The 72,089-nt window shown below is 44.9% G+C and overlaps 1 protein-coding gene across 1 annotated transcript; it reads right to left on the bottom strand.

The window, feature by feature from the left end:
* Window positions 1–18,253: 18,253 nt before the first annotated feature.
* LOC147632979 (uncharacterized) lies at window positions 18,254–46,038 on the bottom strand. The gene is made up of 3 exons (XM_086805768.1): window positions 45,724–46,038; window positions 45,552–45,643; window positions 18,254–18,405 (listed from the first exon to the last, which is right to left on the bottom strand). The coding sequence occupies exons 1-3, from the start codon at window positions 46,001–46,003 to the stop codon at window positions 18,286–18,288; spliced, it is 492 nt and encodes a 163-aa protein (XP_086661894.1). The 5' UTR covers window positions 46,004–46,038; the 3' UTR covers window positions 18,254–18,285.
* Window positions 46,039–72,089: the final 26,051 nt, after the last annotated feature.

Below are 72,089 nucleotides of genomic sequence, written 5' to 3'. Positions count from 1 at the left end.
GAAAAGTTGCATTCTTGCTTCCGCAGTGGGAGATAAAGCTTGGGAGAAAAACTGTGAGCACTTTGTGTGCTTTTGGTGCAGTGTTTGCACATTTTGCAGGGAGTCAGGCATTGAAAGGTTGCATTTTGCTATGGCAACCACAGGTGAGAGCTCTTCATTGCTTCACATCAAGAAGCTTGAAGGCTCGCATAATTATGATATTTGGCAAACCCAGTGCTACAATGTGTTGCTCCAGAAAAAGCAGCACAAGCCTATCAAAGAAAGGGGTGTGATGCCCGCTTCTCTTACTGCTGAAGAGTGGGAAGATATGGATGAGCTGGCAAGATCTACTATCATGTTGTCTGTGTCAGACTCATTACTTTTCAGCATTCGTGAAGAGAAGACAGCTTGGGGAATGTGGCAGAGATTGCAGGACTTGTATGCCCAACAAAGTGCCTCAAGCAAAGTGTACTGGTTGAAGAAACTCATAGGTCTTCAGATGAAGGAAGGAGCATCTATGACAGCCCATCTCAATGAGTTTAATGGTATTGTCAGCCAAGTTATAAATCAAAAGTTGGCAATGGACGATGAGTTCAAAGCCACTTTTCTGTTATGCACTTTGCCAGAGAGTTGGGACACATTCAGGACAGCCACTAGCAATTCGCATGCTATGCTGTCATATGCAGATGTTGAGGGTGCTCTTCTTCAAGAAGAGATGAACAGGAAAAACAACTCTGTTGGAAAGTCCAATGCAATGAATGCACGTGGGAGATCCAGCAAATGGGGAAAAGCCAAGAAAGGGGAAGGAGCAAGTCTCGCTCCAAAAAGGATTTGGAATGCCATTATTGTGGCAAGAAGGGACACATTAAAAAACAATGCTACAAATGGAAAAATGATCAAAAGGAAAAGGGAAAAGGCAAAGACAAAGAGAAAGATGAAGCCAAAGGGCAAAAGTGGAGTCAAGATTGAAGAAATCAATGTGTCACATGCAGGTGGCAGTGAGGATGAGGTCCTATTTACGTCTTCACTTGATGCCCATTCACTTCTTACAGGTGGTCATGGTATGCACTCATGGATCATTGATTCAGGTGCCTCCTTTCATGTCACAGGTTGCAGAGACTTGTTTGTCAGGTACACTGCTGGCAATGAAGGAGTGGTTTATTTGGGTGATAACCATGCATGCAAGATTCTTGGCAGAGGTGATGTAAGGCTTGTATTTTCAGATGGCTCACAGCTTATGCTCCATGATGTCAGGCATGTGCCTGAGATCAAGAAGAATCTGCTTTCTACTGGACAGCTTGATGATGCTGATTATGTTACCACATTTGGTAGTGGAAAGTGGAAGATTAAGAAGGGCTCACTGGTTGTTGCCAGAGGCTCTAAGGTGGACACTCTTTATTTCATGCATGCAGGTGTTTGTCACCATGCTAATGTAAATGCAACCGAGCTGCCGGAAATTTCTATGTGGCATAGCCGGTTGGGACACATGAGTGTCAAGGGAATGGAGCAATTGTCTCGTTTTGGTTACTTGCCTTCTCTAAAGTTTTCAAGTTTTCAGTTTTGTGAGCATTGTATATATGGTAGGCAACTACAGTGCCCCCACAAGAAAGCTCTTGGACAGAAAGATGCTCAGTTAGAGCTTGTGCATACAGATGTATGTGAGATGCCTCAGCTTTCTTTGGGAGGGGCAAAATATTTTGTGTCTTTTATTGATGATGCCACACGTAAGGTGTGGGTCTATCCTCTTCGTTTGAAGAGTGATACATTCTCAGTGTTTCAGAAGTTTGTTGCTCTTGTTGAGAATCAAACTGGCAAAACACTGAAGGCTTTGCGTTCCGACAATGGTGGAGAGTATATGTCCAAACAGTTTCAGGATTTTTGTGATGCTAAAGGCATCAAGAGGGAGCTCTCTACTCCTTATGATCCTCCACAAAACGGGACAGCAGAGAGGATGAACAGGACCATTCAGGAGAAGGTCCGTTCTATGTTGTCACATGCTGCATTACCTCATGGTTTTTGGGCTGAAGCTGTTATGACAGCCGTTCACCTTATAAACAGGTCACCTAACACGAGGCTTAGTGGGAAAGTGCCAGAAGAAGTATGGACAGGGAAGCCTCCGTCATACAAGCACTTGAGAGTGTTTGGTTGCGTTGCGTACGTGCACATACGCAGGGAAATGCGCACCAAACTTGATCCCAAGTCTCACAAATGCATATTCCTAGGATATGGTGACAAAGGTGAAATGGGGTATAGACTTTGGGATCCCATGAATAGAAAGATCATACGCAGCAATGATGTCATTTTTGATGAAACATGCATGTATAAGGAGCCTGCAAGGCAACAGGAGCCTGGCAGAGTCATCTTTGATGATGATGGACATCATGGACAACAACAAAGGGCTGTAAATCAGCCATTACAGCAGGAAAACCAGCCCTTAAATGGTGCTGAAAATGGTCCAAATGGACAGCCAGATATGGCAAAAGATATCCCTATGGATATACCACAGTTAGAGGAGATACCGGGCATGATAATTCAGCCTTATGGCATGGAACAGGAGCCACCAATGGGTGATATGCAGGCTGGACAGCAACCTGCAAATGATGGTCATTGGGTACGGAGGTCCACAAGACCCTCCAGAGCCCCTGACAGGTTTGTTCCAGGGGTTGACTACTTGATGCTCACTGACTGTGGGGAGCCCTCATGTTACAAGGAGGCTTTACAGAGGGCAGACAAGGCTCTTTGGGAGCGTGCCATGAAGTCAGAGATGGATTCTCTGCATAAAAATGGAACTTGGAAGTTGGTGCCTTTGCCTGCAGGCAAGAAGGTTTTGCCTTGCAAGTGGGTATACAGGCTCAAAGTTGCACCAGATGCAAAGCCAAGATACAAAGCCAGGTTAGTGGCTAAGGGCTTCAAGCAGGAATATGGTGTGGACTTTGATGAGATCTTCTCTCCAGTGGTCAAAATGACCACACTTAGAGCTGTGTTGGCTTTGGTTGCGCATGATGATCTGGACTTGATTCAGATGGATGTGAAGACTGCTTTTCTTCACGGTGATCTCCATGAGGAGATATATATGCAGCAACCAGAGGGTTATGCAGTAAGTGGAAAGGAGAAGCTTGTATGCAAGCTGAAAAAGAGTCTTTATGGGCTCAAACAGGCACCAAGAGAATGGTATCACAAATTTGATACATTCATGAAATCTCAGAAATTCAGGAGAAGTGACATAGATCACTGCTTGTACACCAAGAAAGCTTTGGATGGCAGTCTATTGATCCTCATCTTATATGTTGATGATATGTTGATTGCCGGGAAATCTCGTAAAGAGATGGATGCCTTGAAGAAGAGGCTGCATGAGACCTTTGATATGAAGGATTTGGGTGATGCAAATCACATCTTGGGTATGCGGATACTTCGGGACAGAAATCAGCATGTGTTGTATTTGTCTCAGAAGGAATACATTGGCAAAGTCTTGCAGAGGTTCAATATGGACGGGGGGAAGAAGACTAGTACTCCTTTGCCTCCATATGTGAAACTCAGTGCTATGGACAGCCCACAGTCAGATAGAGACAGGGCTGATATGGCCAAGATTCCGTATGCTTCAGCTTGTGGCAGTCTCATGTATGCCATGGTTGCTACTAGGCCTGACATTGCATTTGCAGTGGGAGTGGTTTCTAGATACATGGCCAACCCTGGCAAGAAGCATTGGGAAGCAGTGAAAGGTGTCATGAGATACCTGAAGGGCACACAGGATTTGTGCATTTGCTTTGGCAAACAGGATGCATTAGTGCATGGTTACACGGATTCGGATTATGCCGGTCATCCAGATAACCGGAAGTCTACTACCGGTTATGTATTTACATTCACAGGAGGTGCTGTGTCATGGATATCCAGGATGCAGAAGTGCACAGCCTTATCTACTACAGAGGCCGAGTATATTGCAGCCACAGAGGCTTGCAAGGAGGCATTATGGCTATCTCGGTTAGTGGTTGATTTGGGTTATACAGGGGATATTCCATTGTTGCATTGTGACAGTCAGAGTGCCATCCAGTTGGCAAAGAACCCTGTCTTTCATGCAAAGACGAAGCATGTGGATGTGAAGTATCACTTCATCAGAGAGGTGATAGAGAACAAGCAAATTCAGCTTGTTAAGATTCATACGGATGACAACCCGGCTGATCTGCTGACGAAGAGTTTGCCTCCGGAGCGGTTTGCTCATTGTAGACACTTGATGGGCATTGGATGAGGCCAGTTTCAGCCTTGATATGGCCTTGTATATTATCATGTACATGCTGATTTTTTCTTTTCCTTTACTTAAGGGCACTTTGCCTTTAAGTGGGAGGTTGTTGGGGTAAAGGCGTTATGCCCACCCTTATAGTGTGTACAAGCCCATAAGTTATAGTACATAGTACACTTAGTACTTTTAATGTACTAAGTGCACTATGTGTACTAGTGCAATATACATGTGTGATAGGGGAGTCACACACTCATACTTTGTGAGTTGACTTATCCCCACAACTCTCTCTCTCTCTCTCCCTTGCTTCTCTGTGTATGTCTCCCACATGAATGAACTCTAACCCTAATTCTGTTTCTCCCATCAGGCAGGCCTTTTGCAGTCTCCCAGAGGAGATCCAGGTGGAGAGGCTGAGTCACTTCAAAGGGGGGTTGATTATGAGAGATGACATTCAGGAGGCACTCTCAGAGGAGTGGTTCACGCCTCTCGAGCTAGTGGCCCCACGGTGGATGGGAGCCCTTACACAGTTGGAGATCCTGATTGCTGTCAGAGCTTGCACTGAGGATGACGGATGCCTCTACTATGAGATTCAAGATGAGGGCAGACTTCAGAGAGTGGAGGTGGAGTCGCCTTTGGTTTTGCAGAGTGCACCTTTCAGAGGATACGGGTAGTGGCCGCCACTTCTCGGAAGTGGCATATTGACGCAGACCCTGCAGAGGTGCTCCCGGATTGGCGCATATGGGCATATGTAGCACGCCCCTTCGCCCGGCTACAGTGGGACCTTGGGGAGTACGAGTGGCATGATCCTTATGCATCCCTTGAGGCCACAGAGATCACCTTTTTCCAGTATACTGTTCGGCTGGGGCGGCATATTTTGACGGCGAGGAAGATGGTCTCTCCAGCTCTGCAGCGGGGCACTGGTGGCTACAGGGACTCTCACAGGAGTTCTTGGAGGATTTTTGGGCCCGGCTCTGGGCTAGTCGACGGGCTCGCAGGATCTCGACTTTCCAGTGGCTGGTCGCCCACAGGGGCTCAGCAGTTGGCACCTGGCTGGTCTACAGCGGTCTTCCGGCGGCCTGCGTCCGATGCGGCCACCCTATGGAGACACAGAGACATTGCCTATGGGATTGCCCTCAGGCGCAGCAGATTTGGTTGCGGATGCTGCGTATTCTGGCCCCCCTCTCTCCAGAGGGTATGTATACGTGGGGTGCCGCTGCTTGGTCGACTTCGTCAGGGCCTGCTATGGGCTATGAGACGGAGCAGGACAGCCAGGCCATCAGATTCATTAGGGGCCAGCCTCGCCTTGTTCCTTCACCGGATTTCTCGTCCGCCAGCTGGACACAGGAGAGGGATCTACGATGGGAGTGCGGACCTGATGGTAACCACTCTTGAGGTCGATCTTAGTGAAAAACTTAGCAGCGTCTAAACGCTCCAAAATGTACTCTATCCTGGGCATAGGAAACTTGTTCTTGATAGTGAGTTTGTTTAATGCCCTGTAGTCTACACAAAGGCGTGCAGACTTGTCCTTCTTTTGGACAAATAGGATAGGTGCAGCAAATGGGGAGGAAGAAGGCTGAATGAATCCGGCTCGGAGAAGCTCAGATAACTGCTTTTCTAACTCGCCCTCTAAAGTCTTGGAAAGACGATAGGGAAACCTGCTAGGAGGATCTGATCCAGGGACCAAATCAATGTGATGGTCCTCAAGGCGAGAGGGTGGGAGACTGGGCGGGAGATCGTCCCTAAGCATAATGTCCTGGTGTCTGGATAGGAGGTCTGCTAGCTGAGGGACTGAAGATGTAAGGGATGCTACTATACTGAGGGAGGGGTTGTTTGAGCACGAACATAAAGGAGTGCTCCTTCTGCTCCCTTGCGGATAGCTCGTCTGGCCTGGAGATGTGAAATCAATGGGATGCCAAGAATGCTTCTATCCCCACGAATCATGACAGGCTCAGAAAAACCTTTACAAATAGTAAAAGTGTCCTGCCCCCAATTGGGAATAGGCTCATACTGACGGAACCACTGAATTCCTAAGATCATGTCACACCCCAATAAAGGTGAGACGATGAAATCTCGTTGAAATGAGGCCTTCTGAACTTCAAAGGCAAATTGCTGTGCCTTCTGGGAAATGTGGGTGCGAAGACCAGGTGTAAACCCGTCCACATCCAGATGATATGGGACTAATGTGCAGTTCAATTTATTAGCCAACTGGGGAGAGATGGCGTCTTCTGAACTACCCATATCGAAAAGGACTACAAACTGTCGGCCTTGGGCAGAGCCATAAGCTCGGATGAGGCTCTTCTGAGCAGCATCGCTCTCACCCTCCTTCTTAGCATCAAATACCACGGATGGCATAGGATGCGTGGAAGGTAAAAGTTGAACTGCATTTGAGGTAGTAGGCGGGGCTGGAGGAGCTGGGGAGGTTGTGGCAACTGTGGCAGAAGGAGCTTTGGCGGCTTGTGCCGCTTGCCATTTGTGGCAATCCTTCTTACCATGCCCTATAATATGACAGAAAAAACATCTATTTTCTGACTGGTACTTCCTTTGCTCCTCTGGAGGAAGATAACCTCCAGTAATGCCTGCTTTAGCCTTTTCATCAGGGGTTTTCTTAGGTTCTTTATCCTTCTTACCCCCTGAACTGGAGCTATTACTGCTGTCCTTCTTAGCATCTTTAGAAGACGCGTTACCTTTCCCTGTCTGTGGAGCTGATTGCTGCTGCTGGGGTTTGGTACTGGACTGAGATGCCTGCTTGGGCTTGCCCCCGTTAAGCTTCATTTCTTCATTCTGAGCGAGAGTCAGAGCCCGGTCATATGTACTTGGTTCAAAGTTACGAACTGTGAACCGAATGTTAGAGTCCAATCCACGAATGAATTGCTCCATCTTGGCCTGCTCAGATAACCCTAACTGCTGTGCTAAAGTAATAACCTTACCGGAAAACTGAAGCACTGGGGATCCGTTCTGTTTGAGTCCATAGAACTCGTCTTTCAGACCGGTCATGTACTGGGGCGGGAGAAATATGGTCTTCAGGTCATGGACAAAGATGTCCCAGTCAAAGGCTGTGACACCTGTGGCCTGGTCTGTATGAATACTAGACCAATGCTGCCACCAAGTGACTGCCTCACCAGTGAGATGGGGAGCCGCTAAGTGGACTTGTCTTGTGGGTCTGTGATCCTAGCTAATGGAAAATGAGCATTAAACTGATGAACAAATTGATTAACTGATGAATGATCACACTTACCATCATACTTACTGAAGTTTGGTTGATTGCGAATGATGGTGGTTGATGCTGCTGCGGGCTGCTGGCTGGTGACAGAGATTGAGGAGAGCTACTGATACCTCAAGTGTATGGCCTCCTTTTCCCGTTGGTGTTCGAGTAACATACGTTCTCGATCAAGCTCACGTTGGTGTTCCCGAGCGGCGAGTTCAACCTGACGCCGGTCTTCATCGATCCTGCGTTGGGCTTCCTCATAGTCTCGTCTTTCTTCTTTTTCTCTTTTCCTTTGGGCCTCGTCCTCTCTCCTTTGTTGTTCCATCTGAAAGAAGAGGGAGATGTAGTCGGGTGCTGCTGGAGGTGTAGAAGGACGTGCTGCTGTTGCCTCCAAGAGTTGGAGACGCTCCATGAGCAGCTGGTTCTGAGCTCTTAGAAGAGCTATGGTGTCTGCTGTAAAGGTCTCCTTCGGGGGAGACGTCTTCCGGCTGATGAGTACTCTCTCCTGTAGACATGATGCTGAAGTCGGTGGTCGTGCCGGAACGCAATCTAACCATCCAAGGATGCCCCCACGCTAGGATACGGTGTGTGGGGACAATCTGAATCTGATACCAATGTGATATGCAGCGGAAGTCTTTGTATTGGAAGATCCTGTCACACAAATGCTCACACCGTCTTCTGTATCTTGAGCTTCGTGAGTTTAGCAATCCACTTTAATACTTAAAACTTTAAAGAGATGAGAGAGAGAGATGTGATAACTGTACACCAGATTGGGTCCCGAATTACCCACTGAAGGGCCCCCTATCCCGATAACGAGATAGTATTTGCTTTATTTCTTTAGAGAGAATGACTGTGGACTGTAGATAAGCCAAACGCAAGATCTCGGAGGATCGGAGAGTGGCTGATCTGTACACTGCTGTAGAAACACCTCGATGACCTGATCTCGAGCCTATGCACTCTTCCCAAGGGCATTAGGGCCCTAGGCGCCTGCCATCAGCATCACTTCAGTCCCTAATTCAGCCTACAGCCCCACCTCATATCAATGCCAGAATTCAGCAGCAGTCCATCAGCGTTTTTGTCCAGCCGTACAGCAGCACATCAGCGTTTCTGTCCAGCCGTACAGCATCAGCCTGCGTTTTCTGTCAGCATCAGCATACATGCGTTTCAGTCCAGCAGCATCCCTGTAGGTCTGCGTTTCTGTCCACAGCAATTTCCAGCCCTGAATCAACAGTTTGCATCAGTATCCAGCCTTCTGTGCATCATCCATGCATGCAGCAGTCATCTGGTGAAGGTAACACAGCATTCATAATTGTTTTCAGCATTCTAACATAGTGTAGAACAGTCCACCTTCTTCTTCTCTCAGCCTCAGGTGTGCAGCCCTTCCTCATGCCCTTGGGAAGAGTGCATAGGCTCGAGATTAGGTCATCGAGGTGTTTCTACAGCAGTGTACAGATCAGCCACTCTCCGATCCTCCGATGCGTTTGGCTTATCTACAGTCCACAGTCATTCTCTCTAAAGAAATAAAGCAAATACTATCTCGTTATCGGGATAGGGGGCCCTTCAGTGGGTAATTCAAGACCCAATCTGGTGTATAGTTATCATATCTCTCTCTCTCATCTCTTTAAAGTTTGAAGTATTAAAGTGGATTGCTAAACTCACGAAACTCGGGATACAGAAGACAGTGTGAGCATTTGTGTGACAGGATCTTCCAATACAAAGACTTCCGCTGCATATCACACATCAATTGTCTCACTGCATTAGCGGGCACACCAAATGTGCCAGGAGGCGATGCTGCTAATGAGCTCCCACCTCTAGCTTGCCCAGGACCCTCAGGTCCACTACTGCACCAATATTAAGGGGGCAGGGATGGACAAAATCCAAAAGTGTGGGAGCTAGAGGGCAAGACCTATGTTATCCTCCTCATATGTGACCCAAGCAATCACTCCCCACATGATGAAGCACAGAGTGTTGCGTTCAGAAGTGAGCAAATGGAGAATTCCTCCACCAAACCTGTTGCGCCTTTTGGAAAATCCCAAGGCCATGGCGCTCCGACTCCTCGAGGGTGCCACAACAATGGCATGAGGCTGGACGGCCTGCTAAGGCCAACCACATGCCCACCGCAAAGCTGTGGTGAGTGAGTAACCACGGGAAGAGGGCAATCTTCTGAGGCCGAAAACTCTCCCGGAGCTGACGACAAAAGTCCGAGAGAACCAGAAGAGGCCCTACGCCTTCTAGGAGACGGCTACGGCCAGGGTGCCGTCTTTCGCATGCAACAAAATGCGTCAGCCCAACCTGGCTGAGTACTAAAAGAAGGGGTTGATGGGGGCCTCGGCCGAATGGTGGGATCTCGCTAGTACCACTTCCTTGGGCCCCAACTCCCACTAAAGCCAGGCAATGGAGTGGTTTGCCCAAAGCCACATGCGCCATGGTAGCCGGTTCTGCTTGCCAACTATCTCCTGCCTCCTCACCTCCCACTTCCCTGCCTCCCATCATCCACCCTTCTGCCTTGCCTCTCCCACATTCTCCTCACCTCCCACCTCCCTTCTTTCCCATCTCTACTCCTGCCCTCTTCAGAATATGGAAAAATTGTTGTATTCAAGTCAGCCTTCCCATTTCGATTGTCATTATGGCATCCACCCAGGCCTATCCTACTTCACCCCCATCAACCGGGCAAAAGTCTCAATTTCTCGCCAATGAGGTGATAGCTCAAATGGTGAAGGTGTTTGCCTAGGACCAAGAGGTCTTGGGTTCAAAACCCCCCTTGGTGCTTCCTCGGCGGCATCGCCTACGGGTGGATAATTAAGCGCCTACGGGCGGTGGGAAATCAGTAACTACGGGAGGATCTTGGGCCTAAGGCCAGTATATATATATATCAATTTCTCCCAAGACACAGATCCTCTAGTGCAATATTGGATAGGAAACACAGAAAACCATTATCGGCCGGATTTATGTGGTCTAATCCTGCCCACTCTCAGGTATGGGATTGGCTTTTGGCAACTCTCCCCACTAAGCTGACTGAGCATTTCCAGGGTACTCTTCTACATAGTACAGGCTTCTTCCAAGTAGACTATAACACCCAGGAAGCCACATCCCAGGCTCTGGCCAACAGCCCTCTTTCCCTTGGTCAAAAGAAAAACTCTCTTCAAATATCGTACAGATTCTGATCCTGTGGGCAGAGGACCAGCAATTCACCCCCATTTCACACAAGTCCCCAGGCCTCCCGCGAGCCTATTGCAAGTTGTTGAGGTTCATGAACAATACACCATATGGGGTCCCGAATTACCCACTGAAGGGTCCCCTATCCCATTACCGAGATAGTATTTGCTTTATTATTTTTAAAGAGATTGACGGTGTGACTGACGATAAGCCAAACGCAAGACCTCTGAAGACCAAGTGATGGGCTGAACTGTACACTGTTGTAGAAACACCAAAGATGTCCAATCTCAAGCCTATGCACTCTTCCCAATGAATGAGGGAGGGATGCAAAGCTACGGCTGAGAGATGGGCTGTTTGGGACTGTTCTAGACTGAGTATGAATGCTGTAAATGAATATGAATGCTGCGTTTTACCTTAATCGAGTGGTTGGAGCAAAACGATGATATGATGAATGCTGAAAACTGTGTGGATGCAGAAAACGCAATGCTGAATGCTGGTTGAATGCTGAACTGATGCGTTTTACTGATGTAGATGGCTGAATGCTCATGCGTTTGAGGCGCCTAGGGCTGTAGGAGACAAACGCTGAAGAAAGGTGGCTGAAACTGCAATCGCTTATGCTCCTTATGCTGAGGATGACAAGCGCTTGATTGCTCCTTTGCTGAATATGATGAATATGATGAATGAAATGAATGATTATGCAAGGGCTCTATTTATATGGGTTGCATGAGCCAGTCGGTTGGCTTCAGAGCTGGCCGACTGCTCATGTCCATAAATAATGCATAAATGATGTGAAAAATGCTGAAAATGATGGAAAAAATACCAGAAAAATCCTAGTAAATATCCTAATAAATACTGGATGATTATGCAAGGGCTCTATTTATATGGGTTGCATGAGCCAGTCGGTTGGCTTCAGAGCTGGCCGACTGCTCATGTCCATAAATAATGCATAAATGATGTGAAAAATGCTGAAAATGATGGAAAAATACCAGAAAAATCCTAGTAAATATCCTGATAAATACTGGATGATATCTGGGTTCCTGCAATGGTCTAGATGCTATGCATGAATGATGTGTAATATACAGGATACTTTTTGATGCAAACCCTAAGGTTTCTACTGACTGTATATGCATGAATGCGTCTCTTTAAGTGGATTAAGGGACTTAGACTGACTAACTGACTTGCTATTGCTGAGAATGACCTACGTAGCTCGTGCTTGACTTATCCTGGACTGAGGATTACAATGGGGTCACGGCGTACGACAAATATCATCCTGAAAGGAACTAATACAGTTACAATGTTGCACTGATGATGATGAGCGAGTTTGTCACCATGCACTACAGTGTAGAGTGCATGTGACATTCCCTCCTACTTAGCTTGGCCGCAGGTTCATGGCTTCCAAGTAGTCTGCCAACAACTAGGGATACTCTTGAAAAGACTCCTCATCTAGCCATACGGCTTCGTGGGTGCCTCGATCTCAGAATTTCGTATAGAACTGGTGTATCCGTTGACCGGAACCATGTTTCCAACGATAAAGAAGGATCTACTCAGGCTCGATGACTTCTGCTTCGTCTACCACGTCTGGCTACTGTTCATCTGAAACATCAAACACTTCTTGTCCAACATATGGTTTTAGCCAAGAAACATGAAAAACATCATGCATTGTCCAACTGTTAGGCAATTTCAACTTCATGGAGACATCACTTAACTTCTTAACTATTGGGAAAGGTCCAAAACTACGGAATGGAAGCTTGGGACAACGTTTGCCCACTTGTTTCAATCTTTGTTTCATGATACGCAGATAGACCCAATCCCCTTCCTTGAAATGGACATCTCGTCTAGACTTATTCGCTTGTTTGCTATATGCTTCCTGTGCTTTTTTGGTCAAGCGGTCCTTGACTGACTCAATGATCTTGAAAAATGCTTCCGTTGTTTTATTAGCCTCTAGAGATGGAGACACCAATCTCGTCAAAAGAGAAGAGAAACGGCGACCAAAGGCTGCTTCATATGGAGTCCGTCCGACACTGGATGAATGAGTGTCAAGATAGCCTGGACCAATGGAAGATAATGTTCCCATTTGGACTGCTGGTCATGGCAATATGACTTGAGAACTTCAAAGGCCAACTGGTTATAAATTTCTGTTTGGCCATCTAACTGCGGATGGAATGCACTAAATAACTACAACTTAGTTCCGAAGTTTTCAAACAATGCCCTCCACAAATGCGAGATAAACTTGGAATCTATAGGATGGGTGCAGCAAATGGTGAGGAAGAAGGCCGAATGAATCTGGCTTGGAGGAGCTCAGATAACTGTTTTTCTAACTCGCCCTCTAAAGTCTTGGAAAGACGATAGAGAAACCTCCTAGGAGGATCTGATCCAGGGACCAAATCAATATGATGGTCCTCGGGACGAGAGGGTGGGAGACTGGGCGGGAGATTGTCCCTAAGCATAATGTCGTGATGTCTGGACAGGAGATCTGCTAACTGAGGGACTGAGGATGAGATGGATGCTACCGATGAGATAAAGGCTGTCTGAGCACGAACATAAAGTAGTGCTCCTTCTGCTCCCTTGCGGATAGCTCGTTTGGCCTAGAGATGTGAAATTAATGGGATACCAAGAATGCTTCTATCCCCACGAATCATGACACGTTCAGGAAAACCTTTACAGATAGTAAAAATGTCTAGTCCCCAATCGGGAATAGGCTCATACTGACGGAACCACTGAATTCCTAAGATCACGTCACACCCCAACAGAGGTGAGACAATGAAATCTCGTTGGAATGAGGCCTTTTGAACTTCAAAGGCAAATTGTTGTGCCTTTTGAGAAATGTGGGTGCGGAGACCAGGTGTGAATCCGTCCGCATCCAGATGGTATGGGACTAATGTGCAGTTCATTTTGTTAGCCAACTAGGGAGAGATGGCATCCTCAGAACTACCCATATCGAAAAGGACTACAATCTATCTGCCCTTGGCAAAGCCATAAGCTCGGATGAGGCTCTTCTGTGTGCAGCATCGCTCTCACCTTCCTGCTTAGCATCAAATACCATTGATGGCATAGGATGCATAGAAGGTAAAAGTTGAACCACATTGGTGGTAGTAGGCAAGGCTGGAGGAGCTGGGGATGCTTTGGCAACTGTGGCAGAAGGAGCTTTAGCGGCTTGTTCCGCTTGCCATTTGTGGCAATCCTTCTTACCATGCCCTATGATGCGACAAAAAAAACATCTATTTTCTGACCGATACTTCTTTTGCTCCTCGGGAGGAAGATACCTCCAATAATGCCTGCTTTAGCCTTTTCATCGGGGATTTTCTTAGACTTAGATTCTTTATCTTTCTTACACCCTGAACTGGAGCTGTTATTGCCGTCCTTCTTAGCATCTTTAGAAAATGCATTATCTTTCCCTGGCTGTGCAGTGGATTGCAAGTTGAACCGCATTGGTGGTAGTAGGCAAGGCTGGAAGAGATGGGGATGCTGTGGCAACTGTGGCAGAAGGAGCTTTAGCGGCTTGTTCCGCTTGCCATTTGTGGCAATCCTTCTTACCATGCCCTATGATGTGACAAAAAAAACATCTATTTTTTGACTGATACTTCTTTTGCTCCTCGGGAAGAAGATAACCTCCAATAATGCCTACTTTAGCCTTTTCATCGGGGGTTTTCTTAGGCTTAGATTCTTTATCTTTCTTACCCCCTGAACTGAAGCTATTACTGCCGTCCTTCTTAGCATCTTTAGAAGATGCATTACCTTTCCCTGGCTGTGCAGTGGATTGTTGCTCTGCTGGGGTTTGGTACTAGACTGAGATGACTACTTGGGCTTGTCTCCGTTCATCTTCATTTCTTCATTCTGAGCGAGAGTCAGAACCCGATCATATGTACTGGGTTCAAAGTTACGAACTGTGAACCAAATGTTAGGATCCAATCCACGAATGAATTGCTCCATCTTGGCTTGCGCAGATAGCCCTAACTGTTGTGCTAAAGTAATAACCTTGCCAAAAAACTGAAGCACTGGGGATCCGTTCTGTTTGAGTCCATAGAACTCATCTGCTAGACCGGTCATGTACTAGGGCGGAAGAAATCTGGTCTTCAGGTCATGCACAAAGGTATCCCAACTAAAAGCTGAGACGCCTGTGGTCTGGTCTGTATAAAGATTAAACCAATGCTGCCACCAAGTGACTGCCTCACCAGTGAGATGGGGAGCCGCTACGTCATAGTTGTTTCTCATACCAGTACAAACCCATTCGTACCGTACGGTTCGTACGGTACGATACTGTACGATTTCGTATGGTACGAGTTTTTTTCTCTTTTTTTTCCCCCCCTCCCCACCTTGAGAAAAAAATTCCAAATGCTAAAAAAATTATAGAAATCCTGCATTAAGAAGATCCCAAATGCCTGCAATACTTCGTAACTTTCGTGTCCACTCAGTATTCCATATGAGGTTGCTGAGAGACCTAAAAAATATGGCAAGGTAGATTGGTAGGATGAGAGAATCTTACTACATCACTTGGAGATCCCTGGTATAGGTAGGCTAGACAGTCGGATCCTCAAGTTATGTACGAGGGAGAAGTTTTGGACATGGCCATTTTGATCTAGAGAGAAGTTCCGAAACCTATCACCCTAGATGCACTGCTCGTATTTGTGCAAGGATGGTCCCTTAGTCATAAACGCTACACTGGGAGACGTTTGGTATTGCATTACCCATGTAAGTTCTTTTTTGGAGATTGGGAGATTCAACTGGGATGTTCTGGTTCCTCAAGTACTGTATAGACTCTTCCCCCCCCAATCCTCCCTCACATTCAAGCTTGAAGCTCCATAGTTTGTAAGTGTTAAAAAAAAACTGTATTTTATCGTACGGTATCCGAAAATTTCATATCGTCCCAAAAATTTCCGTACGGTATCGTATTTTCGCACCGTGACAACTATGCGCTATGTGGACTCTATCCTGAGGATCTATGATCCTAGCTAATGGAAAATGAGCAGTAAATTGATGAATAAACTGATTAACTACTAAATGATCACACTTACCATCATACTTACTAAAATTTGGTTGACTTCGAATGATGGTAGTTGATGTTGCGGACTGCTGGCTGGTGGCACCTAAGGCGGGGGATGCGAAGAGAGGTGTTGATATCTAAGCTGAATGGCCTCCTTTTCCCTTTGGTGCTTGAGTAAGATACGTTCTCGATCGAGCTCTCGTTGGTGCTCTCAAGCAGCGAGTTCAGCCTGATGCCGGTCTTTGTCAATCCTGTGTTGGGCTTCCTCATAGTCCCGTCTTTCTGCTTTTTCTTGTTGCTTTCGAGCTTCTGCTTCTGCTTTTTCTTCTCTCCTTCGGGCCTCGTCTTCTCTCCTTTGTTGTTCCATCTAAAAGAAGAGGGAGATGTAGTCGGGGGCTGCTGGAGGCGGAGGAAGACGTGCTACTGCTGCTTCCGAGAGTTGGAGACGCTCCATGAGCAGCTAATTCTGAGCTCTAAGAAGAGCTATGGTGTCTGCTGTAGTCGGAAGAGCAAGGTCTCCTTCGGGGGAGACTTCTTCCGGCTGATAGGTACTCTCCTCTTTAGACATGATGCCAAAGTCAGTGGTCGTGCCGGAACGCTAAGTTTCGCGAGTTTAGCAATCCACTTTAAGACTTCAAACTTTAGAGAAATATGAGAGAGAGAGAGAGAGAGAGAGATGAGAACTGTACCGAATTACCCACTAAAGGGCCCCCTATCCCGTTACCGAGATAGTATTTGCTTTATTATCTTTAAAGAGACTGACGGTGTGACTGACGATAAGCCAAACGCAAGACCTCTGAAGACCAAGTGTTGGACACTGTACACTGCTGTAGAAACACCAAAGATGTTCAATCTCAAGCCTATGCACTCTTCCCAATGGTATGAGGGAGAGATGCAAAGCTACGGCTAAGAGATGGGCTGTTTGGGACTGTTCTAGACTGAGTATGAATGCTGTAAATGAATATGAATGCTGCGTTTTACCTTCACCAAGTGGTTGGAGCAAAACGATGATATGATGAATGCTGAAAACTGTGTGGATGCAGAAAACGCAATGTTGAATGCTGAACTGATGCGTTTTACTAATGTAGATGGCTGAATGCTCATGCGTTTGAGGCGCCTAGGGCTGTAAGAGACAAACGCTGAAGAAAGGTGGCTGAAACTGCAATCCCTTATGCTCCTTATGCTGAGGATGACAAGCGCTTGATTGCTCCTTTGCTAAATATGATGAATATGATGAATGAAATGAATGATTATGCAAGGGCTCTATTTATATGGGTTGCATGAGCCAATCGGCTGGGTACAGAGCTGGCCGACTGCTCATGTCCATAAATAATGCATAAATGATGTGAAAAATGCTGAAAATGATGAAAAAAATACCCAAAAAATCCTAGTAAATATCCTGATAAATACTGGATGATATCTAGGGTTCTAGATGCTATGCATGAATGATGTGCAATATGCAAGATGCTTTCTGATGCAAACCCTAAGGTTTCTACTCACTGTATATGCATGAATGCGTCTCTTTAATTGGGTTAAGGGACTTAGACTGACTGACTGACTGACTGACTTGCTATGGCTGAGAATGACCTACGTAGCTCGTGCCTGACTTATCCTAGACTGAGGATTACAATGGGGTCACGGCGTACAACAAATATCATCTTGAAAGGAACTAATACTGTTACAATGTTGCACTGATGATGATGAGCCAGTTTGTCACCATGCACTACAGTGCAAAGTGCATGTGACAATTGGTGAGGTCGGGCGCCTTATCTACAACTAACATCTGTCACAGCCCGTCCCAAGGTGGTTTGGAGAGTTATTGTTCAACGTTCCACAAAGGGGGGTTGGGCATCATCGATCCAGCATTTTAGACCAAAGCTTTGCTGGGCAAGCCTATTGTTTGCAGTCTCCAGCTACGGGGGAGAGGATTTTCTTCTTGCCCACTCTTTTGAGGACAAGTTTGCAGCAAGCCTCTTCTGTGCCTAAGAGGCTTTTTGCTCTACGCTCTTCTATGTGCCACCCACTTGTGATAAGGAGCGTTTTTGTCAACCCTTGATGTGGAACAAGCTCACCCACTTTCCCTCAGGTTACTTTCTCTGCCCCCATTTTCACATATCTTGGGGCCTTCTCAACTTGGGCCCCGCCTAGTCCACAGGCTTTTGGGTGCAGTCCCCAGCCCTGCCCTCCCCCCCCCCCCCCCCAAAAAAAAGGAGAAAACAATACAGCAGGAAAGACCTGAACCACAATATCAACTCAGTCATTCCTCTCAATCGACAATTCCCTTAGCCTTGCCTTGATGTGGAACAAGCTCACCCGCCTTCCCTCAGGTTACTTTCTCAGCCCCCATTCTCACATATCTTGGGGCCTTCTCAACTTGGGCCCCGCCTAGTCGGCAGGCTTTTGGGTGCGGTCCCAAGCGCCCCCCATGTGGAACAAGCTCATCTGCCTTCCCTCAGGTTACTTTCTCAGCCCCCGTTATCACATATGTTGGGGCCTTCTCAACTCAAGAAGGGAAGCGGAAGGCAAGGAGGCAAGAGGCAGGAGAGGGTGGTACACAGGCTGTATGTGGATCTCCAGAGCACAGCCACTCTGTAACTTTAAGAAATCACTCAATTGCCAAATCTATCCCTGGAATGAATTGATATTAAAATTTAAGAGGAAAAACAATTTTAAAAAAATGAAATTTTGTACTCACAGACAACAAAAATCCCATATCTGCTAAGAAAATCCAGCTCAATGCAGCACTTCACCCTCCTTGGTGATAATCGTAGACTTTGTTTTGATGTCAGGATACTTTATTTCAATCCACAAGCCATCATTGGCAATTATAAGCTCATCCTCAGGGTCGATGACCTGTGAAAAAGATGACTCGGTTACTATGTTTCCATAGCCCTGTAGGTATGCAAGCCAATTATTTAGAAGATCCTTCTGTGGTCGCTAGGTGAGACCGCCTGAGAGCAGTGTGAATGTCTTCCCTAAGGCGGATTTTGGATGCCTTTGGAGAGCACCAGATGGGGCTCGAACTCCTGACCCCCCATCCAGAGTCGAGCACCTCCACCACTGGGCTACAACACCATCAGCAGCTATGCAAGCCAATTGAAAATAAATAAATCCTTATGAAACCAAGATCTTTTTAAAAAACAAAAAATATATATATAGTCCTGTGAAGTCGGGCGCTCGCTCCTAAGCTCCCCCGCCCCCAATCTGGTTTTCCACCTGCGCCCTCCCTCCCCCTGCGCCCACCCACCCCCCCTCTTCGCATTCCTGCGCCAGCCCCCTCCCCATGTTTTCTGCTGCCCACCCCCCCTCCCCCCCGTGCCCATTTTTCTGCGCCCCCTCTCCCCTTTCTTCGCACTGCTCCGCCGCCCCCCCCCCCCCCCCCCCCCCAAGCCCTGTCCCTCTTTCGCCCCTCCCTTTCCCCTCTGCCCCCTGTCCTGCCCTATCTCCAAAGCCCGCCCCGCCTCCCCTTCCCTTCCTTAGCCGCCGCCTCCCCCCCCCCCCCCCCCCCATCCCCTCCTTCCCTTTCTCTTTTTACCTTCTCTCCTCTTTCCCGTTTCAGCCTCCCTTCCCCTTCCCTTCTCCTCCCCATTTCCCTGTTTCCCCCTCCTCGCAGGTTGTTCTTCAGGCTCTTCGGAACATTTTTTCACTTCGGCAAGTCTCGGCTATTTCTGGTCTTCACCCCCGGGAGGACTCCATGGCAGCCGCTCTGTCATCCCCGACCAAGGCCGCCGTTGCTTGCATATCCTTCTCCAAAGCGGATTTTCAGGTTCTCGCCACGATTGTTGCAACGTTAGAGGCCTCCACTCTGGTTTGCAAAATTGTTGGTAGCCGCCCCGCGCACGGACAACTCAAGGATCTTTTACAGGCAAGCCTCATTGGTGAGCCTGCAAAGATCACCGACATTCACCGATCTTTTACTACTAGGTGGAGTTCGCCTCACCAGCGGCGTCAAACCGAGTCATGCAGCTGAGCCCCCTTGCATTGCGTACGGCACAGGCCTTTGTGCAGTGCCAGCACAGCTTCGATCCTGCATCTTACCCTCTGGCTGGCGTGTCAGGTTTTCGAGTGACAGTTTGCTTCCCAGGCCCCAGGAAGGAATACCTTCCTCTTCTCCTAGTGATTGGTGGTGCCATCAGGAAAGTGATGGAATCCCCCCCACCGCTGCCTCGATCCTCGCACGGGCAGCCGGGATTCAATGCCTCACTGCATATCTATTCCTAGCCTACGGGGCAACCCCATCTAACAACGCGTGGAGTACTCAGGCCTTCCAGGCCAATGCTTCATTTGCAGCCATATGGGCCATTTAGCCAGAGCTTGCCCTCGTCGGCAGCCCGGAAGACTGCCTCCGGAGGTTCCTTCCCCCGTTCCTTGTTCAGATCCTCCCCAAGGGGCAGAGAGAGAGGCAGGTTCTCAGGCAGCAGAGCACCAGGACCCATCTACAGATGACCCAGCTACCGGCAAATGGCAGACGGTTGGCCACTAGCCGACCACCAGAGCGGCTGAGCGTCGCTGCCACGCGCGCCAGACTGGCAGATCTCAAGAGGATTCGGTTTTGTCAGAGAACCGTTTCAAGCATTTATCCCAGCACCTTCCAGCTCTGGCGACGAGCCTCTTCCAGGCACGGAGTGGCCCCCTCCGGCCCCACCCGTTTGGCGGCCGATCCCTTGTCATGATCCCCCCCGGGCCCTCAGTACCCTATGAGGCCGGCAAACCTCTCCGAGCCCACGGCGAGCTCCCCCCAGCAGCCTACCTCTCCGACGGATCTATCTCAACAGCACCCCTCTCCGGCTTCTCCACACCCCCGCCCTCCCTCGCCTCCTCCTCCATCCTCGACGCCGACCCTACCCGCAGCAGTTCATCCGGCTCCGTCATCCCCCCCCCCTTTTTGCTTCTCCAGAGCACTCCCATCGCCCCCCAACAGCCCCTGACCCAACCCGACTCAGGGCAGCGGCCGCTCTGGCGAGTTCCATCCGTGCCATTTGATTCACCATTTCTCTAAGCCAGTTGAGATGACCATTGCTGCCTCCCCAGTGAGGGCTCTCCCGCCTAAGTCCCCAGGTGGGGCCCCTAGGATCTTGGGGTTGCCTATGGATTATAGTTTCTTCCGATGTCTGCCGCTGGAGGGGACAAATATGTTTGAGGAGACAATGGCCCCCATTCGGGTATGCATGGTCTCAGAGCCGCTACGCCAGATACTGGCGCAATGATCTTCTCCTTCCCCTTGAGTGCAGCCCCAAGGATCGAGTGGGATTGAAAGTCAGTGGCAACCGCCATCCAAGGACAGGCAGTTGAGCTCTCCCACCATCTTCACAATCTTTGCATCACCGACATTCTCACCCATTTTTGGCCTTTGGCTAGGATGGCGCTTGGAGGCTCAGCCCACTAAGACCAAGATGAGGAGATGGTGGCCTCTAGCCTGGAGGTGTTGCTTTTTGTATTCATGCATAGTTCTGCTGTAGTACCTTTTCTCTTTTCTTACAGATAACTCCATTGTGATCGATGAAGTCCGGAGTATGCATACGCTCACGCTTGGACAAAGTGGCGCCACATGGAGGACAGAATCAGTGCCCACTTGGTGCGCCTTCGTCCCGGACGGATTGTGACTATTCCCCGACTAAATTCTTGCCCAAGACTCTTTGAGTGGAGGTCAGGTCAGTTCCGCCAGTGCTGCATCACACAGATTGATATGCGGATTGCTTCATGGAACATTCAAGGTTTAGGGAGGACTTAGTGCTTTCAGTGCGACGAGGCATCCTCACAGGAGAGCTTCAGAGAGCCATTGTTGCGGGGCCCATCGACATTCTTTTCCTCCAAGAGCATCACCTTTCTGAGGGACGCGCCCACCAATGCGGAAAGATTCTTCCCAGAAGGAGACACGTTTTGGTCTCCATCCTTCAACCCTTCATGGACGCAAGGAGGAGTGTGTGTTTCTGTTGGTGAGCAGCTTTTGCCAGCAATGACAAGCTCAAGTCATTGTCCCTTGGCGTGCTCGGTGGATTACCATATTGATTGGAGAGGATATAATCCAATGTTTATGCTCCGAACACCGCTGCAGGTAGAGCCCTCTTTTGGAGCACAGTCTAGCAGGCCCTCCCCCCGACTGACTTTTGGTGCTTGGGCAGTGCCTTCAACATGATAGAGGCAACAGAGTACAGACTTAGAGGTGGCACGGCCACTGTCTCGGGAGCAGAGTATTCAGCCTGGGAGGAGATGATACTGTTACTCAGGGGTCAGGATCCTTGGCACCTTCTAGAGTTTGGGCATAGCCCGAGGAGCCTTAGTTTCTCGAGATCGGATAGGAAGAGCACCGGCCCCAACCTCTCTAGGCTAGACAGGTTTTATGTTGATGAGTGGGCTTGCAGCCATGAGGGCATGATCGGTATTCTGGCAGGCACCACCTTTTCCAATCCTGCCCTGGTTATTATGTCCCTAGAGGACCCCTAGGGGCATGAAACTTTGAAAGGCACGTGAGTTCTAGGATTCTAGACAGCCTCATTCAGGACCCCGAGATATGCAGCAGGATGGACCAGATTTGGGCGGGATTGGACTTTATCAAGGCTCTGCACTCTGGATGTGGGCCTAGGGAGATCAGCAGTTTCGTGCAAGAGGCAGCCCACAGCTTCTCGACATAGCTGTGCTTTTTTGCTCCCGGTGCTCTTCTTCATCAGCATTTCACTTCCCCAGGCTGCCCGGCCACTGCTTTGTGCCAAGTGTCATCAGCAAGCTTCTCAGTGCTGATTTTCAGCATTTGATTGTGGTGAAAGAGCTGTTTTCTCTGTTTTTACAGCGTGGACTGCAATGGAAGGTGTTCTCTTCGCATATGGTGCAACTTGACAAGTGGCCCCGACATCTCTGCTTCTTCCCCGGCTTCCCCTCCCTACGGTTGGGTGTTTCCGGTGCGTTTTGGTGGACTGTTTTGTTGCTGTTCAGCCTCTTTCTCTCTTTGATTTGAGAGGGGGCTAATTGGTCTGGTGCCTCGCTTCGTTGGAAAGTGCTTGAGAGGAGTCTTGGAATGCTGAGTTTTGTGTACTTTGTTGCTGTGGATATGTCCATTGGAAGCTGAATATGTGGATTTGGTTCATCTATAAGGGTTTGTGGGAGATTGTGCAGGGCAGTGAGAAGAAGCCCGAGCGTCCTCAGACCCCGAGATGTTGGACCTAGGTTCAAGAGGATGAATTCCTTGCGGAATTACAAGACTGGGAGGATCGTGATTCGAAGGTGCATTTAGTTCTTGTGCGGACCATTACAAAGGAGGTCTCACCAGCCGTGCAAACTCTTACCAGTGCTCATCAAGTATGGTCCAAATTGGAGGATCTCTTTGCTTGAGATTCGTCAATGCGGGCAGTTACTTTGTAAGGGCAACTCTATGATCTGTTATTTCCTGCTGGAAGTTCTATGCAGTTGTTCTTTAGGTCAACTTGGGACCTTTGTGTATAGGTTGCTCTGTTACAGCAATATGTCAGACAATTGCCACCACATTGTGTACACCGATGAATTCTCTTCATGAGTGAGGCGGATCAAATCCTCCTCAAGTTATCCATGACCAGTTATGGCAATGGGTGCTGCTTTGTCCTCTGCTCAGTTTCCCCCGGAGTATGATGTGGTTTCTCGAGCTTTGAGGTGTGAGGTCACAGTCACACAATTGGATTTTGATGACCTTAGCTTCTATAACTATTTGGCCCTCCTACCTCTCTTTCACATGATGAAACCCATGCCCGGACACCAGACAGGTGGAAGAAGACATGGGGACAGGGTCCATAAGGTTTGATTAAGAAAAAGCACCATTCTTGGTCAAAAAGCAAAAAGTCAAATAGGTTCTAAAGTGATAATCTTACCGGAAAACTGAAGCACAGGTGACCCGTTCTGTTTGAGTCCATAGAATTCATCTGCCATGTTGGTCAAATACTGGGGAGGGAGAAATCTAGTGTTTAAGTCATGGACAAAGGTATCCCTCCTTTATCCTGAGTTTCGCGAGTCTTTAGCAATCCACTTTATCACTTCACACTTTAAGAGATGAGAGAGAGATAGAGATCTGTACACCTTATTGGGTCCCAAATTACCCACTAAAGGGCCCCCTCCTATTGCTAGGAGTATTTGCTTTTATTACTTTGAAGAGAATGACTATAGGACTGACTTGGGACTATAGATAAGCCAAACACAAGACCTTCGGAAGACCGAGAGTCGGGTTGAACTGCACACGGCTGTGGAAGCACCAATGATGTCCAATCCCAAGGCCAATGCACTCTTCCAAGGGGCTGTAGAAAGGCTGCAAACTGTGGTTGAGAGATGGGCTGTTTTGGGACTGTTCTAGGCTGTGATTATGCAATATGAACAAATGAACATGCTGCGTTTACTTTCACATCAATGGCTGGAGCAAATGATGAGGTGGATGTATGCTGAAAACTACTTAAGGCTGAAAACTGCTTAAGGGACTGAAGCGCTTTCTCCTTGGCTGAATGATGTTGATCTGTTTTGTTGATGATGATTGCCTATATGCTCCAAGCGATAATGCTCCAAAGGCTGAGGGCTGAATCACTTATGCTCCAATTATGATATGCAATGGGATGAAGCAAACAATGCACATGAAGCTGGTCGGCCGACTACAAAGCTGATCGATTGCATCATTAATGCTACATGACTTGTTATCATGTGATAAATGCTCAAATAATGGGTTATCATGTGATAAATGCTGACATAATTGGTATAAAATGCTAAAATAATGCTAATAAATATGTTAAAAATGTGGAATAATGCTGAATAATATTCTAAGGCTTTTACAATGGTCTATATGCATATGGGATGAATGCTATGCAAATGCAAACTATGCTCTGATGCAAAGCCTAAGGTTTCTATTGACTCTACATGCATGAACGATTCTCTCCAAGTGGATTAAGGGATTTGACTCACTGACTGACACTCTAAGGCTCAGGAATGACCTACGTAGCTCGTGCCTGACATATCCTGGACTGAGGATTACAATGGTGCCACGGCATACGACAATATCATATCCTAAAGGGTCCTACTGTGCTGTACAATGAAGCACTGATGATGAGCCATCTTGTCACCATGCACTACAGTGCAGAGTGCATGTGACGACGGTTCACTTTTGGTTATTGCTTCACTTCAAGTTCCGTACTGTGTCCATACTGTTGCCGACTGCTCATAAGACCCTGTAATAACCTTGCTAATGCCCTAAATGCTGTCTAAATCAGGGAATATGCTGAGTTTTATCATTATGCCATGGCACGGGTGTGCATGTTGTAACGGGAGGCGGACGCGTGTATTGGAATCGTATAAATGTTAACAAGATTCTGAGCACTTAACACTTGAGCATTACAACCACAAAGCTGAAAATGACAGTACACCACATAAAGGGGCCGATGATAGGCTGACCCCCCCCCTTTAGGTTATATTACCAAAAGAGTCTGCAAAGAACAAGATTACGGGTGCCTGGGGATTCACCACCAGCCTGCACTTGATTCTTCCAAATACATTATGAATGAATACATTTCAAACAAGAGAATCTGCAGGTACATCCGCCCTACACATAGGTACATCCGCCCTGCACAAGCCTCTTCACAGGTACATCCGCCCTGCACAAGAGTATCACAATCCTCACAGGTACTCCGCCCTGCACAAGATGTAAATGGATCTTTAGGCCCTGTTTCCACGCGAGAAACTGATCCAGAAACCTGTGTTCTCCGCGAGCAAGTGTCCCCAATGCTTGCCCTAAGCACCTGCTATACCAGGAATCCTTGAGACACATCCATGCTCACATATTCCATTGCTGTCCGGCCTGTTTTGTGCAATAACCAGTCCAAAACAGCAACTTTCTGTCGCGAGAAATCCACCTGTAAAGGGTCCTACAGCCCTGTGGAGGTCCCTAGAGCTGTCCTGTACTGTCCAAGTTGACTTTGTACACCTGTAACCAGCCCAAAACTCGCAATAACCAGAAATTGCAGGTCTGAAATTTACCAACCAGCCCTTTAGAAGAGTGGGGATCGTTGTCCAAGCTTGTGTGAGTCCGGGAAGCAAGCAACCAGCCCTGTAGCAACTCCCAAAGCTCCAACCAGCTCTCCAATATGTTGAATAATGAGTAAAACAGCCCAAAAGGGCCTCTTGAGGGAGGCGCCTTTTTCAGGTGCCACCTCAGGGGCCTGGTGGGTGCACATGCTGGCTGACATGTGTCCCCATAAGGTGTCCAGGTAGGTGTCCAGCCCATAGTGCTCCATTTGTCCTGTTTCTATAAGTTTAGGTCCAACCAAATGGGAAATGGCCATAAGCTGTCCGGACTTCATTGATTTTGGTCCAACCAAATGCGAACGCATTATAAGTTGTCCGGCCACTTATTAATGAGTGTGGACCTGCAAACCAATAAACCTTAGTAGTAAATGAAGTAAGCTGTAAATTGAGTGTGGACGCACTTACCACCTGTAAAACCCATAAGCCCACAGTTTTAGGCCCAAACAGGAGTGCACACACGTGTCCACAAGGTGCCCAGGCGTCCCCAATCCCTCGGACTTCACAAGCCAAAATAACAAGCATTGTCCAGGCAGCAAGACAATGTCACACAAAGTAAAATAAAGTTATGGCATGCATCATTTATGCATTGTGCACATGTAAACTTGGAGAACCACCTATCATCATTCTTGTACTTGAAAATATTCCGCCTGCCATCATAACACACCATGTGTGCATGGCCGGAATCCACACGGGCACCGCTCGAAAGTCCACAAATGTCCTGCCATGTCCTTGGACTCATATGCATCCACTCATATGATCCATACACATGCCCAGGTATAATACATACATGCATCCGCATGTTTCTAGGCCTGACACGCATCCGCATGTCTCTAGAATTTAGGGGTTTGTGACATTCCCCCCGGCTTCTAATCAGTTGACCGCAACTGAAAAGCCTCCAGATAGGCCTTCAAAAGATCTGGGTAATCCTCGAAGTAGGCCTCATCCATCCATTTCGCATCCAAAGCTGAATAATTCTTGAACTTCACAAGGTACCTACGAACAAGTTTGCCTCCCGCAAGCTTTCGTTCCTTGTGAAAAACAATCTGTTCAGGTTGAAGAATCTCTTCCAGCTCATCCACCTCGGGTGGGTCTTCCAAAACCGGCTCTAACGGTGTCGGTCCCACATAAGGCCTCAATAGGCTCACATGAAAAGCATTATGCATGTTCCAATGATCTGGGAGTACAAGCCGAAATGCAACATCATTGATCTTCTCCAAGATCTGAAAAGGTCCATAGTACCTATTGGAAAGCTTAGGGTACTTTCCCTCTTTCCCTACCCTCTTCCGAAGGCGTGCCTTTTCAAATTTCAGCAAGACCCAATCACCTTGTTTGAATTGTACATCCCTTCTATGCTTATCAGCTGCCTTTTTATTCTTGGTTTGAGACCTCTCTATGGTTGTCCGTACCTGTGCAAATGCAGTATCCAAGTCTCTGACATACTCATCTGCTGCAAAAATCTCATCCTTTGTACGAAGGATGGGTGGTAGTACCACCTTGCCATAGATAATCTCAAAGGGCGCCTTGCCCGTAGAAGTATGTACCGTATTGTTGTAGGCAAACTCCACAAGTGGTAAATACTTCTCCCAATCCGATTTGCGGTCGGATACATAAGATTTCAGCAAGTCGAGGACGGTTGAATTTGCTATTTCACTTTGCCCATCTGTCTGTGGATGGTAAGCTGATGCAAAGTTCAGCTTTGTACCCATATTGTCAAACAATGCGCGCCAAAATAAGCTTGTGGTTCTAGGATCTCTATCCCCCACAATAGATTTAGGCATGCCATGGTGTTTGAATATCTGTGCCAAAAACATCCTAGCCATATGATCTGGCTTTATTGTCTTGCGCACGGGAATGAAATGTGCCTGCTTGCTAAACCTGTCAATGATGGTCCAAATAGCATCATTTCCCTGTGGCGTCCTTGGCAAATCCATAATGAAATCCATAGCAATGCTTTCCCATGGTTCATTTGGTATAGGCAAAGGCTGAAGCAATCCAGGTGCTTTATGTCGGTCAAACTTGACCTTTTGACATACCATACATTCACGTACATATGCTTCAATATCCTTGCGAATATCTGGCCAAAAGAAATACCTCTCCAAAGCTTGTGCTGTGGCCAAAATGCCTCTATGACCTGCATATGGAGGAGCATGGCACTCATCCATAACCTTATGGCGAAGGTTCTTTACCACACACATACGATTTTGCATCATGAGATATCCATCTCTTATGACATAAGATGGGACAGCAATACCCTCTTGCAAATCAGCCCATACATGTGCAAAATCCTCATCCAGATGATAAGTATTACGCATATCCGATAAGTCCTCATGGTATGCAACTGTAATAGCATGAACGTGTGGTCGTCTAGATAAGGCATCTGCCACCACATTCTTTTTCCCTGGAGTGTGTAAAATCTGAAAATGAAACATTGAGAGGAAATTTGCCCATCTCATATGCTTCTCTGAGAGCTTACTTTGAGTCAAAAAGTATCTCAAACTTTGATGATCAGTTTTGACCATACAATCAGCCCCTAAAAGATAGTGTTTCCAAATAGTAAGGGCATGAATTACAGCCAACAACTCCTTCTCATAAACCTGTAAGTGAAGCTCTGCATGTTGCAAGCGTCTGCTCTCATAGGCAATGGCATGTCCTTCTTGGTTCAAAACAGCCCCTATGCAGTCCCCACATGCATCACATTCCACCACAAAAGGTTTGTGCAAATCCGGAATAATGAGTACCGGGTCCGAGATGATTGCACTCTTCAACTTTTGAAAGACATCTCTCTCTTCTTGTGTCCATTTAAAGATTGCTTTCTTCTTCGTTAACTCATGTAACGGAGCAGCAATGAAAGCAAAATGCTTGACGAACCTCCTGTAGTAAGTACATAAACCAAGGAAGCTCCTCACTTCATGGACTGATTTCAGCTCTGGCCATTCTTGCATGGCTTGTATCTTTGCGGGATCCATGCGCACACCATCCTTTGATACAATGTGACCAAGATAGTGAATCTCTGGGAGGAAGAATTCACTCTTTTTTGCATTTATGTAGAGCTGATTTTCCTTAAGCTCTTTAAACACAATAGCCAGGTGCTCACGATGTTGGGCTTCATTCTTTGAGAATACAATAATGTCATCAAAGAATATACCCGTGAACTTTCTATGCTTTCTGAACACCCTGTCCATCATCCTGTTGAAGGTAGCGGGTGCATTTGTAAGGCCAAAAGGCACCACCAAAAACTCATAAAGACCAAAGGCTGTCCTAAATGCAGTCTTGTGTACATCTTGAGGTGCCACTCTCACTTAATGATACCCACTCTTGAGGTCTATTCGGCTGAAACATGCCGAACCTTCAAGCTTGTCCAAGATGTCATCAATGCGCGGAATCGGAAACCGATTCTTGATGGTTATCTTATTGAGGGCACGGTAATCAACACACATCCTGTAAGTACCATCCTTCTTTTGAACAAGAAGTACCGGCGAGCAATATGGCGAGGAACTAGGCCGAATCAAACCCTTTTCGCCATAATCTCTTCTTGTTGACTAGCACTCACCCTGTATGGTGGCCTATTAGGTGGAGAGCTACCGGGAATTAGATCTATGTAGATCTATGCAATGATCTTCCGACCTCTTGGGTGGCAACCTTGCTGGCAAAGCATTCGCAAAACAATCTTTGAACTCATTCAAAAAGTTAAGCTTGTCTTGATCTAATGTACTAACATCAACACTAGAATGTTCAATGGTATCACGTACAAAAACCAAGTAAGAACAAGCTGATTTCTTTATTGCCTTATTAATTTGTACATGGCTTACAAGAGGTATGGTACTTCCAGTAGTACCAGCATCTATAGAGTGCTCACGGCCTCTATGTACAAAGCTGATTTTCTTCTCTTTGTAAGCCTTAATAGGCTCTAAACGGTGATGCCAGGGCATCCCCAACAAAACATCACAACCTGTAAGAGGAGCCACTAAAAAGCTCTCATGGTCGAGGTAGTCCTGTATATGTACACGGAGCTTACCAATGACCGGAGTTACATCAACCTGTTTGCCCTCAAAGGCGGCATCTGCATTCATTTGCATTCCCATGTCTTCCACATTGAGACCTATGGCGGCAGCCGTATGTACGGATATAAAGTTATCTGTGGAAGCATCATCAAAAAGAAACAAAGCGGGCTGATCCTTCAATTTGCCCCAAGCCTTGCATATGACTCTACTCTTGGGCTCATGCCCTGTATTACCCTGCACATCGGGTACAACATTCACAAGAGGCTTTTCCACATTAGGCTCAGCATTCTTAGGATTTTGTGGGCATTTAGGATATATATGATCTTTACTGCCACACTCAAAGCATTTTCCAGCCTTCCTGTACTCTTCCAATTGCTGTTTTGAGAGCCCAAAATTGTGGCGTTTACCCCCCGGCTTCTTTTCGGAGTCATCCTTTGCATCTCGGCCATCTTTGGGAGCATTCTTAGGTGGCTGTCCACCCTTTTTCTGGTCATATCCAGCCCTGAATTTGCTCTTGTTTTGACCTGCAAATGGCTTATTTGTGGGTGCTTTCATGTGCAAGTTCTCCGCAATCATGGCTGAGTGTATAAGCTCTTGTATGGTCTTATTTGGGTACACTCCCAAGCTTTGTTGGATGATGTGATGGAGCCCCGATTCAAACTTTCTCTTCTTCTCGTCCTCTCCAATCTTCATGAAGGGAGTAACCTTGAGAAGGACTTTCCAAAACTTTGCTATGTATGAAGCAACGGACTCTCCCTCATCTTGGGACAGCCAATCCCACTCCTTGCGTACATCCTTTGCAAAGTTTGGTGGTAAGAATTGATCATAAAACTGAATTTTGAAAGAAGACCAAGTTGGGGCAGCACTTCCATCAAGTATTTTTGCAAGCCACCAATCACTTGCCGTATCCTTGAGATGCATTCCCACATGCCTGAGCATAGACTTTTCCGAAAAGTCTTCATTGCAAAAAGCTATCTCAAACTGTCTAATGAAAGCAAGTGCTTTGGTAGAGTCCATCCGTCCCTGAAAGTTTTCAAACTTTACATCCTTGTCACCGGACTTGAACTCTCGAGGCTTCTTCCTTCTATGTGCATCCCTATGTACATCCTGTTCATCTCCATGGTGATGATGCCGCGATGAAGATTCACGATCCCTCTTCGTTCTGTCTTGAGCCACACTCTCCGAATGAGTGGAAAGCTCAACACGAGAACGGATATGTCTTCTTGGAGCAAAGCGGGAATGAGTAGAGGATCCCTCATCCTTACTCTTCTCTTGACCTGCATCAAGCCTAGCACCAGGGACTCTTGTCCTTTCAGCATTTGGCACTTGCTGTGCTCTTCCTGCTTGTTGTGCATCATGTGCACCACCACGGGCAGCCATGAGGGGTGGCTTCTTGAAAGCCAATCTACCATCTGCTTCGGTGTATACATCACCCTTAACCATTAGGTATGCAAGTGCAAGCTCTCGGGGTTTCTCAACATCCATTTCCTTTGCAATTGCTTCAAAAGTGACTTCATGGACCGAAGCCTTTGCCTTCGCAGCCAACACCCTTTGTACATCCGGGTCATTTTTAAATGACCTGAGCTCTTCGGTTTCAGCCCTATAGCGTCGCACTTGACGCCTCAAAGATTCCAAATCAGAATGCATAGTGTCATGAGTACCTGCATCTCCATAGACATCATTGCCTGCAGCATCTCTTGCATCCCTTGTACCATGAAATTCACGGTCTTGTGTGTTCTCCACACTGTCAGAAATGTGGCTGTCCTAACACTCAAATCAGGTCACCAGTAATGATTCCAAGCCTCAGACCGTTTTCCAATGAGGGGAAAAACTAAGCTCTGATGCCAATGTAACGGGAGGCGGACGCGTGTATTGGAATCGTATAAATGTGAACAAGATTCTGAGCACTTAACACTTTAGCATTACAACCACAAAGCTGAAAATGACAGTACACCACATAAAGGGGCCGATGATAGGCTGACCCCCCCCCTTTAGGTTATATTACCAAAAGAGTCTGCAAAGTACAAGATTACGGGTGCCTGGGGATTCACCACCAGCCTGCACCTGATTCTTCCAAATACATTATGAATGAATACATTTCAAACAAGAGAATCTGCAGGTACATCCGCCCTACACACAGGTACATCCGCCCTGCACAAGCCTCTTCACAGGTACATCCGCCCTGCACAAGAGTATCACAATCCTCACAGGTACTCTGCCCTGCACAAGATGTAAATGGATCTTTAGGCCCTGTTTCCACGCGAGAAACTGATCCAGAAACCTGTGTTCTCCGCGAGCAAGTGTCCCCAATGCTTGCCCTAAGCACCTGCTATACCATGAGACACATCCATGCTCACATATTCCATTGCTGTCCGGCCTGTTTTGTGCAATAACCAGTCCAAAACAGCAACTTTCTGTCGCGAGAAATCCACCTGTAAAGGGTCCTACAGCCCTGTGGAGGTCCCTAGAGCTGTCATGTACTGTCCAAGTTGACTTTGGACACCTGTAACCAGCCCAAAACTCGCAATAACCAAAAATTGCAGGTCTGAAATTTACCAACCAGCCCTTTAGAAGAGTGTGGGGATCGTTGTCCAAGCTTGTGTGAGTCCAGGAAGCAAGCAACCAGCCCTGTAGCAACTCCCAAAGCTCCAACCAGCTCTCCAATATGTTGAATAATGAGTAAAACAGCCCAAAAGGGCCTCTTGAGGGAGGCGCCTTTTTCAGGTGCCACCTCAGGGGCCTGGTGGGTACACATGATGGCTGACATGTGTCCCCATAAGGTGTCCAGGTAGTTGTCCAGCCCATAGTGCTCCATTTGTCCTCTTTCTATAAGTTTAGGTCCAACCAAATGGGAAATGGCCATAAGCTGTCCGGACTTCATTGATTTTGGTCCAACCAAATGCGAACGCATTATAAGTTGTCCGGCCACTTATTAATGAGTGTGGACCTGCAAACCAATAAACCTAAGTAGTAAATAAAGTAAGCTGTAAATTGAGTGTGGACGCACTTACCACCTGCAAAACCCATAAGCCCACAGTTTTAGGCCCAAACACACGTGTCCACAAGGTGCCCGGGCGTCCCCAGTCCCTCGGACTTCACAAGCCAAAATAACAAGCATTGTCCAGGCAGCAAGACAATGTCACACAAAGTAAAATAAAGTTATGGCATGCATCATTTATGCATTGTGCACATGTAAACTTGGAGAACCACCTATCATCATTCTTGTACTTGAAAATATTCCGCCTGCCATCATAACACACCATGTGTGCATGGCCGGAATCCACAGGGGCACCGCCCGAAAGTCCACAAATGTCCTGTCATGTCCTTGGACTCATATGCATCCACTCATATGATCCATACACATGCCCAGGTATAATACATACATGCATCCGCATGTTTCTAGGCCTGACACGCATCCGCATGTCCCTAGAATTTAGGGGTTTGTGACACATGTGACGCACTTGGTTGGCCACCATCAGAGGTAGATCAACAGTCTCTTCCAGGTGTGGCCATCTACAAGAGTCCCAACATCATTACCTTTGTGATTGCCCGCCGAAGGCTCAGTTGTTTGGCAGCGGATTCTCCGCATCTTCACTATGGACCGGCCTCCCCCCCCTCGCAGTTACTTGGGGTACAGCTGTTTGGGCCACGGAGGTTGAGGCAGCCATTGCATGAGGAGGATAGTGGGGGATTGGCATTGTAGGTTGCTTATCATCGGATCTCAACAGCTCCAATTCCAGTTACCTTTCTATTCATTGGACTCTAGGCTCTTGCCAGAGATGGGAGATTTGCAGCAGTATTGCCGCGTGGCATATTTGGCGAGCTTGCTGTAGCGAGGCCATCGAGGGCACCCCACCCCCCTATGGTTGCCCCCTGCCCCCCCCCTTTTTTCGTCACTTTGATTATCACTCCCTCTTCGGAGCTGAGTTTGTATTTAGCCTGCGTGGTTGTTTTTTGGTAACTAATAGAAGGATCTCTTTTCCGGGGGGGGGGGAGATCCATCCAATAAACTAGACATATCCTTATCCATGAACTTGCACCCACGCTTTGGCACTAGTGACGTAAGTGTGATGTCTTAGCCTGTAGTCTATGCTATGCATGATGGAGTGGGATGGCTTGAAGACTTGTGAGTAGACTCTCAGGAGTTAAAATTGCACTTTGGTGGTGAAGTTCGGGAAATAATCTTAACTTTTCATTGGTACATTGTTGTCGGCCCCTCAAATGCCTCTCAAAAAATGTGCAAAAAATTAAATAAATTCAAAATGTGGTAACAAGTAAAGCTGACACAAATTGTTGCTTTGTTTTTTTCTTGATTTTTTTTTTTTTCTGGGAAGACGATGTTAGAAGTCATCTCTTGTCTTTATCTAGACACCATGGCCTTTGTTGTGGGTGTGCCCGCCCTTGTAGGTGTTGTTCTCATTTTTCCTCACTCCCCATATGTTCCCATTTATCTGTGGCTTGGGGGGGCAGTCCTGAGCTGGCAGGCACATACATCTTCTGGCTGAATGTACCCGACCGCAGTACAAAGCTGGCCGACTCATGTTTGCTGGCCGACTGGTCTATGTGGCAGGTCATGGAGATTTTGTACCTGTCGGCTGCATTTGGAGCAGGCCGACTGCTGCTTGGGGGCCATATAAAATGGCCCCACACCCCTTGCCATTTCTCATCTTGTATTTGCGGATCTTCTTGTGTATATAGAGCAGAGTTACACGCCTCTATCTCTCTCCTTCTCTTGTGCTGTTTTTCTGCACTGTGTTTGCTCTCATGTTCCCACATTTGGTCATCATCTCTGCTGCGTATTCTGACATGGTATCAGAGCCCTAGGCTCTTGATAGTTCTTGGGATTTGTGTGAGCAAAAGCGGAACTGTTGTGTTGCTGATTGGTGGACTGTTTTGGACTATTCGGGAAGAGGAGAAGCAAGAGGAAGGCGGGCTGATTTGCTGGACAGCCACTTGCAGGTTTAAGTTCTTCTTTGTTCCCACCCACCCACCCTTTTTCAGTTACATCCCCGCAATGGCAGATCTGCTTGAGATAGTTGAGAGGCATGTGAAGATCCCTACACTCCCCACGTTCCCAGTAGACCGTCAGTTGGACAGGAACAACTACGGTATATGGAAGGTTATGATGGAATCTGTTCTGGAGTCTTACGACCTTGCTGATTTCGTCGTTGTTGGGGTTCCACGACCGGAAGTAGAGGAAGGGGAGTTACCATTGATTCGTAAGGACCGGGAGGCACAAGCACAGTTTTGGGATCGTGTCAATGCCAGGGTCCGCTCATTTATCTTTCTCAACTACACACCGCAGGTAATCAATTATATAAAGCATATGACGCTGGCCAGAGGTATATGGCAGCATTTGGCTTCTCTTTATAACAGGGTATCACCCATGAAGAGGATTTCCTTGGAAGTACAGATGCGGGTTATGAGCCCTACAAGGTCGTCAATGATGCGGGAGCATATTAACAAGCTGCAGGCTCTTCTCAGCAGCAGGAAGTTCTTCACGCTGGGAAGGAGATATCATCGGAGGAATTGGCCATAACGTTGCTGTCGCATTTGCCCTCTCAGTACTCAGCATTTTACTCGTCTTTGATTACCAGTGGGTGGCAGGCTCAGCACCATCACATGGGAGGAGCTTGTGCCCATGGTCTTGGACCAGGAGGAAAGATTCTCGAACCCTCCACAGGGCGGAGGTTCGAAGGCCTTAACTGGCCAACGGTCGAAAGGAGGGCAAAGGGAAGTCTTCAACGGAGAAGTCTTCTGAGCAGAAGTCCGACGCTGACCGCGAGAAACTAAAGGCAGAGAGGACCTGTAATGGTTGTGGCGAGAAAGTGGCAGTGTCCCAAGCGGAAGACCGAGAAGGGTGAAGACTCCTCAACAGCAAGCTGCAATCGTAAAGACTCCAGCATTTGTGCACCTGGAGGTGATGGACACCAATGTTTTATTTTCTTCACGCAGGGAGGAGGTTGGAGGACTCGCCACTATGGATACTCGGGAGTGGATTCTAGATAGTGGTGCTTCCAGGCACATGACTCCTTCCCATTCAGATTTACAGGATCTCTGCAGGTATTCTGATCACATTCTTACTGGGGATACTGTCAAAATACACAGCGGAGATGATGACCAGATCTAGGAACACAAGAGCAAAAAAAACGCAGGCAGAAAACAGCACAAGAGAGAGATAGATGTAGGCGTGTAACTCTGCTCTGATATACACAAGAAGATCCCGAATATGATACAAAAGTAGTGGGGAGCATGGGGCATATTTATATGCCCCATAGATGCAGTCGGCTTGTGCTAGAGGCTCTCCACGACTGCATAGCACCTACACGACTGTGTAAAACAGGTCGGCCAGCCATGGGGTGCAGTCGGCCAGCCCCATGGGCTCCTGCCAACCATCTGGCATCCATCCACACCACGGAAAAATGGGAAAAAATAGGGGAAAAATGCGGGGAGTGAGGAAAAATGATAAAACACCTCATCAGGGCGAGCACACCCACAACAAAGGCCCTGGTGTATAAATCTAGACAGGAGATGACTTCTAACAGATACATCCACTATCCCAGTTCACAGTGAGGGCAAGTTGGAGATAGTTCCCGATGGTGGCAGGGGGGGGGGAAGCATTCCTCCCAGGTGTTGTATGTTCCATCACTTGTTTTTCATCTGTTGTCAGTGCATCAGGTTTGCAAGGCTGGCGTACGGGTGGAGTTTGATGAGCATTTTGTTGCTCTCTAGGACAAGGCAACAGGCCACATTGTATGGGAAGGCAGAGTGGAGAATGGAGTTTACAAGCTTTCAGCACTCTCTCTCCCAGGTCCTCAGTTTTGTGATGAGTGGCAGTCTAGTAATGGCCACTTAGGTGTGGATACGCTGCAGGTGCATGCTTTCTCGGACCAGATGGTGGATAGCTTGCCAATTGGTGGCAGCAGTTGGTAGGAACTTTCTAGTACTGATGTTGGTAGTTCTTGTGTTCGTCAGTCAGAGGAAACTTTACAGGTAACCTATGCTCTAATGTCTCGTAGTATTCGGGACAAAGAAACTCCTGAAGATGAGGATGTTCTTTCAATGGGGACCTCTTGGAAAGCTAGGCAGGTGGCAGTTGATTACTTGCAGAAGGAGGTGTATCCTCCAGGCTTTGTGGTTCCGGATTCAGAGGGGGTGGTTGACAGGTTTCAGAAGGCCTTGCGTGGTCTTCAGCAAGTTTCCAGGACTTGGCTTCCCACCGTAACAGGTGTTGATCCTTGTGAGCAGTATGATGCCTCTTTGACTCGGAAGTAGAATGGTTCATTGATTTGGTTGATGGATACCAGATTGGACGGGAGCTTCTTGATGAGGCTGTTGAGCTCATGGTTGCATATGACTCTTTGGGAGGCAGGATTGCGTATCTTGTGGTTTCTACAGCATGCGAAGGATCTTGGTCTCTTTTACACAGGAGGGGGATTGATGGATGGAGTCCGACTCCACGGATGGAGTGACTCAGTTTGGGGAGGAGATTCAGACACGAGGAGTTCTACTTCAGGCCCAGGAGCAGTTTTATGGAGCAGTAGGAGGCAGTCATCTTTTGCCTTGTCGACGACAAAGGCAGAGTGCCGGGCTGCTTGTGGTGCCGCTTGTGAGGTGGTGAGGTTGCAGAGGTTGCATGGCAGGATTGGGCTTCCACTGGAGGAAGCCACGTGAAAAGATCGATGCTGATGACATGTTGCTCTGTTCGACGGTGGACCTCTTCACGAAGTCGCTATCTCACGATTTGCTCAAGAGGCACCCCAACTCCCTGTGGTTGGTTTCACAGCCAGGAGCTGAGAGGGGGTGTTAGAAGTCATCTCCTGTCTTTTATCTAGACACCAGGGCCTTTGTTGTGGGTGTGCCCAGCCTTGTAGGTGTTGTTCTCATTTTTCCTCACTCCCCATATTTTCCCATTTATCTATGGCTTGGGGGGGCAGTCCTGAGCTGGCAGGCGCATATACATCTTCTGGCCGACTGTACCTGACTGCAGTACAGAGCTGGCCGACTCATGTTTGCTGGTCGACAAGTCTATGTGGCACGTCGTGGAGATTTTGTACATGTCGGCTGCCTTTGGAGCAGGCCGACTACTGCTTGGGGGTCATATAAAATGGCCCCACATCCCTTGCTATTTCTCATCTTGTATTTGCGGATCTTCTTGTGTATATGGAGCAGAGTTACACGCCTCTATCTCTCTCCTTCTCTTGTGCTGTTTTTTTGCACTGTGTTTGCTCTTGTGTTCCCAGACTTGGTCATCATCTCCGCTGCGTATTCTGACAGAAGATCCTTCTATTAGCTAATGAAAAAACAACCACGAAGGGCTAAAAACGAAATTGCCTCTTTTAAGGGGAAAAGCAAATGATCCAAAGGGGAAGAGGCACTTCTCTGGGGGGGGGGGGGGGGATGGTGGGACGACCACATAGGTGGTCTGTAATGCCAAATGGGGTCACCGCCTCAATCTGTGAGGAAAGGGTCAGGCCTTTGAAGCCTCAAGAAAGCTTCCCGCCGCTTCTACATGCGGTCAGAACCTCCCTGTAACCTCCCTCACTAACCGCTATAACCTCCCTCACTAACCGCTATAACCTCCCTCACTGACGCGGAGGGTGTAAATGATATCGAGCCATATGCTCCTGATGGTCTCAGTTGGCGGAGTGTGGGTACCCTCGATGGTCTCGCTGCATCTAGCACGCCAAATGTGCCAAGCTACTACGCTACTATAAATCTCCTATCTCTAGCATGAGCCTGGTCGCCAGTCCCCTCTAGGTGGGGTTGTGACTGGTAGTGCTGCAATATGATGGTGAGAGACCTGAAGGGCTAGCCCTCCCCCATCCTCCTTATAAGCCCTGACCACTCCAGCCTCTGTGGCCCAAGCGACAGTGCCCCATGTAATGATCCCGGTTGATGCCCTGTCCATGGTGAAGATGCGGAGGATCCGTTGCCAAATCTGCTGATCCTTCGGGCAATCCCAAAGCAATGTCTCTGAGACTCCAGAAGTAAAAGAGTGCACAGAGCGGAAGCAAAGTGACACTAGAATGTGCTGAATAGAGAGTGCAAGAGAGAGAGAGAGATATGGAGAGAACTATGCTGAATATACTGAAGCAAAACAGTCCCAAGCAAGAGACACAGGTAGTCTCATAAGTGAGGGAGCAAAATATGTACAAGACTGAATGAGAAAAGAGAGGCCAGCACCCACTATTTATAATAAGGGAATGCTGGCCGACTGGAACTGCAAAACAAGCCGACTGGAGCTACTGGACATGGCCAACTGGTAAATGCCAGAAAGACTAGGAAAAATCCCAAAAAAATAGTAGAAAAAGGGGTGGCCAGCCCACAAGCAAGGGCCATGCAAAAGGGACCAAATGGGCACCATAAAAGAGCAGAATCTGGGGATGAATATGCTAACACCCCCTCTCAGCACCAGATGCTGAACAAACTCCGAGAATCCGAAGATGAGGAGCCAAGGAAGCCTGAGAAACCGGCTTGGTGAACAAATCTGCAACATTCTCCGCGGAAGGACAATACTCCAAATGCAAATCTCCAGCAAGAACCCGTTCACGAACATAGTACTACTGAATCTCAATGTGTTCGTACGAGCATGAAACACAGGGTTCTTGGCAATGGCGATGCAACTCTGATTGTCACACCAAGGAAGAGTAGATCCGATAGGAGGACAGCCAAGCTCCTCCAATAATCTCCGCAACCATATCGCCTCACATGCAGCATAACAAACTGCACGGTACTCCGCCTCGGTAGAGGAAAGCGCCACAATAGGCTGCTTTTTACTGCTCCAAGAAATGGCTCCAGACCCAAGTCAAAAAACACAACCAGTGGTCGAACGCCGTGTATCTGGATCTCCAGCCCAGTCTGAGTCAGACCATCCAACAAGAGTGCGTCCTTGGCCATAAAAGATGCCAAAATCCAGAGTGCCACGCAAGCACCGAAGAACTCTGAGAGCACACCGCCAATGCTGCTGACGGGGTTTGGATGAGAAGGAACTCAATAAACTGACTGCGAAGCATATGTCCAATCGGGAGTAGGTCAACCATACCAAACAACCGACGAGAACCCGATACTGTCCCTGATCAGTCCCTGGAGAAGCATCAAGTGAAGAAAGCTTCTCACCAATATCCATAGGAGAAGATACTGGTTTGCACCCAGTCATCTGAAATCTGTCGAGAATCTCCCGAGTGTACTTCTGCTGAGAGAAAAAAATGCCCTTCCAGGTCTGCCAAATCTCAAAGCCAAGAAAATAATGCAAGAGGCCAAGATCCATCATCTCAAACTGTGTCTCCAAAGCATCCATAACAGAACGAATCCGCACAGAATAAGAACCTGTAAAGATGAGGCCATCAACATAGACCACAATGATAACAATCAACCCCCTCTCAAGGAGGATATAAAGGTTCGAATCTGCGTGAGAACGGCGCAGGCCGAGCTTCTGAAAGAACTCATCAATCCGCTGGTACCACGCCCGCGGAGCCTGCTTTAGACCATATAAAGCCTTCTTCAACCGGTACACATGATCCTATTTGCTCGGAACAACAAATCCTGGCGGCTAATCAACATAAACCTCCTGTGTAAGCTCTCCATTCAGGAAAGCCGACTTGACGTCCATCTGGAAAACGGGCCATCTATGATGTCCTACAAGTGCAAGAACGGTGCGAATGGTAGTCATCTGGGCCGTCAGAGCGAAGGTCTCATCGAAGTCAACACCAGGGCGCTAAGCATAACCCTTGGCAACCAACCTCGCCTTGTGCTTGTACAAGCTGCCATCAGCTCGGAACTTTGATTTGAAAATCCAATGCACACCAATAACCTTACGCTACAGAGGCCGAGGCACCAAAATCCAAGTGCCATTCCGTTCGATAGCATCCAGCTCTGTCTGCATAGCACGACACCAAGGCTCATGTGAAAGAACCTCGTCTACAGAAGTGGGATCAGAAGGACCATTAATGATTGTAGACATAAGAGCATAATTAACAAACATGTTGCCCTGATGAATTTGTTTCCCTGTAACTCTAAAAGAACGCCGAAGAGAACCAGGCGGAGGAGCATAAGGAAGCTCACATAACCCAGAATCACGAACTGTCTGATAATACCAACCAAGTACAGATCTGCTCAAACTCGCCGGAGGAGGAGCAGGGTCATCATCATCTGACTGAGTATCCTCAGCTAGAGGTGTAACACAGAAGCAGCGGGAGCAGGAGGAGGAGGAGGAGACGAAGGTGAAGGAAGCAGAAGCTCACCACCCCCCTCTGAAGATGCAGGAGTCTCGTCGAACACCACATCACAGCTCACAAGTACTTTACCGGCCTGAGGATCATAAAGACGATATGCCTTGGACACAGTGCTGTATCCGAGAAAAGTCATGCGCTGAGACTTCGAGTCCGACTTGGAGCGGTGCTCCTTAGGCACATGAACATACGCCATACACCCAAATATCCAGAAATGAACAACGGAGGGCTTCTCACCATGGAAAGCCTCATATGGAGTTTTGTTGGGAAGAAGAGCAGCAGTAGGAGACCTGTTCTGAATGTAGACAGCAGTGGAAGCCGCCTCATCCCAGAAACGTCGAGGTAATGAAGAATGCTCAAGCATAGCACGGGCCATCTCCATAATGGTCCTATTCTTCCTCTCCGCAACTCCATTCTGTGATGGAGTATATGATGTAGTAATTGTCTCTGAATGCCATGTGTCTTGCAATATTGCTGAAACTCCTGGGATGTGAACTCACCCCCTCCATCGGTCCTGAGAGCCTTGACCGAGTGACCGGTCTCTTTTTCCACCTCAGCTTTCCAATCACAGAAGTGCCGAAAAGTCTCATCCTTGGTCTTTAGAAAGAAAACCCAAGTATATCTGGTAAAATCATCCACCATCACAAGTATGTACAACGCCTTACTCAAAGACGCGGTACTCATAAGACCACATAAGTCTGCATGAATGAGAGCAAGTGATGTTGAAGATCTGTGTGTCGCCTCCTTAAGGGAATGCTGGCCGACTCGAGCTACAAAACAGGCCAACTGGAGCTACTGGACATGGCCGACTGGTAAATGCCAGAAAGGCTGGGAAAAATCTCAAAAAAATAGTAGAAAAAGGGGTGGCCAGCCCACAAGCAAGGGCCATGCAAAAGGGACCAAATGGGCACCATAAAAGAGCAGAATCTGGGGGATGAATATGCTAACAAGAGGATGGCTGCAAAGCGGGCAAGTTGCTAGCCGACCTCCAACTGCCAACCAAGTACCGACCGCTAAACTCCTGTGTGCCATCAACCAAAGAAAGAGGGTGATCTTTCTAGGCCGAAAGCTGTCCCAAAGCCTCTTGCATAAATCTGAAAGAAATCGCTGTGATAGGCCCTGAGATTGCCAATGTGAATCTAGGAATTGGCCGACTACTCCACGACCTACTAACCAAAAGAAAATAGATAAAAGCCCATAAAATAGGCACAACCCCATAACACAAAGATGCACAATTTCTAACAAATCCATCTCGGACTCTAGGGCCAAGGACCACCTAGAACGGGGGTGCGGGCTGAGATCTGGTCCAATGAGAGTCTTTCGAGGGTTCACCACCCAGAAGAAATCCATGAACGATCAACTTGCCCAGCAAGGCTCATCTCTGAATAGAGGGATTGATGACGCCAAGGCCCCCCAATGGCAAGGCTAAATTATCACTCTCCAGGCCACCTTGGTGTCATGTGCAAGCATTGCCATGAACATTCCCAGAGCTAATCCAGAAGGGGCAACCAAGAAAAAGATCATTAGAGCTAGGATTTGGAGCACAAGGTGCAGAATGTGGCCAGGGTGGACTTGGAGAAGGACGTGGAATCTCTGTCGGCTGCATGACTTGGTGTTGTCGGCTGCATACAGATGTTGTCGGCTGCACCAGAGGGGCAAGGCGGCTGCAGGCGGCGCTGAGATTTAGGCATTTATGACCACGGGCCTCCCATCACTACCAACCCAGAGGAAGTTGCCGATCAACCACTAAACCTGACCGAGTGGATCGCACGCGCACACATACACAAAATGAGGGAAGCTCATCGGGCAAATGTACCACTTTGAATATTAGCATAAAACAGCTGATTGCAACTTTCACAAAGACTTCAAAAGAAATTTGCACATCCAACATCGACAATGGCTAGTTACTTTGCGCACTTTCACCTCCTAGGAAATAGTTCTACCGTCCTATGAAATGGTGATAGAAGGAATGGATTCTCCATGTTTAATTGCAGTTTGAGGTCTAGGTATGGACGATGAAACGGTGATAGAAGGAATGGAGTTCTCCATGTTTAACCCTTGTTTGAGGTCTATGTATGGTTCATGCATTACAAGAACCCCGGAGCTTATTAGTGCTAGACACTAGGCACTTAGTTTATTTGGGGTTTTTACACCTTAGAGTCACTTGTATGCTTTATGGTGACACATGGCACTTTTTACTTGGACCCCTTGGTCCTTAGATGTAGAGGGGGCACCTTTTCCTTTTGTTGCTATGAAATTTTCTCGCACGACTATTACATGAGAGCTTCCACTACCAACCTCTTCTTGCTCTTGTTTTGCATGTACGACTATGTTTGTGATAGCTACTATAGACAAAGGGCTCTATTACTCTCTCTTCCAACAATTAACGAGATTGACCCAGTCATAATGGCATCCTTAAGCTTATGGAAAGCATCAATTTCACCTTCTGTCCATCTAGACACAGCCCATTTCTTGGTTAATTCATGCAATGGTGAGGCAATCATTACAAAATGATACATGAACCTCTTGTCATACACCCGTAAAGCAAGAAAACTACGAAGCTCATGTATGGATTTAAGTTCTGACCAACCTTTTAATGGCTTGGATCTTTGCAGGATCCATTTGCACACCATCTTTAGACACCATGTGTCCAAGATAGTGAATCTCTGAAAGGAAGAAGTCCATCTTGTTGCCATTGATCGTAAGCTTATGCTTCCTCAACTCATCAAAGACCACTTTCAAGTGCATCTTCTACTCCTTCTCGCTCTTGGAAAACAAGAGAATGTGTAGAAGAAGACACCAATAAAAGCCCTATGATTTCTGAAAAGTTGGTCCATCATTCGGTTAAAAGTAGCCGGAGCATTCGTAAGAGTGAATGCATGACCAAATACTCATAGAGACCAAAAGAGGTACGAAATGTTGTCTTGTGTACAACCAAAGCATCTCTCACTTGATAGTAGCCACTCTTGAGGTCAATACGCTTGTCCAAGCCATCACCAATCCTTGCCACTAGTATCCACATAGGCCCCGGCCAGCTACGCTAAGCGCATGGGACGCACTGCAGACCCATTGCCCGTGATCGATCCGAAGAGCTTTTGAGGTTCAAGCTACTTGCACCCATAAGTTACTACTAGAGATCAGGTTCCCTCCCACCAAAAAGCCAGACGCCCTTGCCCTCAAAGCTCCAAGCCCTCCATCAATCAACTCTAGATCCAAGATTCTTCAATGCCACAAGGAGGTACCACCGCTACAGGTGGATATCACCACCCTATACTTTGTCCACAAGACACAAGTTTTTTGTTTTTGCTTACTACATTGCATACACACATAATACGTAGGCTCGCTCTTTTTCCTTTCATGTCATCTTAACATTCAGATTACACTTGAAACATGAGAGGCTTCGGCACTATGATTAATCCTCTCAAAAGCTGTCTGGTCCGACAATGGATGTGCCATTTCTCAATGTCTAGTTGCCTCAAAGCATGCCAACCCAGCAGCTTGCAACTTTATTTCTCCGACTCATAGAACCTTTGGGACTCTCTAGTGGAAGTTGATATGATCTCTCTTTTTTTCTTTTCTGCACTTAGAACATCAGAGGCTTTGGCACTGCAGTTATTCCTCTCAAAAGCTGCTAGTCCGGCAATAGATGTGCCATTTCTCTCTATCCAGTAGCTCCAAAGCATGCCAACCAACAGCTTGTAAATTTACTACTCCAACTGTGCCATTTTTCACTGTCAAGTTGCTCCGAAGCATGCCCACCCCCAGGAGCTTGCAACTCTGTTACTCCAACTAGGGGTCACTTGCACCTTCATGCAAGCAACACCAAACGAGGCATTTCCTTATAGTGGGATCCTTAACAGGTGCAGCCTATTGTTTTGTTATGTACCTAGACACTAATCTGTGGATTAGGGACCTAATAGGATTAGGGGTCCCCGAGATTAAGGATTAGCACGCAAATACTTGGCTAGGGCTCGTAGATTGATAAAACAAGCTTTATAGCTATTTATAGCAAGTTAGCTATTTATGGCGTAATTATCACTATATAAGTGAGAGCCTAGTTTATTATGAGACACAGTTGTGCAGATACACCACTGTAGACATGCTCATGCCGCGCACATCCATGGCGAGTACATAGGTTGGCGTGTCGAAGGCCTCTGGGCAGGCTTCAATGGTATGGGACACCAGAGTTAGAGATCGGCCTATGGAATTGTGCTACCGCGCTGGCTCGGGGGAGATCGGTGGATGCCGGCGGTCGTGGTTGGCTGGTGAGCTAGCTTGCTACCTCATGATTTGGTTTTGTACTGACCGTGATTTCCACTATGTTTAGGGTAGATCTTGGGAAGGACTTTACAGTTGGTATCAGATCCAGGTTGTCCAAGTACATAACATGTTCTTACTTGGGATAATCATTGGCTTGGAATCAAACTGAATAAGAATGACACTATGTAGCACACTAGACAAAATAATTATTTATTTAGCCACTAGACACAATGCAGGACAGAATGATGTAGAAAAAAGGGCTTATTTGTACCATACATTTTTGTAAACCTAATTAAAATTTTATTTTAAAAAAACTAATTTAATAAACAGGTAAATACTTGTGGTCTCATCAGGAACCAAGCATTACAAACAAGGAGGTCTTGGGAACAATGTGTGGGGAGGATGGACTCCCCAAGACCATTTCCTCTCTCATCATGGGTGCCGGGAGTTTTTTTAAATTTTTATTTTTAAAGTAGTTATTAACCTCGGGGGTGAGGTACTCGAGACCGCGGGAATAGCTCTCTCTCAGAACCTTCTTCCACTCTTTCCAGACCTTTTCAATTTTGGTAGCTTGACCTGCGACGCATATTGAAGATAAGGTAGGGTTAGGCAATTGAATTGATTAAGGCGTGATAAGAAGGAGGGGGGTTGATTACCATAGACTTCAGGGTAGATGGGGGCGACGCCGCGGTTCTGGATAAGCCGCCGGCGGGCATTGTAGTTGGCACGTCGGATGCTGTTGACATCAACGGCGGGAATGTCCCGCAGACTGCTGAAGTCGAAAGGGACGGAAGGCCTGGAGTCCTCCTGCGAGCACCTGATGACGCTACACCAGCTGCTTCTCTTCCTCATGGTGATGTTGGTAATGGTGGTTGTGCTTCTGCTTTCATGAGAGCTGCCCATCACCCAGCGTGGGACAATCACTGAGTCAGTCATCTCTCTCTCTCTCTCTCATCCCTCTCTCAGCGAGAGAGATTTAACAAATACTTCTGATTTTTTGATCGTGCAGGGTTATTACTAGAGGCCGGCTATACAGAACTATACAATCGTAATTTTTGAGTCATCTAGTATGAAATATTAATAAAAAAAGTTTCCCTCACAAGGCATAAACAGAGAATGAACATCATGATAAACATATTCCTATTGTTGTTTCCCCCCCTCCCGAGAGATGATTACATATGATTACATATGATTGTGGACCTCTCTAATGCACTTTGTGGATCCCATAATTTTAATAGGGGACTTTAATATGGTGGAATCCCCACAAGATAGGTTGCTATGCATAGGATAGACAATCATAGGACTAAAAAGAACAAAGTGGATGGACTTAAAAGGAATGATATATCATGTAACAATGAGTTCACTTAGGAGATGGTCACCTAGGGGGCTACCCTCTCTCTACTTTGAACAGTCTCTCTCTAACTATTCCCACCACTTCCCAGCCTACAAGCCCAACCCAACTCAGCCCCCTCCACCACCAACCTTGCTCCTCCATTTCTCTCTCTATCTATCACCATCTTCCCTTCCTCTCCTCTCTCTCTCTCTCTCCAACCATCTCATATCTCTCTGTTGCTTCTCTCTCTCCTTTGTCTCGTTCTCCCCTCTCTCTCTTTCTCTCTCTTTCTATATCTTTATCGTTACTCACTTTCCTCTCTCCAACTATCTCACATCTCTCTGTTGCTTCTCTCTCTCTCTCCCTTATCTCACTCTCCCCTCTCTCTCTTTCTCTCTCTCTCTATATATATCTTTCTCTTTGCTCACTCTCCTCTCTCCAACCATCTCTCTCTCTCTCTTAAGGAAACCCTACCCTAACGTGTCGTGGGAAGTTTCCTATGTAGAGCTCGAGTATGGCTCAAGAGCTCCACCGCAGTCGCTCGTCATTGTTGTCCTCCTACACTCGTCACACCGAGGCAGTTGCTCTAATCCAACGGGTGATGCAAACTCTCTCGTCGCGAAGATTATGTGGGATCTCTGTGAAAGAGGATCGTGTTGTTAGCCCTAATCACGAGAGAGAGAGAGAGAGAGAGAGAGAACAAGTGATTAGCATCACTCCCAAACCCTAAGCACACCAGCTAAATTAGAGTTGCAAGAGATAGGGAGAGAGAGAACACTCCACTTCTATTGCACAAATGGGAGAGTCAATTACAAACAAGTTCCAAGCCTTTTCTCACTAGGTCGGCCCGGGCCCGGGAGTAAGTGACCCGAGGCACCCAAAACATCATTACAAGGCTTTTCTCTATGGTTTGACCAATTGACCAACTGAGCAAGATCCTTTTGTCTGTCCTTTGAAGCTCAATTCTTGGGAGCATCTTTAGGGTATTTTTCTCATCAAATGATGGGATTTACAATATATAGTGTTGGTGCCCATTACATAAGTGTGCGAACATAGTTGTCATAATAGGAATGTGTTAACTAATATGTGGTTAGTATACTCGCCTTCCTAAAGTTGATCACATCCTTGTGATCGATGAGGGTTGTTGTCGAGACACATGGGGAAGTGTCACACTTGGTTAGTTCTCCTGTCTCTCCAGAAATGAGAGGGGTTGGGGGAGTTAGTATGAGGGAAAGAAGTTAGTGAAGTACTAGCGATTAAGTATCCACCTAGCTTGATGGGCTCTTATCAGTTTGCTATGATGGATGTGCCCAGTAGTACTCTTTATTTTGTTTTTTGTGTTTTTTTTAAATCGCCTTTGTGGCGGGACATCCTCATTAGAGGAGTTAGAGCACTTGAATGAGCAGACTAGCATGGAATACTTAATGACCAGTATCCCAGTGGTGGTGGTAGGTGGTATGATTAAAGAGGAGCTAGTAAAACAATGGGATTAGTAAGCAAGTGGCGAGGGTGGAATTCCGGAGGGACAAGGAGGCAACACACATGGAGACTGCTTGCGCTTCGAGATACTGTATGTCGATGGCGATGTTCATGAAGCTCTAGCATCTTTGTCAAGACACCGTGATGGGTATCTCGGCTCTCGTGAATGTTGAGTCATCACAATATGGTGTTCTCTCTTTTTCTTTTGGTGCGTTGTCTTCTTCTGCCATCGAAGCGTTGGGATCCTATATGGATAGGAGTGGTAGTTGATGGCGAGGATCCATAGGTGTTGAGCCAAAGAAGAAGTTTTGGGTAGGATGGATTAGGCATGAAGCATGTTTATTGGGGTGAAGCGAGGGTGATTAAGAAGATCCAAGCGAGGGTGATTAAGAAGATCCAAGCGATAGGTCGTACCATTGACTAGGCTTGCACCCACCATGGTCCCCCCATCCAGAGATGTACTTAGATGACTGTCAATGATGAAGCTTTGTGTGGTGTGTGTACATAGGACAGAGCCTAGTGAGATTTGCAGAGGTGTTATACATGGGTGAGAGAAAAAGGTGGGCCTGTGGTCCTAATCACCTAGAGACTCTCTCTTTTTTTTCTTTTTTTCTTTTAACATGTGTTTATTGGTCAGCACCCCTAAAGAGGGTTTTGTACTAAAAGGCCCATGTGGCGAGATTTGTGAGCTTACCTTTGAGTTTATCTTTGAGTGGTTGGAGAAGCTCAGCCATTTGTAGCACTGTCCCTTGGTTTGGTGATGAAGTCGAGGGTCGGGGTGGAGCTTCGTGAAGGAGACTCCATTGGGGAAAAGGGGTGGAGCTTCGTGAAGGAGACTCCATTGGGGAAAAGGGGTAGGCAAATTCAGCTTTTGAGTGCCCATGGGTTGGGTGAGAGCAAGTCCATGGGATTTTGTCAAGGAGAAGGGGACTTACCTGCTCGTTGGTCGCCAAACTATCTTCGTTGATTGGACAGATACTGGCGTGGTGGGTGTGGTTTGGGCGAACTGCTGAGGGGTATACCTTCGAAGCCAAATGATGGAATTGCCATCATGGAAGCCTTGGGATTCTAAGAGACATTTGGGCACCCAACCCTACCGAGTGATGAAGGTCTGTGGATGTCGAGGCTTCCGGCTTTTTTTGTAGACGAGGCTTTGAGCTATGATGTGGTTATCAATGCGAAGGAGAGGCTTTTGATTGTGGCTTTGGGAGCCATAGGTGTGTGTTGCCTACATGGAAGCCTTGAGCTTTAAGCACATTGGTAGGCACCCAACGTTGTTGGGTGCACGGTGCTTGGGGTTGCCTAACCCATGGTTGTGGGATCTTTTGTTGTGGCTTCCTAGGGAGTTGCTATGGGGAATAAGCACAGGCGGCATGCTTGGGTAGCCAAAGGCGAGTGTTGCTCATAGTTATAATAGGTGGTTGGGGACGAGCCAACGTTAAAGCGTGGGCTTAGGACTGGTTTTTGTTGGCTTAGTTGGCCTTTTGCGCTTGGGTTTTAAAGATGGCCGTTTGGGGATCCTTAGTTATGTGTAGCCTATCGTAGAATCCTAGAGAGCGGCAAGAAGATTCTTGGGCACCCACCATTAATTGTCATGATGATAAAGATATGAGGTCGGGGTGCTTGCAGTGTGGGTGAGGTTGTAGAGTTGAGGGGGGCAAAGTCGATGATGAGGCTTGATTGTCATTGGTGAATGGTGTCGACAGTGGCCGATCGATTGGTTTTGGTGAGTCATGGGGTGTGGGAACAGGGAGACTGTCGGTGATGAGGATGGGGTAGGATGAGTAAGGGTAGTCGTGGTGGGCGAGGGTGTGTATGATTTCCTCTTGGGAACACAAGAGGACTGTGGCCTTTTGGCCATTGATTGCCATGGTGGCCGTCTTTTCGTGCTAATTGATTTGGCAGTAAGTGGCATCATTTTCAGCCTAGTCATGGTCGACTTCGTCACTCTTGACAGAAGTTGCCATACATGACACCCGTGCGTCATCAAGGACTTGATGACAAGCATCACAAACCAAGAGATCATTGATCCTGGCGGTGGTGAAAGAGTCTTTAGCAAAGGGAGCTTTGGCCATGGGATGTGAGTGCCAGGTATATAAATTGACCTTAAGCATTCCAGATCCTTTGCAGAGGTAGACATGATGCATGTCCCAGCCATGGATTAGTCGGGTTTGTCTCATGAAGGGTCGACCCAAGATGGCATCATAGGCCGCATTACAAAAGACCACGATGACAAATGTGAGGTGGAATGTCATGTCACAGACTTTGACCTTGAGGTCATGTGCTATGCCTAGGGGTTTTGCAGATTTCCCATCCGCAAGCTTGATCACCAATGTGGTGGGATCAAGGCACGGTTGTCCCGAGTTTCCCAAAATGTTTGTGTGAGGATGCTTACACCAGCACCTCCATCTAGGATGCCTTTGACCACATGTTCGTTATAGGAAATGGAAAATGTTGTGTTTGTGTCACCCTTAAAGTATTGTCCCAATGCATTGACGTGAATTGTGGGTGCGCCTTTAGGTTGTGGGTTGTGGGTTGTGGGTTGTGGTGATGGAGTAAGTCTGGATGATGGGGCTCAGATTTATCCGAGGAATCTGAGGTAGTGCCCTCCTTCACCATAGAAGCCCATAGTTTTTGTTCCATCCAACCCCAAAGGTCATTCCATAAATTTGGACTACCTTTTAACGGGCATTTGGATTTGGGAGGAAAGGAAGGGAAAGAGGTCGGCCAGGTCGCATTGATGAGTAGGAGCTTCTTGAGGGGCAGGGCCTTGATCATAGGGTGGACCAGCCATAGTATATGGAAGTTCAATTTGATCCTTGTTTGATACTGGAGAAGGTCACGGGTGGTGTTGGGTGTGAGTAGTTAGTCTGGGGTGGTGCCACTAGTAAGGCTTGCAGCCCGGGAGTAGAGGAAGGTAATGTTACAAATGAGCTTTGGGTTTTTATTGGCGCACTATGGTCAACTGCGTGGAATAGCTTTCTCGGATATGTTGTCATCGAGAAAGATTGCCCATTTGCAAGCCTGATCAAAGGTGGAGGGGTCCTTGACCAATAGGTGGTTGTGAAGCCTTGGATTGTGCAAGCCCAAAAGGAAACGGTCCATTAATTTCTTATTACTCAATTTTTCCCTTGCTTCACAATGCGAATCAAGGTACTTGATGTGTGCTATGTAGTCGCGTAATGTTTCATATCGGGCTTCTGTTCCAATTGGAACAGTTCGATGATGGGGCTCCATTTGGGCCCATAGGGTGAAAAGCCAAGTATGAAGGCCTCTCTCACTACATTGAAAGTGCCTTTGTGCGGAGGGTCCAAGGATTGGAACCATTGCACGGTCAAGGCTAAGTCTAGGGAGATGGACTTTGGTTGCATCGTCGAAAATTTCAAAGGCCTAACAGATTTGGCTAAAGACCTCAATGAATACGGGGTCTCCAACTTTGTGGAATTTTGGTAGAAGTTTAAAATTTTTTGCCCACATAGGTTTTGTATATAATGTTTGTGGGTGCAAGTGGTGTGACACTCTCATTTCTAGAGCTTGTGCCTAAGCTCAGAATGTCAAGTTGTGGCATAAGGGGAGGTGGTGCAAGGGTGGGCAATGGAGATAGATCCGTAGTGGATAGAGAAGGAGGTATGTGAGTATGCATGGGGCAGCTATCCATGCCAGGGTGCAGGTATGGAGGGACCTCACTAGATTAAGGCTCTTAAAAAATCATTTCGCTTGCACAGCCAAACATGTGTGGCATAGGGACCACATGTGAATGTGCAATTGAGGCTAGGGTGTCGCCGAATGCCTGTAAAAATAACCCTAGTGAGTTTTAGCTCACTTTTACCTTGCGCCATGAATACACCCTTAAAGTTAAAAAATGATCTTTTAAGGCATTTTATGCGTGTAAAAATAACCCTAGTGAGTTGGGGAGGTAGACCAAAAGCACCACTAAAGATTTGGAAATTTTAAATTTTTTGAATTTTTTTCGGGAATGGTACGTCAGTACACTTAGGTTGGTATGGTATGGCTGGGGTTTACAACTTGGAATGGAATGGCCACGGCACTTGGAAATGGAATGGACACGACACTTGGAATGGCACGGCCACGGCACTTGGAATAGAACGACGACACTTGGAATGGAACGGCCATGGCAACTTTAGAATGGAACGGCCGTGGCACTTTAGAATGTAATGGCCGTGGCACTTTGGAATAGAAGGGCCACAGCACTTTGGAATGGAATGGCCGTGGCCACTTTAGAATGGAACGACCATGGCACTTGGGAATGGAACGGCCACGGCACTTGGGATGGAATAGCCATGGCACTTGGAAAATGGAACGGTCGTGGCAACTTTAGAATGGAACGTCTATGACACTTTGGAATGGAACGGCCACAGCACTTTGGAATGGAACGGCCTTGGCAACTTTTGAAATTTGAATTTCAAATTGGAGGGAAGTGAGTGGGGGACAACTAAGATCCCCTCATTAATGCAAGTAGGTGGGAAAGGGCTAAAGTGAGTGGGGGACAACTAAGATCCCCTCATTAATGCAAGTAGGTGGGAAAGGGCTAAAGTTAGAGGCTACCTCTAAATTAGTGGATTTCTACTAATTTAGAGGCACTCTAACTTAACTAAAGATTAACTCCCTAATCCCATTGTTAATCACTCTAACTAAAGATTAACTCCCTAATCCCATTGTTAATCACTCCTTACCCCTCCTCTTTACCCTCTAATTACTCCTTATTGGTGAGGAGTTTAAGCATGGGGATTTGATAGGTGGATCAGTACTATTTAGGCTAATCCAAAGATGTAAATATCTCAAATTAATCTCCCTAATTAGGTCTCTAATTAACCCACTCTCAAAAGAGGAAAAAATAGGCAAAAGAGGCCAAATTAGTATTAATTCTTGCAAATTAAGGCCTAATGGGAGTGGACTAAACATAGATTTGGGTCAAGGCAAGTGTTTAGAACACTAATGCCACTCTAATTAGTCTGATTACAAGCAATTAGGCTTGATTTTTTGGTTTTTTGCTCTCTGTAAGTCTACTAACCACACTAACTAGTGATTAGTGATAATTAGTGAAAATTAAGAGAGTTTATGGTTTTTTGTTTGATTAGTGTTCTATCTAGTAATGATAACCTACCTATGCAAAGGGATTAAGCAAGAGAAAAAGGATTAAGCATAAAATTAAGAAAAGAGATCTAGGTTTAAGCAAAAACCCTCTTGATTATGCTCTCTAATCACCCCAATCTCAAGTTTTTTCACAAACAAATAGTAATCCTACTCTAAACACAAAGCTATACATTAATCTCAGCAAAAAAATAAAAAACAACCCTAACGTGTCGTGGAAAGTTGTCTATCCACCGAGATCGAGCATGGCTCAAGAGCTCCATCGTAGCTGCTTGTTATCGCCGTCCTACTGTACTCGTTGTCACATCGCGGCGATTGCTCTAATCCAACGGGTGATACAAGCTCTCTTGCAAAGATCGTTTGGGATCTCCGCGGAAGAGGATCGCATTGGTAGCCCTAATCACGAGAGAGAGAGAGAGAGAGAGAGAGAGAGAGAGAGAGAGAGAGAGAGAGAGAGAGGAGGTAAGAGGGAACAAGTGATTAGCATTCCAAAGCCTACATGCTAGATTAGAGTTGCAAGAGAGAGGGAGAGAGAGAACACTCCACTTCTATTGCACAAATAGAAGAGTCAGTTACAAACAAGAGAAATTGGCTTTTATAGTTCCAAGCCTTTTCCCACTAGGTCGTCGCCCGGGAGTAAGTGACCCGGGCCACCCAAAACATAGTTATAAGGCATTTCTCTATGGTTTGGCCAACTGACCAAGATCCTCTTGTCCATCATTTGAAGCTCAATACTTGGGAGCGTCTTTAGGGCGTTTTCCTCATCAAATGATGGGATTTACAATATATAGTGCTGGCACCCATCACCCATTACACAAGTGTGCGGACATAGTTGTCTCATAGGAATATGCTAGCCAATATGTGGTTAACACTCTCCCCTCTCTCTCTCTCTCTCTCTCTCTATATATATATATATATATATATCTTTCTCTTTGCTCACTCTCTCTACCTACCATCTCTCTCTCTCTCTCTCTCTCTCTCTCTCTCTCTCTATCTATCTATCTATCTATATATATATATGTGGTTAACACTCTCCCCCCTCTCTCTCTCTCTCTTTCTCTCTCTATATATATCTTTCTCTTTGCTCACTCTCTCTACCTACCATCTCTCTCTCTCTCTCTCTATCTATATATATATATAACTATCCTCTCTCTCTCTCTCTCTCTCTCTCTCTCTCTCTCTCTCTCTTTGGTCACTCTCTATCCTCTCTCTCTCTCTATATATTCTTCTCATTTCTCAACATAGTACACTTAACCCATGTTTTGCATACAAATCCTTTGAGTCTACAAACTTAACACTACCTTATTCATCCACTCAATATATAAAATGTTAATTCTTTATTGCTTTGTATGACATGTTAAGTACAAACATTGTATGACATTGTTTAAACCCCAACATGCATTGCTCTCTCTCTCTCTCTCTCTCTCTCTCTCTCTCTCTCTCTCTCTCTCTCTCTCTCTCTCTTCATATGTAACATAAGATCATGACATAATCATAAGCAATTGTTAAACCCTTTCACTTGAATATTTATAAACAAATATGTTCATTGCACTATAATATCTTTTGTATCGGCTTAATGGAATATGCGAATGTGCACAAGGTTATTAAATGTGCGAATGTACACAAGGTTATTATATGTGCGAGTGTGCACAAAGTTATTTTATGCATAAAGGCCCATTTGCATTTATATTTGGGCAAACTATTATTAGCTCCTTGGGCTATTTTTATGGAATACAATTCTCAAAATACTCATGTCGTGGGAAGTGGAGCTACATGCATAAGGGGAGAGATTGCACCCAATCTTGTGTTATTTAATTTTATGCTCTTGAGTTGTGTTATGGTGTCTATGTTTTATTTTTGTTATTAATAAATTTATGGATTAATCAATTCTCCATGTACCAAAGAGAGAGAGAGAGAGGATAGAGAGTGACCACAGAGAGAGAGAGAGAGAGAGAGAGAGAGAGAGAGGGAGGGAGGATAGAGAGGATTAACATCTTCATCAAGACACCCTCCACTACGTTCTCTTCGGGATTAATACAAACAATGTTCATGCCTAATTGGTGTATGTGCTACCATAGCACAATCTCCACATCCTGCATATCACTTGCCCTTCTTTTGCATGACACTTCAAAATGCTATCCCAAAAGTCATATGTACGTTGACATCCACCTACAAAGAAAACATTTCTCTTAATTCCACATAATATGCATCACCCTTAATTTGGAGAACTTATATGTTTATACCATAGCTCGCTATGTTGTCCAATCTAGGCGTCTTGCCTAGTGCATCATGGTACAAGTATCAATGATATAATCAGGCGAGAAAGGTTGTGCATGGTTTATTCCAACTATGCTCGTTGAAGGTAGCAGCGAGGGTATATGTCTACACAAGAGTATGAGATGAGTTATTGTAATAGAAAGTGATATTCAATGGCAACCTCTATGGTTAGTGTTGCTTACCTCTTGTCCAAACGCATTTCCAATCTACGTTGTACACTGCACATTCACTAGGGTGTATAAGGAGAAGCCACATCGCTCGGCCTATGCTATAATAGTTTCCACTTGATACATAGTACCAATGACAATAAGAGAGCCATTGTCATCGTCTAGGATGGTCTCACAAATTTGAAGCAATAAAGGCTCATCTCTGTCTACGTGACATAGATATAAAACGTGAGATATATACACTTAAGGTCTTAATGATAAAAAAATCCTCTTGATTACTCACATGTACAGAGATTCCATGGTGGGACTGTGTCATCAGGGTAGCCATAAACGGAACCTCTTGTGGGTAACCTCACTATAATATAATCACATGATGTGCTTGTATTGACACCTTTAATATTAAAGGTCCAACTTTCCTCTTTCACGATCTGCAACATATCAAAAAGACGTACTAGCTCCTTTGGACACTGCTGAATCTAAATTGCACGGCCTATCTTCAAAGGATCCCCAATAAGTGCCCTTACCTTTGTAGAATCATGTCCTGCTACACCATGTTGAGAAAAGTTACACATTAATTGTCATTATACAATATAAAAGACACACATTTATAGTCCTTACACATTAATTGTCATTATACAATATAAAAGACACACATTTATAGTCCTTGCACATGTGTTCATAATTGATTAGTACACCTGTCAACATCGAGGATTCTATAACATTAGAGGAGCTAGCACTTTAATGTTGTAACATGCTCGAAACACCGAGGACTATTGTCGAGGGCGTACGCCGAGACACTCCTATAAAGTATACATTTTGTAAGTGCATGCACTACACATATACGTTACATTATCATTACTAATGAGTAAAATCATACCTTGCAAATTTATTTGGATTGGTTTTAGAACACCTAGGCTAGGTGGATTATTATGTTGCAATGGTGCATTTGGCGCTTCACTTCTTGCCAAGCTTATCTGTATCCATAACTTATTCATCTACATTAGTATTCCAACTATGTAATAATCAAACCCCTCACCTCTTGCTAAGCATCTATGGATGTATAACTAAATCATGTACATTAGTATCCGAACTATTTAATCATAAAACTAATCAATCATCACAAGTAAAGGAGTGCCCTACTTGTGTTGCTGCATGATCCACTTCGTCAACTTTTGGGGTTGCCTTGATCCTTTAAGTGCTATTCTCGGAATGGCTTTCGTCATACTCCGATACAGAAACATAAGAGTCATCTTGTTCCCCTTTTGCCTTTGCTTTTTTCTCTTCCTTCGTGGCATCCTTCTTTAGCACTTTTGCCCCTTCATCATCATTATCCTCTTCATCTTCATCATTATCCTCTTCATCTTCATCAGCCCCTTCATCTTTCATAAGACCTTTGCCCTTGTCTTGAACATGCGATTGGTCACATAGAATTCTAGTCTTCATAATAGAAATCACGATTTGAAAAGATATAAGAAATAATATAAAAAAAGAACTGAAATATCTAATTATATAGTATGTAATATCTTTCATTGCTTTGATTTAAGAGCCCAAGTATGCATCTCCTTCTTGCTCTTGGGAAATTTTCCATTTGGAAAGTCAAGAAATAATGAGCATCTCTTGTATATCCCTACATCCCAAAGGTCTCAAAGTTGTTGCTGTGTATACATTGTGCTCTCATGTCGTGGATCGCGCTAGTCATTTATGATGGCAGGCACAGCTCTAATATATTTCTCGGCATGGCACTTACGAATCCATCTATATATAATTGCTTTCGTCCAGTTTACGACTATAAGAGCACAATAAAGTAGTAAGTAGTCATTCTAGAATGTTATGCACCTAAACACAACACACTTAGTAGCTTTGATGATAGCAGGGTTTGAAGCTACCATGCCTTGTTTTTTCAGGGACCTCACCATTTCCTCAAACAACTTCCCAAAATACAGTCTCTTAAGATCGGCGAGGTCCTATGCGAGAAAACTATTTTGTACTTATCTATTATTTCTACAAGGATGGCCGTACCTTGTGCTCCAATCTCGTGCCATATGACTTCTCTTCTTAGCCAATCCTTGAATAAACTTGCATTTGCTGTGTTGCCATTGAAATTGTTACTCATACAAAATACAATGCTTTGTATATATCAAGAAAAAAGGGAAGTAATTAGGTACTTACTTTTAGGTATTTATAAGTCGTTGAGCCTCTACAAATCTCCATCAATTAAAATATCTAAAATCATTGCTTTCTGGTCATTTGGCAATGAGCTAGATGCAGTTTTTCCTCCATCAAACAATCTGGTTTCTTATCCCAATTTACTTGCACTAGTCGTTTGTAACATAACACTAGAATTAAACCGCAACATTAAAACCATAATATTTCATTGTCTACCTAAAAGATAAAGGGTGAAGAGTGTAGGCTTCTTACTCAAAGAAACCTTCTCCTTGTATAGGGTTTGCAATCACGGCAACCGTCTAGTAGCATGCTTCAACTTTCTCTCATCTTTATAAAATGCAGTTCTCCATTTGTCTTCGAACTCATTTGTAGGGCAAGGTATCTACTAGGGGGTCAATATCTTGAGTGGCTGTTGTAAGGTTCTCATCCCATTATTACAGGTTACCACATTAGTTTGACAATATATAAATGTTAATCATATATTGCAAATGTTAGAAGATAGAAGATTGTACCTATAATACTATTTGGGATAGTTATAAAAGCTTTTGGATGGGTGATTCTTTTTTTTTAACATCGAGGCATGCTTCTCCATCGATGCTTTGTTCATCGCTCTTGTGTGCTTCATAAATGTTTCTTTATTTGCTAATCCAAGTGCCCTAATGATGCACACTTGATCGATAAGAGACGACGAATCATAGCTCACTTCATTTATCTTATGGTAAAATAATCATGAGTTATGAAGAAAGATGAAACATACTGCACTTGAACCTTCCCAAGTCAAAGAGATTTAAGACATATATTCTCGTAATGTGTATGTTCCCTTACTTGTTTAAGCAAGCTATGACTATGAGAACCTTCCCCTCGCTATCCTCATTGAATTCAATAAGGATAGCATCAACACATAGATGTCTTGATGATCTAACATTCTTGAGTGCTATAGTTAGTGCGAATCTAATTAGTCCTAAAATTATTTTAAAAAGTTAGCAAGTTAAGATGACTCGCATTTACTAATCTCCTCCATCCATGCCACAATGTGATGATTGCCATCCCACACATAAAACATCTTGTTGGAGATAAATGCCCACTTCGTGTCTTTGATCACATTCTTGAACTCATTTTTCATTCGCCATATGTCATCCCATGCACTAACATCATCTTGCGATACTTCTCTAATAGGATTATGGGATGAGGAGATAGAGCAAATGAACCTGCATCGATTGGTAACATAGCCATTTGTGTAGAATTCCTTTGCCAACTTCTTGTACACACACAGGTTGTGCTGTGCTTGCCAGTCATAAAAATACCTTATGCAAGATTACTTAAAAAGTGGGTAACAATTACCTTTACTCTGTTTAGATTATCCTACAGGAGTTCTAGACACAAACGAGTTGCATGTGTGTGACCATGAAGTGGTCTTCATTCTCGTATTTTTTTTAAGTTTCCTCTTCCACCTCTCCTACTTCTCTTGTTTTTTTCATGGATTTCAAAGAAGCACCTTTTTTTTAAAAGACTTAGAAGATCGACTTGGATTTCTTCGTGGAGGAGACCAATCATCATCTTCTTCTTGCATTGTATTCCTCCTCTTCTTCATACTTGTTACTTCTTGGCATGCTTGCCTGGTAGTAGTTCTCTTTAAAAGCGATGTGCACACTTTGGAGATTTAATTATTACAAGCTGGGTTTCCATTGAATTTAGATCACTCTAAACACATTGTTATATACAAGACAAATTAATCTCAGTTAAACTACAAAAAAATATATAATTGCAAAGGTAGAGGTGCCATGTAGAAAAGTGGACAAGCTAAGAAGAGAGCGAAAAGTAAGAGATTGCTAAATAAGATCGGAAGGAAGGAGATTGGAAGAGGAAAGAAAGAGAACAAGCAAACAAAGTGAACAACAATAGAGAGATCAAAAAAAGAAAGTGAACAAGCAAACAAAGTGAACAACAATAGAGAGATCAAAAAAAGAAAGAAAAGATAAAACAAAAATAAAAAAGAAAGAGATATAAATAGAGAAACAAAACAAAATTTTAGGGTAAAAAGAGAAAAAAATAGATGAGAAAAATAAATTTTTAGGGGTTTTGATAAAAATAGAGAGAAAGAGACATGAAATAGAAAAGAGCAAAGAAGAAAAATAAAAAACGAAGCAAAAAAGAAGAGAGAAAGAGAAAGAGAAAGAGAAAGAGAGAGAGTAGGGGAGGCGTAGAGAGAGAGAGTAGGGGAGGTGTTTGAGACAGAGGGGAGGTGTAGAGAGAGAGAGAGAGAGAGAGAGAGAGAGAGAGAGAGAGAGAGGTGAGGCGTTTGAGAGAGACGTGCAAGAGAGAGGAGGAGGAGGCGAAGAAGAGGCATGCGAGAGGGAGAAAGAGACAGAGGTGATGAAGAAAGAGAGGGGATAAAGGCAAAGAAGAGAGAGAGGGGAGTCTAGTGAGGCGGTGGAGCGAGAGCGAGAGAGAGAGAGAGAGAGAGAGAGAGAGAGAGAGAGAGAGAGAGAGAGAGAGAGAGAGGTCTAGTGAGGTGGTCGAGAGAGAGGGGAGAGAAGCTGGGAGGCAGTCGCCCCTTAGTGGGGGGGTGGGTCTAGTGAGGCAGTGAAGAGAGAGAGAGAAGGCGGGAGGTGGTCCCTTAGTGGGGGGTGTGGGTCTAGTGAAGCGGTGGAGAGAGAGAGAGACAGAGGTGAAGAAGAGAGAGAGGGTGGTCTAGTGAGGCGATCGAGAGAGAGAGGGGAGAGAAGGTGTGAGGCGATCCACCCCCCCTCACAAAAAGCGACCGTCTCACACCTTCTCTTCCCTCTCTCTCTCAATCACATCACTAAACCCCCCTCTCTCTCTTCTTTGCCTCTCTCTCTCTCTCTCTCTCTCTCTCGCCTCACTAGACATCCCTCTCTCTCTCTCTTCTTCACCCAATAAAAGCTAGTTTTTTTTTGCTTTAAATTAAAAAAGGGTTTTTGTTTTGTTTGATAGAGTTAAATTAGTTTTTTTAAAAGGTTCATTTTAAATGGTTAAAGATAAAAAATTGAGCAGAGAAAGAGAGAGAGATATTGATCCGGTGCCTCTCTCTCTTCTTTGCCTCTCTCTCTCTCTCTCTCTCTCTCTCTCTCTCGCCTCACTAGACATCCCTCTCTCTCTCTTCTTCACCCAATAAAAGCTAGTTTTTTTTTGCTTTAAATTAAAAAAGGGTTTTTGTTTTGTTTGATAGAGTTAAATTAGTTTTTTAAAAAAGGTTCATTTTAAATGGTTAAAAATAAAAATTTGAGCAGAGAAAGAGAGAGATATTGATCCGCTGAGAGAGGATGAGTGATAATGTGTGTGTGTGTGTGTGTGTGTGTGAGAGAGAGAGAGAGAGAGAGAGAGAGAGAGAGAGAGAGAGAAGATAACTTTTTAACGTCGTAGGAAACTATCCCAAGAGACCAAATTGATCTATCCGACAAGATTTGAACTCAAGACCTTTGATTCAAGAGGGAAATGAGAGAGAGAGAGAGAGAAAGAGAGAGAGCACTTGTTACATGATTTCCTTATTAGCAAGTGTGATTTCTATAGTAAGTTAATGTATTTAGAGGATGGTATTAAGTAGAATAATGGGCTTTCCACGTCTAAGAATTATGATTTTAATCACAACAGTGTGACCACCACGTACAAACTACATGTAGTCATGAAACTACAAGATAGCTAAACAAATAATTATTTATGGGAGTTAGTTATGTAAGCATTTATTTTTAAATATTATTATTGTAAACAAATTTTAGATTTTGTATATTAATGAAACTATTTATAATGATTGAAGAATGTTTTTATGATTGTCAGAAATAATATTTTTTTTGAAAAATGTATATATTATTTTAAATTGTATAGATTTAGTGTTTAAAATTCAAATTCATTTTCATTAGTTTGTTGTGTGTTTGTGAATTGTTTTTGTGAGATATAGTACTTTTATCTATGTTTTTCTTTACTCACACAAGGAGAACACAACTTTTCACATTTTTGTAGGAGGTTTAGAGAGTGATCCTATTGTTAGGACTGTGTAGGGGCATTTGTATATTTTTAAACCTGATGATTATGTGGAATGTTATGTACTCATTCTGGATTAAAAGTTTTTGCAATCAAACCACAAGATGATGGCATGCAGCTTGTGAGCTTATGACAATTGTGTCTTATGAAATGAGAGAGGAAGACACAGTGGCACAAGTTCTATTATGGGAGATGATTAATAATGTTGTGGTGCACAAAGTCTTTCCCAAACCAGATTTTTTGGCTTCATGGGGGCTAATGAGGCTAGAGCCAACTCGAGGGCAGTTAAGGATAGTCTATAACAATGGACCAGAGAATATATTGGAAGGTCATGAGTGTTCGTGTCTGTTTCATTGGGAACAAAGCTTGAACATTCATACAGTACAATATGTAGTCATGAATTTCAAGAAGAGCACAAGGGACTATGCCGTCAGTGGTGATGTGCATTGAGTGAAGAAGATGCACTTTTGAAATATAGACACATTAGATCGTGGTGGATGCATGATAAAGTTGCTGATACAAATTTACCAGCCATGTATTGTTAGCTTAGTTAGTGGCATACTAGATATCCCCATTGGAGGAAGCACCTTGTAGGGGTAAGTATTACTTTCTTGGTTTTGAAAACAAATAGCTTGCATTTGGAATTTGAATTGTTAAGTTAATCTTTTGTTATAGAATGTGGTTGGAGCTTACAACTTTGGTTATCATTAGTTAACTTAATCTCCTCTTATAGGATGTGGACAATGCCACTTTGTCACACATGCCGACCACCAATCTAGCAGAAACAAAACATGCAAGTTGGTTAGTAGGAGAGGGTTTCAAGGGAACCATCTCTTTATATGATGCTGTTGTTTCAAATCTTGCTAATACCCTCTTGCAATCCACAAAGAAGCATGCATTCATGCAAGGCAAATGACACGGAGTAGGCCCCATAATAACAAAGTTGATGGAGAAGGCTAGAACATCAAAAGCTCCAAAGTCTGTCAACCACTAACAGATTGGTGGGGGAAGCAGTGAGGCACACCAATGCATGTGCAACCAAACTATGTAGGTGATAACATTATAGTTAGCTGGCATTGAAAACCTATAGTTAGCTGGCATTGATAACATTATAGTTAGCTGGCATTGAAAACCTATAGTTATAAATCTTGAGGAGGATAACTCATCACATCGTCTAGAGTATGTCACAGAAAACTAACCACACCAAGAAACAAGGTAGAAGATTAAACTTTTCACCCTTCAGCTATAGAAGGTGGTTAACACAATGTAGAGGGATTAGCAACTGAAGTTGAGGTGCAGAAAATTGTGGAGAATGACATACACGACTCAATGTAGGCTATACGTCCAGAACACCACTACACAACAAGGTCACCTGCCAAGGATAGTTAGGTGGCCAAGATGGCAAGTGTAAGAAGAGCATCAAGAACTGCGAGCAGGGTGAGAGAGTGGTCAGGGGCCCAGAGGCGTCAGTTCATGTGGTTTTGTATTAGTAATGTGGATCATACTTTGAGTCACTTGGATGAGGTACAAACCTTACTATGGATGAGATTCGAGCATTGGAGGCATCAGTTCACGTGGTTTTGTATTAGTAATGTGGATCATACTTTGAGCCAGTTGGATGAGGTACAAACCTTACTATGGATGAGATTCGAGCATTGGAGGCGTCAGTTCATGTGGTTTTGTATTAGTAATGTGGATCATACTTTGAGCCAGTTGGATGAGGTACAAACCTTACTATGGATGAGATCCGAGCATTGGAGGAGGCTGGTGAATTTGTGTTGCAAAAGGGACTATGCCAAGAAGCAAATGATATAGCCCATCGGTCAACAAAGTACAGAAGTGGCATATCGGATATGGCAACCAAGAGAATAGATTTGGCAATTTCAAACATAGCTACGTTCTTTGAGCATTTGGTCATTTAGGTCAGGCAGATGAAAATATTTGTAATTGAGACCGAGGAATCACTAATATGTAATGAAAAATACTGGTGACTATGGGAAAGAGTCCGTCATGCACATGTCCTGATTTTCAAATCAGGGTAGGGACTGGTAGACCATATTGTGTATGCAAGCACCTTTATTTTGTGTATTTGCGTATCTTTGGGCTAGATGCGAACCATAATATGTTTCAATTCCCTTATCATATTGTAATAAAAATCTGTTTATTTCTCTCCAATTTTGGGGAAAAGGAAAAGAAGCACTTGTAAGGGTATGGACCAACTACCATAAGTATTATGCCCCACAAAATGAATCTTCTTTGTATTCCGGCAAGTCTACTATTGTAGCCTTTGTGAATTTTCCGGCTCCTTATCTAAATTTTTTACCAACTGCTGAGAGTGAAGGCGCAATTCCTCATTAGTCTTTTTCAGCTGGTGTACTAATAATAGAGGATTAGGACTCCCGGAGAAGCCTGCTCCTGTTGGTTGGGCGCTGTGAGCTTGTAGGAATGCTATTTCTTGGCTTCTCATTTCAAGCCGAGCTATGACGTGTTTAGCCTTTACTGATGCTTCCTCCTTGAGATGAGTGAGTTTTGTCCTTGTGCAGCTCCTTGATTTTCTTGCGGAGCTCTAGAATGACCTTCCTGCGTGTTGGTCCTCGTTCGACCAGGTTGCTTATTTTCCTTAGAGAGTTCTTCAGCTTCACTTGAAAGCGTAGAGAATTGTTTTCATCTTTGATTACTTGAAGCTCCTTCTTCTAAAGAACTAAGGCATGCTCCCACACATTGTAAGAACATCTAGATTCGCCAGGATTGCCAAGAGCCAGCCAGCCAGCCACCCGTCTGGAGGCATACCAGAGCTTGTGTGTGAGGGAGGACATCTCTACCAAAAACTTGACGATGCGGGAGCAGATCTGGACATCTTCACAATTCTGGATTAAGAATTCTTTCTGCTTAAGCGGTCTTCTGTAGCATTTTTTGGAGACGGGCCATTCATCGGAAGGGAGAACACCTGTGCGACCATCTCAATGGTGAGAGGTGCATAGCTCCCCATCTAGTTGCAGCAGCACCGCTTGCGTCTTTAATGCTTAAAATTGCTGCTGATGATGAGTAGCAGCAACTTGACCCCCCCCCCCCCCCCCCAAGGCCACAAAATTTGGCAGTCGGGCTTCCTAAAGCCATTGCTGTTGGTGTGTTGTTTTCATATTGGCAAGAGTGACGAGATTTTTTGAACTCCACCATGGTCGGAGACAATGTATGACAAGGAAGGTGAGGGTGAAGGTGAGAAATCGAAGATAGAACTACAAGAAAGGAAGAAGACAGGGAACATGCAACAAAATAAAGTATTGTAAATGATGAAGAACTTGCCGTAAGTCACCCAAATCTCCAGAATCTCCCAATGGCCATCACCATAATTCTCGTGGCCTGGCACCTTGTTCTTTGATGATTGCTCACGCCTCTCCACATTGAGTGGACCAAGGTGATCCCATAGAATTCCACGCCTCATAAAGATCCTTTCGTATGACATCGTGAAGGTTGAGTCGATCTTAAATGAGGGCTATAATTAACTGCCAATGCATGTTGAACACGTGGCCCGGATGTATATACGGCCAGGCCTCCTAATGTTTCATCCCTCTGTGAGAGAGGCAGCGTTTTGATTGGCCACCCTATTCGCCCACACGGAGATATGCCCAAAACTGGACCCGCCCATGCAAAATTCGATGTCGTAACATCTATTTGGAGAGCTCAAATGATGATTTGAGCATCCTCCATAGATTTGTCAAATTATCTTCGGCTCTATCATTTGCATCTCCCATCATCTGCCTATGACTCCAAGCTTGATCATCGGGCAATTGCCCATAATAAGGCTTCAACCAAAACCCATTTATAGGTTTCAGTAAGGGAACTCCATCTATTGTAACCAAAGAAAATTTACAAAGACCTTTTTTTCTTTAAATGTGATAAGGTCCTACCCATCTCAATTTCAATTTGCCAGGGTGTGGACCCATCTGGGATTGAAAAAGCAACACTGGGTTGCCGATGTCAAAAAATCTAAAATTTGTATTGCAATCCACCAAAAGTTTTCGTCGCGCGCTAGACCACTTCCAGTGTCCACAAGCTGTAGAACCTACTCGTCGAGAGCCATCATTTGATTCAATAAATGGCGTAAGGATTCTTGAATTGAAACTCAGGAAAATACCGTCACTCAGAGATTAGGAACGATAAATTCCATAGGCACCACCGCCTCCAAGCCATATACTAATGAAAAAGGAGTAAGCCCTTCTACTTCTTAGTGCCTGTTGTTTTCGATGGTCGCAGGGAGGACAGGTTTGGCAGAAAGTTCCCTTCTATTAGAAACATGAACATTTCATCATTCCAATTGTAAGATTCCTCTTCAGCTTGAATAATGATTAAGCTAAATTTACTTCAATCCCATATAATCATTCCTTATTTCTGAATGCAAGCAAATATTATTTTTTCTTGTTTTTATCTAGAGAGAAGAAAAATTCTAGAGAGAGGTAATTCAATATTGAGATATTTTGGATAAACAAATTCTCCTAATATCAAAAATATATTTCCCTGAAACAGAAGTTCAAAATAAATTCTCCAAGGTGCATTAGGAATCAATTAAAAATGATATAAGTGACCTTAGCATAAGGGTCAAGATTTTCTGAAATTTTTGGATTATGGTCCAATTAAGGTTCCTATGGGAAAATAAGATTAATCCAAGTGTTGGGATGAGATAAATCCAATGAATAAAAGAAAATACCCAAAAATGAGTAAATACTCACATAAGATGAAGAGTTGATTGAGTACAAGGTATATTAGTTAAAAATTATCAGATATTACAAAAAAATGAGATATTTTGGAGGAATGATGAATTTTTGACACCTTGGTAAGGAGGGGGAGACCTTTGAGGTAGGAGCCTCCTTCACATGTGTGGGGAGGTTTTTAATTCAAAAATATTAAGATATTTTTATCTCTCCTCTCTCCTGAATCAAACTAGATCAAAATGGGAGCTAAACTGGTCCAAATCTTGTCCAAATTCAACCAAATTGAAGCTGAAAAATTCTAAAACTTAGTTGGACTCAGTTAGTGGCTTCCCTCACTTATAAATAGACTCTCATTCTTTTGTATTCTTATCTGTGAACTAGACCATGCCAGTATTACATTAAAATAAGCATATTTTTTATTATCCCTTAAAAAATCCTCTACTTTTGGAGAGATTGGAGCTTCTCTCTCTCTCTTCAACAATCCTTGGAGCTTTTCTCTCAACACACTAAACCAATTGATTGGTTGGGGGCTTCCTTCTAAGAGAAAGAAGCAAGCAAAATCAAGAGGTAAGATGTAATTTCATGGTTTTCTTTAATATTCTTAATAATTTCACTTCTCAACCCCTCTCAAGCTTGAGAAGATTCAAATGAATTGTTTTTCAATGCAAATTAAGCTCTCTATAAGAATTCTAATGATTAATCACAAAAAGTTTATATTTATGCTTAATTAGGATGCTTTTTATGTATATCGCTCTCTCCCAAAAGAATGGTCATTTCTATGACCAATTCTTATTCAAATGGATGCTTCTCATTGATAAATTCTCAATTCAAAAATCAAACTCTATGCTAGTTAAACTAGATGTTAGAAAATGGCTTTTGTATGCTTTTATGCTAATAAAATTATAGTAAACTTATGATTTAATTTCAAAAATTGGATTTAGGTCCAATGATAGTTAATCTATCATAGTTGTATTAGAAAGTCTTATTGTTTCCAAAAATATTGAAACTTATATTCTAGGATTAGTCATCCTATGCTCTAAAAGAATAAATTTCATTACATTCATGGAAAACTAATTTTTAGTATTTACGTGTGAATAATTAATTAGAGAAATAAGAAATTTTGGGTATTTCTATTTTTATGCAAAAAGAGGAATTCCCATGATAATGGAGATCCATGTAATTAAATAAAAAAAAGAGAAAATTTGATATATTAAAATAATGAATATTATTAGAAGAACTTTAGATAAATTTATTTTTATGCATGAGAAAATTTAAATGATAAAAGAGGAATTCCCATGACATTTGGAATTCAATCATTTAAATGGTAAAAGTGGAATTCTTGGCATAATTGAATTAATGGATATTTTTATTCGAATTTTAAAGAAGAATTTTATGCATGAGAAAATTTATTTTATGATAAAAGAGGAATTCTCATGACATTTGGAATTCAATCATTTAAATGGTAAAAGTGTAATTCTTGGTTTATTTGAATTAATGGATATTTTTATTAATTTAAAAAGAAATTTTAGATAAATTTATTTTATGATAAAAGAGAAATTTCCATGACAATTGGAATCCAACCTTTAAATGAGAAAAAGAGAATTTTAAGCTTATTAAAAAAAATGGATATTGGTATTTAGTTAAAAGAAGAATTTTTATGGTATTTAAGTAGAGAAAGAATTGAATTAATTTTTGGTGATAAAAGAGGAATTCTCATCAAAATTTCACCTAGAGAATTAGGGTTGATAAATTAAGTGGTAGAAAGAATATCTTTAGATATTTTATGTGGTTAAATCGCTAAATTGGTATTTACCTAAAATTAGATTAAATGGAAGAAGAATATTTTCATTAAAATCCGCTATTCTCATATAAAACCATTCTTAATCTATTATGGTTAAGAAGGAATGAAATTCACAAAGTTAGAATGTATCTGAAGGAAATCCTTGGAATCAAAGCTAAAACTAAACCGAATGATTTTGGTTAGACCACGACTATGAGAGGGATGGTCAGCAAATTACTTGTACATCTCTTGATCTGAATCACGTGTGACCGATTCCAGTTATTAATACAAAGAATAGACTACCGTTGAATTAACTAGTTTTTCCTTGACCGAAATCACTAAGAATCTAGTTAGACAGTCAGTCAAATGATGGGTAGATTACCCTGATGAGAGATCAAGGATTCTCATTATGAAATTGTGGATTAAGGAAAAAGGGTTTTTGTGGAACCAATCTCAAACTGGGAATTTTACTTGCATAGAACCTCTGTTTTCTTTTAAAGGACAGTTTTACGCCAGAATACTGGAGGAAGCATTTGGTATATGTTTAATCTAATAAGAGGAGGCTCATTGCAATAGATGGCAGGGAGTCGTCGAGGGACGTTGCTCGCGGCAAAGCCTGCCGAGGTCTTGACCAGCCTCGGTAATGTTAAAATGGTGCGCTTCCAGTACGATGGGCGAGTAGTGTGACGAAGCGGTCCCTGAGTGAAGTGCTAGGACACCTAAGTAGGATCCTAGAGGGTTCTGCCCAGGTGATGCACGGGCTTGCCGTTGCTAGGACACCTATGCGTGCGTCGAGGAAGAGTCAGATAGACTAAAAGAACGACTTTTGTGAATCAAATTTTGATATTGGATCTCGTTGATTGGCTAGCTGGTCTTCTCAACGGAGAGTCCAGATGACATATTTTGTAACACAATGGACTTAGAATTTTGGAGGATGATGATCAGTAATATTATGATTTTCATTGAAGGATGGTTTTAAAGACAGTCGATTTTGTTATAATAGCAATTTCATATTGGGTGTATTCGTGGTATGCCTACCTTAATTTTTGCATGAAATACTGACTAGGGAGCCTGGGAACTCTTTTCCTCGGTATCCGGGCAAAACATAACCAAATCCTTATAAAGGAATCCCACCAATACAGTGGTCGGGCGGTTAGCTAATCCATGGTCCGAGGCTGGATCGGGGGATTCCTGCGATACCATTACGATTAGTTATGTTAGTTAGATTAAGTCCTGAGAAGACCCTTGTTCTGTGAGAAGGAATCAGCGGCTGTGCCTCGTTAAAGGAGGAAAAAAGCGGTGATTCTATGGACCAAGTGCAAGTCTCTTCTTTGATCTGACCATGTGACTTTAGGTTTGGTCAGATCAGTTTGAATAGTTAAGATTTTGACCCATTAGATTAATTCTCCCGTTCGAAGATTTTCCCTGGAGGAATTGCCCGTGCCTTCCGGGCGAGGGAAGTTTTTTCGGGTTCGGTTTCAGAGGAACAGTCGGATTAGTCTCTTGTCCGGACATCCGTGGGGCGAGGCTCCGAGTGTGGATCCCTGCCCTGCGCAAGAGGCTAACGCTGCTTCCATCTCGCCAGTGCCCTCGGAGGGGGCACCGTGAAGGGGACGGGGGTCTCACACCAATCCAAAGGAGACATAACTACCTCAACCGAGAAAAGATCTACATCAGGGAATGAATCAACTACACCAATAGGAGCTTCCCCTGTTTGGATCCTCGACAAGAAGTCTACACTGTTTGTCCCAATCTGGGGGTATGACGGATCTGGAAAGTAAATTCCTAGAGGAGGATTATCCATCAGGCTAATGTCCCTGTGAAGTTAGGCTTATTGAGTAAGTATAATAAAGCCTGATGATCCATATGAAACGTGAACGTATTTCCTAATAGATAATGCTTGAATTTGCTCACAGAATAAATCACTCCTAGGGTTTCTCTCTCAGCAGTGGCATAATTCTTTTCCGCCTGAGAAAGCAGTTGACTGGCATAATAAACATGCCAAAACAAGACTCCTGCATCAATGCACAACCCATTGCGACATCTAAAGCATCCATAAAAACATGGAAAGTTTTGGCCTAGTCTGGCACCTGTAAAATTGGGGCCTTCATTACCGTTAGCTTAAGCCATTGAAAGGCTTTATCACATTCGTCTATCAAGACATCGACCATATTTTGCTTCATTAGTTCCACATCCGCAAGTACCAGAGAAATCAGCTATTCGAGCGGATTTGACTAGGAAATCTGCTAAGCTGCTTTGCATTACCTAAATTAGTGAGAGACCTTATGACCTCAACCTCCACAGATCTACTGCTAGGCCATCTCTGGAGACAATGTGCCAAAAAAGGATTTCAGCATTAACTACGAATGCAAACTTAGATGGCTTTAAACTCAGTCGAGCTTTCCAACATTTTTGTAGACATAACTTCAGATGCAACAGGTGCATGGGTCACAGATCTCTTATGCCATCCGGCTGAAAAGGTTGCTGGGGCATTATTTAATCCAAAGATCATTACATGTGAAGTAAACACTCCCCGTTTAGTCACAAAAGGTGTCTTTTCTTGAGCATCCGGAGCCATCAAGACTTGGTTGTATCCATTGAATCCATCAAGGAATGAGTCCATCTCATGACCCACCACTGTATCTAACAGAGAATTCGTAAAGGGTAATGGGAAAGGATCTGTTACTGTAGCTGTATTTAGTTTCCTGCAATCCATACAAACCCTTAATTTGCCATTCTTTTTAGGAACAATGACAATTGGAGATAGCTAGCTAGCTAGCTTTATCCACCGGGTAGATGAACCCAACTTGTAATAATTTATCACTTTCCTCCTTAACCTACTTGTTGGCATAGTTAGGATTCATACGATACCACTGCTGGTGGATCGGGACTGCATCTTCCTTTAGATTGATGCGATGTTGGTAAAACTAAGGATTAATACCCTTCATGTCGGTGTAGCTCCATGCGAACACATCCACATAAGATTCGAGCAACTCATGCAATCCATCCTTTAAGGCACCCTTTAATTGTGCATTGACTTGGACTTTATTAACTTCATCTCCTAGGTTCATGTCTTCTAATTTATCCTCCTTAATTCGGCAGCCTTGCGTTTCTTCTTTCGTGTGCAGCTTCCACCGCTCTACAAGAGCTTTGAGAGTATTTGGGTCGTCTTTAGGAACTAGATTAGCTATTGGTATATTTGTATTACAATTCTCCTCCATGTGTATCATCGAGCCGCCACCATCGACTTTTGGTTGCATCATGAGAGAAGAAGGGCCATATTGGGAGATAATTCGGACCACATCGAGCTCAAAGAGAGAGACCAAGTTTGGATTTTCCTTTAAAATACTTTCTTCCACTCCTGCAAGGCAATTCCATCCTCCCACATGGAGGGCTATGGTGGATCGAGTCACTTTTTTTGTATGAACCAACGATTGTGACTTTGATCTTTCTTTTACCTTTCCTTAAGGTGATTTGGTTTGTGGCCCAGTTATGCTTAACATGGCCGTCCCAGTAACATTGGGTAAGCCTCGGCTATTTCCTCCATCTTCATGCCGACAAATAATATTGGAGTAATCACATCCTGCAATCTGAATTTGCATACCGCAGATTAATTCCCAAGGGTTTCACACGCCTTTGATCCGCCATTCGAACTGAAAAAGGGGCAAGTTCTAACTCTGTGATCCTCAATTCCTTCCTCATGGTGTCGGAGATGATGTTCACCCCTGATACCCCATCTAACAGCACACCTGGAATACGCCATGCCTTGACAGTAACTGTCACTTCAGGGACAATTGTATCCCAGTTTGGTTCTACCTTCACTGCGGCATCTATGTCCACCTTACCACCATCTTACCCACCCAGGAGCGCTTTTTGATAATTCGGTACCAAGCTCAATGTCATATTAATTTTCATGTGTTTTAAATCCTCCCATAAATCATATTATTGTGGTGTTTGGCAGCCCTTCATCTAGCTTTGGCTTTGATTAACTACTAGTACT

The sequence above is a fragment of the Cibotium barometz genome, chromosome 12 (genome assembly GCF_041138505.1).
Source record: "Cibotium barometz isolate CiBa-2024 chromosome 12, ASM4113850v1, whole genome shotgun sequence".
Lineage (NCBI taxonomy): Eukaryota > Viridiplantae > Streptophyta > Polypodiopsida > Cyatheales > Cibotiaceae > Cibotium > Cibotium barometz.
The sequence above is the reverse complement of the archived record's forward strand: the minus strand, read 5'-3'. Positions and strand labels throughout refer to the sequence as shown.

Bases quoted from the DNA above. Each gene is read 5' to 3' on its own strand.
- LOC147632979 (XM_086805768.1), bottom strand. From the start codon at position 46,003: ATGACTGACTCAGTGATTGTCCCACGCTGGGTGATGGGCAGCTCTCAT. The intron at 45,644-45,723 runs GTAATCAACCCC...TATGCGTCGCAG, and splicing joins CATCTACCCTGAAGTCTATG to GTCAAGCTACCAAAATTGAA. The intron at 18,406-45,551 runs GTTAATAACTAC...TCTTTTTCACAG, and splicing joins TCGAGTACCTCACCCCCGAG to GTCATCGACCCTGAGGATGA.